This window comes from Nicotiana tabacum, chromosome 11, assembly GCF_000715075.1.
Source record: "Nicotiana tabacum cultivar K326 chromosome 11, ASM71507v2, whole genome shotgun sequence".
NCBI lineage: Eukaryota > Viridiplantae > Streptophyta > Magnoliopsida > Solanales > Solanaceae > Nicotiana > Nicotiana tabacum.
Genome location: NC_134090.1, coordinates 126,542,714 through 126,603,661, shown reverse-complemented (window position 1 = coordinate 126,603,661; position 60,948 = coordinate 126,542,714). Strand labels below are relative to the sequence as shown.

General features: G+C 37.0%; 4 protein-coding genes and 1 long non-coding RNA gene across 5 annotated transcripts; 4 read left to right on the top strand and 1 right to left on the bottom strand.

Annotated features, from left to right (window-relative positions):
* Window positions 1-5,736: 5,736 nt before the first annotated feature.
* Window positions 5,737-7,612, top strand: LOC107816867 (putative UDP-glucose flavonoid 3-O-glucosyltransferase 3). The gene has a single exon (XM_016642609.2). It carries the CDS (start codon window positions 5,867-5,869, stop codon window positions 7,274-7,276), a length of 1,410 nt encoding a protein of 469 aa, XP_016498095.1. The 5' UTR covers window positions 5,737-5,866; the 3' UTR covers window positions 7,277-7,612.
* A 129-nt stretch (window positions 7,613-7,741) lies between these two features.
* On the bottom strand, window positions 7,742-12,085 carry LOC107816866 (choline-phosphate cytidylyltransferase 2). The gene is made up of 8 exons (XM_016642608.2): window positions 11,810-12,085; window positions 10,989-11,102; window positions 10,225-10,320; window positions 9,637-9,679; window positions 9,375-9,530; window positions 9,172-9,252; window positions 8,352-8,462; window positions 7,742-8,267 (listed from the first exon to the last, which is right to left on the bottom strand). The coding sequence occupies exons 1-8, from the start codon at window positions 11,971-11,973 to the stop codon at window positions 8,067-8,069; spliced, it is 966 nt and encodes a 321-aa protein (XP_016498094.1). The 5' UTR covers window positions 11,974-12,085; the 3' UTR covers window positions 7,742-8,066.
* Window positions 12,086-12,715: 630 nt separating this feature from the next.
* LOC142166557 (uncharacterized) lies at window positions 12,716-14,781 on the top strand. The gene is made up of 3 exons (XR_012696967.1): window positions 12,716-13,022; window positions 13,569-13,625; window positions 14,476-14,781. It is a non-coding gene; the product is annotated as an uncharacterized LOC142166557 (long non-coding RNA).
* Window positions 14,782-16,192: 1,411 nt separating this feature from the next.
* Window positions 16,193-17,103, top strand: LOC142166003 (uncharacterized). Its single transcript, XM_075224403.1, has 2 exons — window positions 16,193-16,415; window positions 16,517-17,103. Exons 1-2 carry the CDS (start codon window positions 16,193-16,195, stop codon window positions 17,101-17,103), a joined length of 810 nt encoding a protein of 269 aa, XP_075080504.1.
* Window positions 17,104-18,495: 1,392 nt separating this feature from the next.
* Window positions 18,496-19,968, top strand: LOC142166002 (uncharacterized). Its single transcript, XM_075224402.1, has 3 exons — window positions 18,496-19,085; window positions 19,323-19,497; window positions 19,585-19,968. The coding sequence occupies exons 1-3, from the start codon at window positions 18,496-18,498 to the stop codon at window positions 19,966-19,968; spliced, it is 1,149 nt and encodes a 382-aa protein (XP_075080503.1).
* The last annotated feature ends 40,980 nt before the right edge of the window (window positions 19,969-60,948 follow it).

Genomic DNA, 60,948 nt, shown 5'->3' with positions numbered 1-60,948 from the left:
CTTCTATAAATAGAAGATATTTCAGTTCATTATGTACATTAGTTTGAATTCGAATAATATATCAGTTTCTCTCTATACTTGTCTTTACTTTATAGTCTTTATTTTATAACACGTTATCAGCACGAGACTCTGTCATCTCGAGCAAATATTTTGAAAGTATCTGAGGTAAGAACTTTCTTTTCCTAAATAATGTCAAATCTTTCTAAACTTGAATTTGTAGCCCTGGATATATCGGGCAAAAGCTACATGTCTTGGGTGCTTGATGCTGAAATTCATCTTGATGCGATGGGTCTGGCAGATACCATCAAAGACAAAAATCAGGCATCAAACCAAGACCGTGCCAAAGCAATGATATTCCTACGCCATCACCTTGGTGAGAGCCTGAAAATGGAATATCTTACTGTTAAAGATCCAGTCATACTGTGGAATAATTTGAAAGATAGATATGACCACCTGAAGATGGTCGTTCTTCCACAGGCACGATATGATTGGACTCATTTAAGGCTACAAGATTTTAAATCTATCAGTGAGTATAATTCTGTTATGTTCAGAATTATTTCCCAATTGAAGTTATGTGGTGATAATATTACTAATCATGATATGTTGGAGAAAACTTTCACCACTTTTCATGCCTCGAATATGCTCCTGCAACAACAATATCGAGAGATGGGATTTAAAAAGTATTCTGAACTTATCTCACATCTTTTTATAGCAGAGCAACATAATGGGCTATTAATGAAAAATCATGAAAGCCGACCTATTGGTTCTTGTCCATTTCCTGAAGTGAATGAGACGAACTTCCACCAAGCTAAACGTGGAAGAGGTCGTGGCCCCAGACGTGGTCATGACCGTGGTCGGGGAAGAAACCCCAATCATGGTAATAATAATGCACCAAAGAAGCCTCCTCACCACCAGCAGTGGAAAAGGAAGGAACAAAAGCATGAAGCGGTGCAAGCGCCAAATGTAGAAAATGCATGCTATAGATGTGGAGGAAAAGGGCACTGGTCACGTACTTGTCGTACGTCAAAACACCTGGTTGAGCTTTATTAAGCCTCCCTGAAGAAGACAGAGAAAAATGCTGAAGCAAATTTTATTTCTGAAGATAATTTAGACTTCATGCATTTGGATGTAGCTGATTACTTTGCACTCCCAAAAGGAGAAATGTAATCGGTGGTGAATCTGTAGAAATATAAATATTTTAATTTTTGTTATTTGTAATAGATAGTATGGTTATGTAATTGTTGTACATAAAGAAAAATTATGATTTGATAATGATGTTTACTATAATATATCTTATTTATGTCATTTTAAAGAATATGGATAATATTATTAGATCAACTTAAACTCTAGCAGAGTTTGCAAGAAATATACAACCACCAGAAGTAGTTATATTTCATATATCTCATTGTAATTATATTTTGTTAACCACCAGAAGTGGTATATGTCTATGATCACCAGAAGTGATAATTTAGGCTTTCTATAGTTACAATTGAAGATAAGCTACATAAATATTCTCTATATTAAATGCACGCCTCGATTTGCTCCTGAAGTAGTAAATATTTTAAAAGAGGTTGAGGCATCACAATTTGATGTGATTAATGCGCATTCAGATAATTATGTTCGATTTCCTGAAGGATGAGAACTTTTGATAATATTAATCCATTCCCTGAAGTGAATGTGACAATACTAATAAGTCGGGTAAATATGAATGCGCTCTTGATGTGAATACATTACAATTCACCTCCAGAAGAGTTAATATAATTGAGAGAATATATACTCAATATTTCGTGTTTTAAATTTGCTCCTGAAGAAGTAACACAGTTGAAATTGCCTCCTGAAGTGGAAAAATATTATAAAGAAGAGTTTTCGTGTGCTTAAACAATTGTTTTACATTGTTTATTTGATTGTGATTTTCTCTCATGACACCAGCAGTGTCTGAGCAATATTTGATAGTACAAAATGTATCAATAACTCCTGAAGAGCTAAATGTTTGCCTAAAGAATACATGACACCAGTAGTGCCAGATAAATATTAGATTGTGGATAATAAATTAAGGCTCTCGAAGAGCTTATATACAAATATGTCATTCATATTATATGATTATGGTCAAAACATATGTTGTAGTAAACCTGAAGTTTACTAATACAAATGGCTATCATATTGAGACTACAAATGATTGGAAGATTGATTATCTTCATGTTTCCACAACCATAGGGGGTAAAATAATATGTATGTGAGAAGTTACCTGCCTTATTCTTTAATTTGTACTATATCATGTATCACAGTAAACCAGAAGTTTACTAAAGCAAAAGTTTATGCCATTCTGGTTTACTAAGAGATAACACATGACATGATAAACTTGAAGTTTTTATTTGCCATTTTTAAATGAGCTATTTGAGAATTCAGATAAGCATATACTAAAGAACTAGAAGATTCTTCAGGAATTCTCATGTGTTGCTTGTTCTCATAATGAATTGATTATACCAGTTAAAGTTGGGACTAAGACCCCTGATTCTGAAATATATAAAAGGTGAATATGGGCCCGTTCACCTATCATGTGAACCACTTATAGGTACATATATGAGATGGTAACATGTGTAATTATTGTCAACATGCAGTTTGACATTTGGAATTGCTTTTCTCAATTAAGAGCATAATTTTCAGATTATGAAATCAAGACAGTTCATCTTGATAATGCTGGTTTATATCCAAGCTGGTTTAGCATTGAATACCTCCTATTAATGTCTAAACCATTGCTTATGAGAACAAAGCTTCATGTGTTGGTCCAAGATTTTTTAAATTGCATATAGCAGCACTTGTATGCATCATATCAACAATATATGATAAGTCCTCCCTTCACAATTGGTTTAGGATCAGAAACCAAATATTTTTACTATCTTTTGTTTCGTGGTATATGATTAATTTCTCTACCATAATACACAAAGATATGTTTCCCAAAGATGATTGGGGATATATGTTAGTTTTTCTAACATTTGGGGGATGGAATAAACAGTTGAAAAATATGCTATATGAAACGAATTATCATGATCCTCACTTAGAAGATAATTCAAGTCGAATGCCAGAAGCATTTGCTAATCCAAAATTAAATATCATATTTCAGCTGCAAATGCTCCTATTAAAATTAAAGTCCCTGAAGGATAGAGTTTACTGTACGCATGAAGCGTGGTAGACCAATCGGTTCCAAAGGTAACAATCCTTAAAAAATAGTAGGAGCTAATGATCATAATGAGGAGGAAATATGCTCTAGAAGAGCCCACGACATAACATTTCATGAAACTCCCGGAAAAGTTCAGGTACCTGAAAATAAAGAAAGTGATGAGATCTCCACAAGTTATGTCACTTCGGAACTGACACAAAATGATCGTCGACGATACATTTAATACAATATAGTGCACAATATTGTAAACGATTGTGAGGATCGGACTAGCAGTCCAGACACTTGAAGATGTCGTACCATTTAGATACAAGTCTTAACCTATATGACTTATTTGGCTAAATCTATATGAAGATCCTTGAAGGATTGAAAATGCCCGAAGCATATAATTCAAAGTCTTGAGAAATGTACTCGATCAAATTATAAAGATCTTTGTACGATTTAAAGCAATCTGGGCGCTTGTGGTATAATCGCCTTAGTGAATATTTGCTGAAAGAAGGTTACATAAATTATGTTATTTGTCCATGTATTTTTATAAAGAAAATGTCATCAGACTTTATTACACTTGCTGTTTATGTTGGTGACATAAATTGGAACTCCAGAAGAGCTCCAAGAGGGTCTTAAAAATGCTTTTACATGGACAAAGTGTACCCATTAAGTACACCATTGGATATTCAATCACTTGAAGTGAATAAGGATCTGTTCCAACCTCTAGAAGAGGATGAAGAGCTCCTTGGTCCTGAAATACTCTATCTCGGTGTAGATGTTGCACTTATTTATCTTGCTAATGCTAACAAAAGTGGTGCAGATCGTATTGATAATGCAGATGCAGGTTATTTATCCGATACCCATAAAGTTCGATCTCAAACCGGCAAGCAGGGAGTGAATATGATTGAGATCAGTGATTCATTCGAGAAACATGTGGGTTGGAATGTGAGAAAAGACCCACAATTTTATACAAAAACAATGTTGCATGCATAGCCCAATTGAAGGGAAGATTGATAAAAGGAGATAGAACGAAGCACATTTCACCAAAATTATTCTACACACACGATCTTCAGAAAAGTGGTGACATTGATGTGCAACAAATCCGTTCAAGTAATAATCCAGCAGATTTATTCACTAAATCTTTGCCAACTTCAACTTTTGAGAAGATGGTATACAAGATTGGAATGCGGAGACTCAAATATTTGAAACAAGGTTTTCATCAGGGGGAGTAAAATACGCGATGCACTCTTTTTCCCTTACTAAGGTTTTTTCCCTTGGGGTTTTCCTTATAAGGTTTTTAATGAGGCACCTAACAATGCGTCTTACTAAATATGTGTACTCTTTTTCCTTCACTGGGATTTTTTTCCCACGTGGTTTTTTCCAGTAAGGTTTTAATGAGGCACATTATCTTTTTAATGAACATCCAAGGGGGAGTGTTATAAATATATTATATTATGGATGTTCATTTAGTACTCCGTTGTAAATAAGCTTCCTGAAGAAGCTTATCCATATGGGACTCCACCGTAAATATGTTTATCTATTTAGTACTATATTGGAAATAAGCTTCCTGAAGAAGCTTATCACTTCGGTACCCAGTTATGGATAAACATTACCCCCGGTAGAAGATTATCCATACCGGGTATAATGAGCTTATCTTTTCAGTACCCGGTTATGGATAAACATTACCCCGGTAGAAGATTATCCATACCGGGTATAATAAGCTTATCCATTCAGTACTCCGTTATGGATAAATATTGCTCTCAGTAGAAGATTATCCATATCTGGTACAGCAGTAGCTTACACAGCAGCTTGTAGCAGCTTACACAACAACTTGTAGTAGCAGCTTACACAACAACTTATAGTAGCTTACACTGCAGCTTGTAGTAGCAGCTTACACAGCAACTTGTAGTAGCAGCTTACAGAGCAGCTTCCTTTCTTCTATAAATAGAAAATATTTCAGTTCATTATGTACATCAGTTTGAATTCAAATAATATATCAGTTTCTCTCTATACTTGTCTTTACTTTATAGTCTTTATTTTATAACACTTACGAATATTTCTTTCTTTCTTTCATTTTATATAAAGTTCTTTCCTTTTTTATATGATCAAGTAAGAATACATCTTTATACATTTGAAAACTTTTTAACTTTAAACTTCTTTCTCACTTTACCTTAATGATATATTTTCATAGTCGGACACATGACGTGTTTAAGACTAAGGGCTCGATTGGTATGAGGGTTAAGGAATAATTAATTTCGAGATTAAATTTGAGAAGAGTTTATCCCATGTTTGGTTGGTAAAAAAGTACAGTATAATTAATTTCTCGGGATTGTAATATTTTTTTATCCCTATAAAAAGATGAAATAACTAGTCTCATAAGTAGTTTTGGAATAGCTTCTTTCTAACCAAATGACCCCTAAAAGTTGAGCTTACTTTTGTTATGCGCCAAAAGCTTCCCTTTCTTTCTTTTCTAAAAGTTGTTGCACCGTCAAACACAACCATATAATATGAAATGTATTAAAGCTTCTCTATTTCCCATTGCATCCATTAACTCAGAAAAGACAAAAGAAAATGAATTATGACAATGGCAAAAATGACTGTTGAATTCCTATATATATACTTTAATAAGCTTTAACATATTCAACACACCACTAGTTTCCAGTATCCATCATCTTCATCTTGTTTAGGTTCCAACTTCCAAGTATGAAGAAAGCAGAGTTGGTTTTTGTTCCTGCTCCAGGCATAGGTCACCTTGTCCCCACATGCCAGTTTGCGGTGAACTTGCTCAATCTTGATGAACAGCTATGCATAACCATGATCATCATTAGGCCTCAGGCGCCATTTGATGTTGGCATAGATGCATACATTCAAAGATTCTCCTCAAATACTGCTGTTGATCATCGGATCAGATTCATCAAACTTCCTCAAGTTGAACTACCACCCTTAGAAGAGTTTACAAAGTCTATGGAGAATTTCTTCTCTCTTCTCATATCAAGCTATAAACCCCTCGTCAAAGATGCTATTATCAACAACAAACATTCCAACACGACAATAGTTGGGTTAGTAATCGATATGTTTTGCAGTTCAATGATTGATGTAGCAAATGAACTTGGGATTCCTCCCTATATTTTCTTCACTTCTGGTTCAGGTTTTCTTGGTTTTGTGCTTTACCTCTCTGTTTGGCATAGCCAACATGGGAGGGAATTTAGCCTCACAGATCCTGATTTAGATATGCCATCCTATGCCAACTTAGTACCCTCAAATGTCTTACCAACTTTTGCTTTCAATAAGGAAGGTTACGCAGCATTCATGAACCATGGTGCCAGGTTCAAAGAAACCAAAGGAATTCTCATCAATACATTTGCTGAACTTGAATCCCATGCTGTGAATTCATTAGCATCTGACCCTGAACTACCTCCAGTATATACAATAGGACCGCATCTTGACCTTGCAGGTCAAAAGAGTAGGGAGGACAATAAGGAAGAAGTTATGAAATGGCTAGAAGATCAGCCACCATCATCTGTGCTATTTCTGTGCTTTGGTAGCATGGGAACTTTAGAGGTCCCACAGCTACAAGAGTTGGCAAATGCCCTTGAACAAAGCGGGGTGAGGTTCTTGTGGTCAATAAAAATGCCCCTTGGTTCTGAATATGGTAAGTTTGATGAGCTACTGCCAGAAGGATTCTTGAGTAGGACTAAAGACAGAGGAATGGTATGTGGTTGGGCGCCCCAAGTGCATGTTTTGACTCACAAAGCCACTGCTGGTTTTGTATCTCATTGTGGATGGAACTCGACACTGGAGACTTTATGGCATGGAGTTCCTATGGTAACATGGCCTCTACATGGAGAGCAGCAGATTAACGCGTTTCAGATGGTGAAGGATCTTGAGCTGGCAGTGGAGCTGAGAATGGATTACAGGATGGGGAAGATCAGTGATGGAGGAATAGTGAGAGCAGAGGAGATTGAGAATGCTATAAGATGCATAATGGATAGTGAAAATCCAGTGAGGAAAAGAGTGAAAGAAATGAGGGACAAAAGCAGGGAGGTCTTGATGGAAGGTGGTTCTTCCTTTGTTTCTTTAAGACATTTCCTCAAGACCATTCTTGATGGCTAGCAATGAAAATTGATGTTGTTTGAACTAGTCTCTTACCTAGTCTATGTTTAGGGACAAAACAACCAAGTTGCAAACATCCTGACCAGCGCAGATGTACCATTATCCGAGATCTCTCGTACTACAATTCCCTGCTTTACATATGAATGTTTTTGTCAAAGATTACTTAGGAATCATGTATCTTAGGGAATTTTATGCATTTACTAAACCTTAATATGTTTAAGTTATCCTTTAGGGAGAAACACCGGTGGTTTGGTGCACCTGGTACGAGTATGTATCATAACAGGTCTTAACAGACCCCTCCCCTCTTGTCTCTGCACAATGTTGAGTTTTCATTTATTTGTCTCCCATCAAACTATACTTCCCACCCAAATTTCTGTTAATTCTACTCCTTTTGCAAGATAGTTTCTGTAAATTATTAATTATACTTGCGCTGCAGAGAAGAAAAGTAACTACTTCACTAAATCATATGGTACACTACTCATATTTTCCATTTAAATAAAAGTTTCACATTAACACCAGGTTTCTAAAAAAAACCATTTACTATTGAAGCAAGATTAATTCCAACAGAACAGTAAAATACATGTATGTAATCGATTGTGCACACCGAATTTGAACAACTATAAAAAAAAATGAACTAAAAAATGCATTATAATCTAGAATCAGCTCAGATACACAACCTCCGTGCAAGCACTGCAGCAACGACAATCTTCTGCAGCGGCTATCTACAAAATTCCATACCAACCTACAACAAGAATCAAAGAAACAGATGTTCTGCTGTTAGGCACAAGTGTTACTCTGTAGACGATGATGAATTCTTTTTATCCTCATTATGCTGTTCTTCATTGTCAAAATACTCTTCTTCCTCCTCTTCGACATAGTAGTACTCATCATCTTCTTCTTCATCAGTATCAATCGTATTTCCATTTTCCAGCAAATCCCTTGATTTCTGGCCTCTTGACCGTTCTTGAATTCGATCCCTGATGGCTGTTCCCTAGTAGCCATAATTTATAAAATAAGAATCATTGAAGAAAGGCATATTCATGAATAGATACAACAATTAGTTGATTTTGCTCACCATTTTATAGCAACTCTCTTCGAACATCTGAAGAAATCCAGCAACCCAACGATCAGCATTTTCAATCCACTCATTGTGATGCATACCAGCTGTTTTTGCAACAGTTTGAATCTAAAATACAAGGGCACATGCACAATCATATCCATCTGAGCATAATAGATCAACCAAAGAACAAGAGAAGAAGCAGCATATTCTTACTCAAGATGGATCCGATACTGAACATAATAGATCAATCAAAGTTATTGACAGAGAGAAAATTTTCAATTTATATCACATGGTTATTGACAGTTTATGATTCTGGTCCTCCTGGTGTTGAGTTATACACCTTTAACCTCAACTAACAGAAATGCACATTGTAGTCCCTCCACTTGCGAAGATGGCAATTTGCTAATCCACATAACTACCCATGTATTAAGTGCTGTACTTTTACTCCATATTTGGTGTAATATATGTAGTCTCAATTTAACATATTTCCTCTAAAGTACACATTTCAACTGATCGCGAGTTAAATATGCTTGGATGGGATATTACAAGGACTAAAAACCAAATTTAGCGAATATTGGGGGACCAAAGTGAAATCATCCCTTGCATAAAAGAAGACAAGTTGCAATCAAGTAAAGAAAAAGCTATAAGCAAAAGAACAATTAAGCTATTTGTGTAGTTGTATCATCCAATTGATAAGTTGTTTGATTTCAGTTGGATATGAATTGAATTCTATCTTAACTCTTGCCATCAATCATAAAAATGCCAGATATTACTCACATATAACCAAAGTATCATATAAACGCACACAAAAGATTGCCTTCACATCTGACTATACCTTTTCTCCCACTTTCTCTTGATGTTCTTTGACTTTCTCCTGTAACTTCATTAGTCTCATGTTGACCCTCAATCGCTTTTCCTAAATACATGACACAATATCTTATGAAAAGGCCATATCACGTACCATAGGAACACCTTGTGACACAACCAAAAGGATGAAAATAAGTAAAGCAGAACATTATATTTGAGTAAAGATCATGCCTTGACATAGCTAACACCAAGTTCCTTCCTTGAATATCCACGATCCAAGTTTCGCATCACATACTTGTTATAGTCTTTAATTATTCTCATTATAACGTCTGAAGTTGAAATTCCATCAGTTCGTTTCGTTTCTTTAAATCTTCCAACAGCTTTGACCTACAAAGGAGAGAGTTAAATATTGGATGTTTCAAAATCAATCAAGCAATAAATGAGCTATGAGCCTATGAGGCATGATTTCCAGAATCTATAAATAATTACTTACAAATTCATAGACATCTTTTCCCGCTCCACTAGCATCGGCATAACTATCAATTGTTTAAGCAAAAAAACAATAAGAAGAAGATGATGAAAAACCCCATACTAGATTCTTTTGAATTAACTTGTCAAAAGATTCCCGCAAGTACACAATAAGCTATAATCAAACACAGTTACATAATACACGTAATACAACTCATATAATCTCTACATGAATCCTTTTTACAGGTAAATCCACTGTTTTTTTTTTCATTTTAAAGCTCCTTAGTATACTCGAGATCGTATGTTTTCTAGGTGTGACTCGTGACAATATTCACTTTCTCAAGTAAGATGCTTATCATTCATAGTCCATTGCTTTCTCAAATCATATTTCCCCCAAACTTTTCGGGCATATACTTTAAACTTTCAAAATCTGAAAAACAGTAGAGTAGTAAACCAAAATGTTCAATATGAAATGAGAGTGTGGGGGGTATGAATCCAATTGATCATTTTCACAAAATCACATACACTAGTTCATGGAGATATTGATTACTCATTCTTCCACCGAAGGAAATCCCATTTATCCTAAAGCAAATCTGAAGCTAAGAAATCTTACGGAAGGGCATCATGAGCAACATAGTCAATATGATGATTGTCAAGGAACTCTTGACTTATAACCCATGGGGCATCAGGAATGACTTCGTCCACCCACCTAGCAAAAGTAAAAGGTTACTCAAATAGTTTGCTACCAAAAATAATAAATGAAAAGTAATGGCAACAGAACTAAAAGGATTATGAAGAAATGGAGAGCCTTCCCAAGTAATAACATTAACCAATATATGCACAATGAGAATCAAGCAGCCTTACTTGTGTACTAGCTTTGAGTATTATAATAAATTTCCCACCCAGATATCCGAGTTCGGTACCTGGGTGGTTCCCCAAAAAGAAAAACAAGCAGCATCGGCACATTTGAAACTGGAAAAAAGCACATATGTAATTACTCCAATTGGTCACAATTGATGCTGCTTAAATGAGGCTGAATCACATGAAAGACCCACATGCATCATTGGCTGTTCGAATGTTCCAGTATCAAAGAGACAATTTACACCATGTAGAGGTCAAAAGGAGAAAAGGCAAATCCAGATAATAAATGTTCCTTGGAAGAGTAATGACTTTGCAAAGATGACAACTTATCCCATTCAGAAAATAAACATTCTTTATAATATTTCATGAAGCTTATGTCAGAACTAGATATGATGTCAAAATTAACTATACTCGATCAATCAACAATGCTTTGAATCCAAATTAATTTGATCAGCTGTATGAATACTGTATAACCATACTCGCAGTGGAAATAATTGAAAAAAAGAAGAACATTACTTGCAATGGCGGAGGGACTCATAACGCTCTTCCTCTGTCATAACAGTTCTACCCTTGTATTTGTGCGTCATCTCATCCGAGCAACATCCAACAAGCAAGTATGTGTTGGGAAACCTGTGACCATCCCAAATAACTGTTAAGAGAAGAAAATTGTGAAGCCATTATACCCGAGTTATTCGGCAGTTCGCCAATGGAACACAGTCTACATACATATACGCGAAATCAACCACAAATTGAGAAAGCAGCAGCAGAATGAAGAAGGAGCATACAGATGCTAACTGAACAAAAAAAGATCACAGCATTATAACCAACAGCTAATGTAAGTGACTCCTCCCAAATTACACCATTTGTGCTAACTATGACTGGTCACAAAATCTGCCTACACACATATAGCGAAAAATATAAATCGATCAATAACTACACCTCAATTCCAAACAATTTGGGATCGGCTATATTAGTCCTCTATACCTATTCCATTCTCATCAGGCCCATATCATTGAGGAGTCATTATAATTTTGAACGTTTTTACATTGGGCATCCTCTATATCATTGAAGCTGTTTCATGACGTGGAAACAGACTCTCGTAGAAATGCAAAGTAAGGCTGCATATGTAAGATCCAATGCCTCCAGACATTCACTCTATTGGTGTCCATATCATTCCAATAATTTCCATGTTTAAAAAGATTCATTATCTTATATTGAGCAACAACGTAACCTACACAAATGTCAATTTTATTCCTTTAATAAATCAAAGTTGACGTAGGTAGAAATGCATAGATAACGTGAAAATACGACTGAAGCAGAAATAGGAGAGCACATACGATTTTTTGGCTTGTTCGAGGGAGCGGGCGTGGCCGAAATGGAAGAGATCGTAGATCCCATCGGCGTAGACACGGACGGGGCGGTCTGACGGTGGGAGATCATTGGCGCAATGGTGTTGGTTGTTATGTTCCGCCGTCGCAACGCCGGTCTCTCCCATTTTCATAGTATCTCAAATCGAATTTCGCTCCCGTCCGGTATGCCTTCTGTTATAGTTCCCACCTTTTATATGTCCATTTGCATGTAAATTATGCCAAGGCGCGATCTACGGAGCCAAAGCCACTTCCCAAGTTCGTACCTAGTACCTAATCTCCAATAATTATTTTCAAAAAAAAAAAAAATACTTTTGCTTTCATATGGTGTTTACATGGAATTAATCAATTTAATCTTAAAAGTCATAAATTAATATAAGAATATATATTATTTAATTATTAATGATATAAGAGTTTAAATAATTTTGTGTAAACACCATGTACGAATAAGTTTCTATCTTCGATTCCCAACTTATTTTTCAATTATTTTAATTACAAGTTGCAAGAATTTGAAAGAACAAGAGTAAAAGTGTTTTTGGGGTTAAATATGTTACACCTTGTGTATTCGGCGTTATCATGCTGTAAATGGGATAATTCAATAGGAAGATAATTTCTATGAGATATTTAAATGATGCGATAGTTATACGTTAAGATTGGAAGTCATTTGAGTTGTGATTAAAAATTCGACAAAGATCGCGCGCAAGTTACGGGTTTAAATTTCACTAGAATTTGGATAAAATGTTGATGACCTTTTCTCTCAATATACTGGGAGTTATGGTGTGTTCTACCTACCGAATCGAAGGTCTATGAGTCTAGTTTCCAACGCAACAAACCGTTCGTTAATACGACTTCAGAGTAGAGAGATATTAACATTTTCGTACAGGGGTGCACACTGTTACGGGAACAGTGTGCCTAGTCGGGTTTAGTCAAAATTTCTTTATTTAAGTCAATTTTTAAAACAGAACCCCTGCGTTTTATCCTCTCCAAAACAGAACCAAAAACCTAGGGATTTCCTCTCAAACTTCTCCCATCCATCTAGCCAAGCATAGCAACAATTTAGTCATCCTCAAGATGGAGAACACCATGGTAGCTTCGGAATCGTGAATTCTTCGGTGTTTCACTTTTCATAGCAAGACTCCGCCTTGAAGTAATTTCGAATTTTGAGTAATTCTGGTCACATAAGGTATGATTTAACTTCCTCTTTGATCTTTGTAAACTTCTACCATAAGAACAAAGTTTCTTGCAACATGGGACCTAATCTGCGTCAGATTATCAACTGAATCTATCCGTTTTCTAGTCCCAATAATAGGATTAGTCTTATTACAACTCATCCTTTGAAGACATGAAACGTTCATTAACTATGTTTGTTTACTTGTGCAGATTAATAAATTAGTAAACCACATGTTTCTTTTTGCTCATAAAATTATAAAACTTTCCCCATCTAAGAACTACTTATTAAAATGTTCATACTTGGAATGTACTACTTACTACTGTTTTGTTGGGGCTGTTCTATATGGATTTATTGTGTTGTTTGGATATGTGAAGACATGTATGGAATCATGTCAATGAGGAGATGTAGTAAAGTAAAATTTGGTGGTGTGTTGGGGGAAAATTAATCTACAAAAGAGTCTACAAATTCATGGCCACAAGTTGTTCGCGTAAATGTCTAAATGAAGAATTATTTAAGCTATGAGCTTGAATTTGATTTTGAATGGTTTGTATTATGTAGGAAATCATTCCTAAGGCTTTTGAGGTCTTGGAAACAGTATATAACTCCATCGACAAGGTATGTAGGGCTTTCGCTATACTTTTCGGCATGACTAGAATTCGAATAAACGTTTATCAAATTGTCTCGTCGGATTCGAGTTATTTCACCTTCAACTTATAAAGATGCTTAGACCTGATCTTTTCTCATAGATTGCTTACTCTAGAGGATATCTATGAATTCTCGGATTTCCTTGTTCCTTGCTTAAAAAGAACTAGAGCCTTTTTACTCGTTCTCCTTTCGACGTTCATATAAATCATGAATAAGTAATATTTACTTCAATGGTACTCATAATACATAACTCTCATGTTCTTAGTACTTGTTGGCTCGTAGTTGAAAATTAAATATTTTTAGCCACAACCATGATAGTCGGGGAATAATGATGATAGGCCACTTCGACTCTTCTTAGAATACGTCTTTTAAGGTTGGTTTCGCATTGCACCTATATAATTTATGATTTAGTATATGTATGTATTTACTTTCATTACCGAGCCGCATTATAGACGGTCGGGGTATGACACATATTGTGTAATCACTGATCAGTTGGGATTACCGAGCTTCACGTGGCCGGGTACGATTCTACCGAGCCTTTATTATGGCCGGGTATGTTATGGATATTATAGCCCCACAGAGGGATTTATTATTATATAATGTGATATATTATAAGTAGCGATAGTAAACGACGGTGTTATGAGCATACATTTATATCCATGTTGAATTTTAGTTTCCTACCGAGGATAGTTTCAGAATTCAAATTATCTCTTTGTCTCTTCTCTTGTTAATTATATTTTTCATGTTACACTTGTCGCCCTACATATTCAGTACATATTTCGTACTGACGCATTTTTATGCGCTGTGTTCATGCCCACAGGTTCGAATAGACAGAGTGGCGTGCCTCCTCAGTAGGACCCCCAGGATCAGCGTTGGGTTTCGCACTCCACTTCTTCGGAGTTGCTGACTTTGAGTCCATAGGTACTATTACAGATGTATATGTGTGGTTTTGGGCATGTCGGGGGCTTTGTCCCGCCCTGTTGAGATTGTCTTACACTCTTAGAGGCTTGCAGACTAGCGGTCATTGTATATATATATTTTTCGTATCGCCCTATCGGCCTTCTGGATAGCTGTTATACTGTTGTTACAGCCTTGTTGGCCTAGTTTATATATATATATATATATATATATATATGTCGTGTTGGGCTCTTCTGCCTGCAGGTTATTATATTTCAGATCATATCTCATGGTTGGTTCGCTCGGGCCTTCGGGCATCGGGTGCCAGCCACACCTCCCAAGGTTGGGGTGTGACAAACTTGGTATCAGAGCAGGTCAGTCCTAGGGAGTCTACAAGCCGTGTCTAGTAGAGTCTTGTTTATGGTGTGTTGTGCACCACACTTATAAACATGAGGCTATTGGGCATTTAGGATTATTACTTTCTTCTTGATCTAGATCGTGCAATAGAGCCTAATCATAAGTGTTCATTCCTAATTCTCTTTTTGTTTACCTTCTCAGTGATGCCTAACACTAGGAGACGACAAGTGGCTATGAAATTTATTCAGAGGTTGGATGAGGAGGTGGGAGAGGGCACAAGTCAGGTGCCACCTGTTAATGTAGATCAACATGAGCCACAGAATGAGGCTGATTCTCAGGCTTCCGGGGCAGTACCCCTACCACCCCCGGAAGGGCGTAGAGGAGCTAACATACCTCCAGTCCCTCTCCCAGTTGTTCCTGATCAGGACCTAGACATGCGGAGTGATGTACAATTACTGACTCGAATAGTGGCCTCCCAAGCCCAACACCAGACCTTCGGTATTGCTGATAGGTCCGTGAGTGCGAGAGTTCGAGACTTTATCAACTTGGATCCTCCAGTATTTACAGGGGTTGATCCTAATGCTGACCCACAGGATTTTCTGGATCTTATGCAACGGACCTTACAAATTATACATGCCACGGATGTTGAGTCAGTGGAGTTTACTTCTTATAGACTACGTGATGTTGCTGTGACATGGTATGAGACTTGGAAGAAAACTCGGGGGCCTAATGTGCCACCAGTGACATGGAAGGAGTTCTCTGAGGCATTTTTACAGCAATATTTGCCAATCGAGCTTCGAAGAGCCCGACGAGATAGGTTCTTACACTTAGAATAGGGTAATATGAGCGTTCGGGAATATAGCATGCAGTTCAACTCTTTGGCTAGGTATGCTCCTACGATTGTTGCTGATATGAGTGATCGGGTACACCAGTTTGTTAGTGGTTTGGGGGCACACTTGATAAATGAGTGCACTACAGCTTCTCTAAACCAAGGAATGGATATTACCCGTATTCAAGCATATGCACAGGGTCTAGAGGATCTCAAGAGGCAACAACGAGCCAATCGAGAGCATGATAGAGGGCAGCAGAAGAGGGCGCGGTTCACAGGTAACATAGGAGAGTTTCGAGGTGGATTTAGGCCACAGTTTCCCCGGTGTCAGTCTTATCCGGCATCCAGTGCACCGCCACAGTTTCAGGGATAGCGCCAGGATCGGACCACTTATTCTGGTCCAGGTCAGAGTTCACGGACCCCAGGTCCACAGTTTAGAGGCGAGTTCAGTCAGATGAGGCCTCAGTTTCCTAGATGTGATCGATGTGGCCGAAATCATTTTGGACCATGTCGCCAGGGTTCTGATGCATGTTATACATGTGGACAGCCAGGTCATATTATGAGACATTGTCCGATGATAGGTGGAGGGGGTATGGCTCAGCCGACGGCATCTGCAGGGGCTTCTTCTTCTTCGGTACGTCCTCCTAGACAGAGTATGCAGACATCAGCTGGCAGGGGTAGGGGAAGATTTGGAGCTTTGGTTCAGGAGGTCAGTAGAATCGCATATATGCTTTATCGAGTCGTCAGGATTTAGAGTCATCTCCGGATGTGGTTACAGGTATACTATCCGTCTTTTCTATCGATATTTATGCCTTGATAGATCCTGGTTCTACATTGTCGTATATCTCCCCCTTCGTTGCTAGTAAATGGGATAGAGAGCCTGAATTGTTGCAAAAGTCCTTTGAGGTATCTATGCCAATGGGTGAGTCTGTTGTAGTTAGACGGGTATATCGAAGTTGTGACGTGAAGATTCATGACCGCCATACGTTAGCTGATTTGCATGAGCTAGAAATGGCTGATTTTGATATCATTATGGGTATGGATTGGTTGGCTTCTTGTTATGCCAATGTAGATTGCTGGACAAAGATAGTTCGTTTTAATTTTCCAAGTGAGCCTATTATTGAATGGAAAGGTGATGCTGCAGCGCCTAAGGGAAAGTTTATTTCTTACCTTAAAACTCGAAGGATGATTTTGAAAGGGTACATCTATCATTTGGTACGAGTGCATGATATGGAGGTGAAATCTCCAACCCTTCAATCGGTTCCCGTTGTGAATGATTTTCCTGATGTATTTCCTGATGAACTTCCTGGTCTTCCTCCAGAAAGAGAAATCGACTTTGCTATTGATATGCTTCCAGATACTTAACCAATATCTATTCCTCCATACAGAATGGCTCCTGCTGAGTTAAAAGAATTGAAAGCCCAGTTGAAGGATCTTTTGAATAAGGGCTTTATCAGGCCCAACACATCTCCCTGGGGTGCACCAGTGTTGTTTGTTCGTAAGAAGGATGGTTCGTTAAGAATGTGTATTGACTATCGCCAGCTCAACAAAGTGACTATCAAGAACAAATACCCTTTACCCAGAATTGATGATTTGTTTGATCAGTTGCAAGGTGCCAAATATTTCTCAAAGATTGACCTTCGATCCGGCTATCACCAATTGCGAGTTAAGGAGAGAGATATTACGAAAACGGCTTTCCGTACTAGATATGGCCATTATGAATTTCTTGTGATGTCTTTAGGTCTTACTAATGCGCCAGCAACTTTTATGGATTTAATGAATCGGGTTTTCAAGCCATTTCTAGATATATTTGTAATTGTTTTCATTGATGATATTCTAGTATATTCTCAATCAGAATCAGAACATGAGGATCATTTGCGTGTGGTGTTGCAGACTTTGAAAAATCAGAAATTATATGCTAAATTCTCCAAATGTGAATTTTGGTTGAATTCAGTGGCTTTCCTTGGGCATATCGTTTCCGATAAAGGTATTAAGGTAGATGGCCAGAAAATTGAAGCAGTACAAAACTGGCCTAGACCTACAACTCCTACGGAAGTTCGTAGTTTCTTGGGCTTAGCTGGTTATTATCGAAGATTTGTTGAGAACTTCTCTTCTATTGCTGCTCCCATGACAAAATTGACACACAAAGCCGTTAAGTTCCAATGGTCTGATTCATGTGAAAGGAGCTTTCATGAGTTGAAGAAACGCTTAACATCAGCACCTGTTCTAGCACTTCCGAAAGGATCTGAAGGTTATGTGGTATATTGTGATGCATCCAAGGTTGGATTGGGATGTGTTCTAATGCAGCATGGAAAAGTTATTGCATATGCTTCGAGGCAGTTGCGAAAGCACGAATACAATTATCCGACTCACGATATTGAGTTAGCAGCCGTTATATTTGCCTTGAAAATATGGCATCATTATCTTTATGGTGTTCATGTGGATATCTATACAGATCACAAAAGTTTACAATATATATTTAAGCAGAAAGACTTGAACTTGAGACAAAGAAGATGGCTTGAATTGCTGAAGGACTATGATGTGGATATTTTGTACCATCCGGGCAAAGCGAATGTGGTAGCTGATGCATTGAGTCGCAAATCCATGGGCAGCTTGAAGCATGTAGAAGCTGGGAAATTAGAAATGACTAAATAGATATATCAATTGGCTAACCTGAGTGTACGACTACATGATACAGGTGACCAGGGTGTAGTAGTCCAAAATATTGCGGGGTCATCACTGGTAGCTGAGGTAGAAATGCGTCAATTTGAGGATCCGGAGTTAGTCAAAATTAAAGAGAGTATCCCTTTTCAGAAGAAGCAGTTGTTCGAGCAATCTGATGATGGAATTCTAAAATATAAAGGCCGATGGTGTGTACCTAATGTTGGGGAGCTTCATAAGCAAATTATGACAGAGATGCACCAGTCTCGGTACTCAGTTCATCCTGGTTCAACCAAAATGTATCATGATCTTCGTCAGCTATACTGGTGGAACGACATGAAGAAAGATATAGCCACATTTGTGGCTCAGTGTCCCAACTGCCAGCAGGTTAAAGCTGAACACCAGAAACCTGGAGGGCTACTTCAAAATATTGAGATTCCAGCTTGGAAATGGGAATCGATTAATATGGATTTCATTACAGGATTGCCCAATTCTCACCGTAAGTTCAATTCTATTTGGGTCATTGTGGATAGGCTGACGAAATCAGCTCACTTTCTCCCAGTTAGGACCACCTATTCAGCTGAAGACTATGCGAGCCTGTATATCAAGGAAATAGTTCGGCTACATGGAGTTCCATTTTCTATTATATCTGACAGAGGTGCCCAATTTACAGCTAATTTCTGGAGGTCTTTTCAAGAAGGTTTGGGTACTCTTGTTAACCTTAGTATAGCATTTCATCCGCAGACCGACAGATAAGCCGAACGCACTATTCAGACACTCGAAGATATGTTGCGAGCTTGTGTCTTAGACTTCAAGGGAAGTTGGGAAGATCATTTACCGCTTATTGAGTTTGCCTACAATAATAGTTATCACGCCGGTATTCAGATGGCACCTTATGAGGCACTATATGAGAGGAAATGCAGATCTCCTATTGGCTGGTTCGATGTTGGCGAGACAAAGTTGCTAGGAGCTGAATTGGTACAGCAAGCTGTAGAAAAGGTAAAGTTGATCCAGGAAAGGTTGCATACAGCTCAAAGTCGACAGAAATCATATTCAGATAACCGACGTCGAGACTTGGAATTTGCTGTAGGAGACTGGGTATTCTTGAAAGTGTCGCCTATGAAGGGTGTAATGAGATTTGGTAAGAAAGGAAAACTCAGCCCTAGATATGTTGGGCCATATCAGATTGTTCAGAGAATTGGGCGAGTAGCCTACAAACTTGACCTGCCACCAGAATTAGAAGCAATCCATCCGGTATTTCACATTTCCATGCTTCGGAAATTCTTAGGTGATCCTTCTTGCATCAGCCTTATCGAGGATATTGAAGTTTCCGAGAACTTGTCATATGAAGAAATACCTACTGCCATTCTTTACTGTCAAATCCGTAAGCTACGGACTAAAGAGGTAGCCTTAGTAAAAGTACTTTGGAGGAGCAATAATGTAGAGGAAATGACATGGGAGGCCGAGGAGGACATGAAGTCCAGATACCCTCATTTATTTGAGTCTTCAGGTGATATGCCTGAGACAAACATGGCAGGTGTTGCACATATATCAACCAGTGACAGTTAAGGTAATTAAGTTATGGCTAACCTTCTTATTATCATTATTGTATAAGTAAATGGTCGGGTGAGGCCAAGTTGATGTTATTATTATGATGTGTAGCCCTGTGTGGCCTTAGATATGTATGTTTGGGCTGATGACAGGTTTTGGATATTCATATTTATAGGGGAAACTCTGGCGATTTTTTTTTTTAAAAATAATTAGAAGTTAGGTTAACCGTTAACATTCGAGGACGAATGTTCTTAAGGAGGGGAGAATGTTACACCTTGTGTATTCGGCGTTATCATGCTGTAAATGGGATAATTCGATAGGAAGATAATTTCTATGAGATATTTAAATGATGCGATAGTTATACGTTAAGATTGGAAGTCATTTGAGTTGTGATTAAAAATTCGACAAAAATCGCGCGCAAGTTACGGGTTTAAATTTCATTGGAATTTGGATAAAATGTTGATGACATTTTCTCTCAATATACTGGGAGTTATAGTGTGTTCTACCTACCTAATCGAAGGTCTATGAGTCTAGTTTCCAACTCAATAAACCGTTCGTTAATACGACTTCGGAGTAGAGAGATATTAACATTTTCGTACAGGGATGCACACTGTTACGGGAACAGTGTGCCTAGTCGGGTTTAGTCAAAATTTCTTTATTTAAGTCAATTTTTAAAACAAAACCCCTGCGTTTTATCCTCTCCAAAATAGAACCAAAAACCTAGGGATTTCCTCTCAAACTTCTCCCATCCATCTATCCAAGCATAACAACAATTTAGTCATCCTCAAGATGGAGAACACCATGGTAGCTTCGGAATCGTGAATTCTTCGGTGTTTCACTTTTCATAACAAGACTCCGCCTTGAAGTAATTTCGAATTTTGAGTAATTCTGGTTACATTAGGTATGATTTAACTTCCTCTTTGATCTTTGTAAACTTCTACCATAAGAACAAAGTTTCTTGCAACATGGGACCTAATCTGCGTCAGATTATCAACTGAATCTATCCGTTTTCCAGTCCCAATAATAGGATTAGTCTTATTACAACTCATCCTTTGAAGACATGAAACATTCATTAACTATGTTTGTTTACTTGTGCAGATTAATAAATTAGTAAACCACATATTTCTTTTTGCTCATAAAATTATAAAACTTTCCCCATCTAAGAACTACTTATTAAAATGTTCATACTTGGAATGTACTACTTACTACTGTTTTGTTGGGGCTGTTCTATATGAATTTATTGTGTTGTTTGGATATGTGAAGACATGTATGGAATCATGTCAATGAGGAGATATAGTAAAGTAAAATTTGGTGGTGTGTTGGGGGAAAATTAATCTACAAAAGAGTCTACAAATTCATGGCCACAAGTTGTTCGCGTAAATGTCTAAATGAAGAATTATTTAAGCTATGAGCTTGAATTTGATTTTGAATGGTTTGTATTATGTAGGAAATCATTCCTAAGGCTTTTGAGGTCTTGGAAACAGTATATAACTCCATCGACAAGGTATGTAGGGCTTTCACTATACTTTTCGGCATGACTAGAATTCGAATAAACGTTTATCGAATTGTCTCGTCGGATTCGAGTTATTTCACCTTCAACTTATAAAGATGCTTAGACCTGATCTTTTCTCATAGTTTGCTTACTCTAGAGGATATCTATGAATTCTCGGATTTCCTTGTTCCTTGCTTAAAAAGAACTAGAGCCTTTTTACTCGTTCTCCTTTCGACGTTCATATAAATCATGAATAAGTAACATTTACTTCAAAGGTACTCATAATACACAACTCTCATGTTCTTAGTACTTGTTGGCTCGTAGTTGAAAATTAAATATTTTTAGCCACAACCATGATAGTCGGGGAATAATGATGATAGGCCACTTCGACTCTTCTTAGAATACGTCTTTTAAGGTTGGTTTCGCATTGCACCTATATAATTTATGATTTAGTATATGTATGTATTTACTTTCATTACCGAGCCGCATTATAGACGGCCGGGTATGATACATATTGTGTAACCACTGATCAGTTGGGATTACCGAGCTTCACGTGGCCGGGTACGATTCTACCGAGCCTTTATTATGGCCGGGTATGTTATGGATATTATAGCCCCATAGAGGGATTTATTATTATATAATGTGATATATTATAAGTAGCGATAGTGAACGACGATGCCATGAGCATACATTTATATCCATGTTGAATTTTAGTTTCCTACCGAGGATAGTTTCAGAATTCAAATTATCTCTATGTCTCTTCTCTTGTTAATTACATTTTTCATGTTACATTTGTCGCCCTACATATTCAGTACATATTTCGTACTGACGCATTTTTATGCGCTGTGTTCATGCCCACAGGTTCGAATAGACAGAGTGGCGTGCCTCCTCAGTAGGACCCCCAGGATCAGCGTTGGGTTTCGCACTCCACTTCTTCGGAGTTGTTGACTTTGAGTCCATAGGTACTATTACAGATGTATATGTGTGGTTTTGGGCATGTCGGGGGCTTTGTCCCGCCCTGTTGAGATTGTCTTACACTCTTAGAGGCTTGCAGACTAGCGGTCATTGTATATATATATTTTTCGTATCGCCCTATCGGCCTTCTGGATAGCTGTTATACTGTTGTTACAGCCTTGTTGGCCTAGTTTATATATATATATATATATATATATATATATATATATATATATATATATATATATATATATATATATATATATATATATATATATATATATATATATATATATATATATATATATATATATATATATATATATATATATATATATATATATATATATATATATATATATAGCCTTCGGGCAACGGGTGCAGCCACACCTCCCAAGGTTGGGGTGTGACAAAATACTACCCTGTAGGGTAGGCGTTGTATTAAGCAAAAGAGAACAGAGGGGGCTAGACCTTACCTCAAAATACAACACAAGAATGGGAAACCAATCCATTCTTCAAAAGAATAGAGTAGGTAGATTATATCAGATCCTATTCCATCTCTACCACTTCTTAACTTACAAAGAAATTGGCCTTATCATATCTAGTCCTAATGCTTGGAAGTTGACACTTATCCAGTTGAAAAGGAGCTTTAGCATATTTAGGAAGATCCTGAAAAGTGTAGTAGAAGGAGTCTTTCTCGGAAGTAGCTGCCAACTTTGCCAAGAAGTCCGCAACTTGATTAACTTCCCTGAAACAGTGAGTTATGGTTGTGTTGGCAAGGTTCATGTTATGTGCAATATCTTAAATCACTCCTTTAAGCTTGTCGTTGTTGGTGTGCTTCTCTTGAATCATTTTAGTAACTATCTTTGAGTCTAGTTCCAAAGCCAAATTGGTATTAGCTTTATGAATACACCATTGGACTCCAAAACTAGCTGCTAATGCCTCACTCAAGTTGGTACTACTGCATTTAGATGCTATAGAAAATGCTATGATAAGATCGCCATTGTCATTCCTGAATCCTGACAACTCTTCCCCGACCAACCTTACCGTTCTCTAGAAAATAACTTCCATCTGTGCTTAACTTGACCCAGCCAAGTTCAATTTTTTCCAGAATACTTGAGTGTAGATAGGGATAGGTCTTAGTTTGTGTACTACTTCGCAGATGTGTAGCCAAGAGTCATTCCAGCAGCATGTAGGGAAGCTAACAAGCTTTCCAAATTTTTACAACTTGAAATTCTTTTGATCTCTATACTTGCAAGCACAACAAGCTTTCCAAATTTTCCAACATATTATTATAGGAGCAATATGCAAAAGAGTTTTGTGCACAATATTACTAGTATTTTCACTCCACCAATTATGCAGAACCCCTCTAATATGCACATTGTTATGTCTTATTCCTAGGGGACCTCCGTAATACTTTCAAATATACTCTGTTGTTTGGATTTTCACAAAGACATGCTGAATGGATTCACATTGAGGTATATTACAAAAATTACATTTGAAAAGCAGATTTTAATAACAACATCATCAAAGGGGAGTTTTCCAAGAATAATTCCTCCAAGACAAAAAGGAGATTTTAAAAGAAAGATTAGAATGTCAAACCTTGCTATTGAAACTGTTTCTCTGAGCAGAGGCTCTTATAGAATTCCAAGATGTTTTGTTGGAAAATACACCATCATCATTGGGAGTCCAAATTGCATAATAATTGATTGTCAATCTCCATTGTGCTAATATGCTGCAGTCGGCACTTACACTTGGTTTAGTTTGGTGTAATCTCAGGTTCCATTTCACATGTACTCCCTAACCTTGGTCTTTCCAGATTTATTCCCTAGTTAAGAAAGATTGGGCAAAGCCCCTTTATCCCACCAGAAGCTGCAATCTCCATTATGGATTCTGCAAAGCATAACTAACTTCAGTCTTATTCCTGATATGAAGCTTGTATCTCCATATATGAGATATGTTAGATGCACTCTTTCTTCCCACACGGTGACATCTACTACAGTACTTGGCTTTAAGGAATCGTGACCATAGTAAGGGAATAGTCCTAAACCTCCATAACCTTTTCATTGCCAAGGCGTCACTGATTTCTATCATACTTCTAATCCCAATACCACCTTCTTTCTTGGGGTAACAAAGCTTTTTCCAAGACCTCTAGTGAAAGTTCCTTTTGTCACCAGAGGAGCCCCAGAAAAAAATTGCAAAATATTTTTCAATTGAAGTAAGGGTCCCTTTAGGAGGGTTCACAGCAGATATGATATAGATAGGCATGGACTGTAGGACATGTTTGATAAGAATCATTCTTCCTCCGACAGAAAGCATTTTACCTTGCCATCCATTTAATCTTTTAATAATCTTGTCAACCATACTATCAACATATTCAATCTTTTTTCTTCCTATATAGATATATAGGACATCCCAAGTAGATAAAAGGGAAATTCTTATCCATGAATCATTGACACATCTCATTCTATTGATCCTAGATGGTGACGCCTTTGGATCAGTAATGAAAAAACTTATCATTATTCACCTTTTGGCAAGAAGCTTTTTTATATCTATTAATTTGTTTCATGATTAATCTCACTGAATTGTTATTACTACCGGTAAATATCATGCATGATGTCATCAGCATAAGCCAAGTGGTTAACTAGGGAGCCTCTTGAATTCATCGTAAAAGGGGTGAAATCCTGACACTGATATAGAGAGTTAAGCATTCGGGATAGTACCTCTGCTCCCAATATGAAGAGAGAAGGAGAGAGGGGGTCTCCTTGTTTCAAACCCTGAGAGGAAGAGAAAACAGCCATTAACAATAACAGAGTACCATACTCCTGAAACCAGTCTCTTAATCAAATCAATCCACTCATGTGAGAGGCCAAATTTTTCTAAAACATCAGCGATAGACATCCTATCTTAAGCTTTTGCCATGTTTAATTTGATGATCATATTACTTCCCTCGTTCTCCTTTGTCACTCCTTGAACTATCTCCTGGGCTAACATGACATTTTTAGTTATCAGCCTGCCTGTAACAAAATCACTCTGGTTGTCTGAGATTAGTCTAGGAAATAAAGGATTTAATCTACTAGACAAGATCTTAGTGATCTTACTAGAAAAATTGGACAACCTGATCGGCCTCATCTCAGAGAAGGTGGAGGGGGATTCAACTTTGGGAATTAACACTAAGCAAGTACGAGAGTAATACTTGGTCAAGTTGGACCCTTTGAAGAATGTCATAACAAATTCAAACACATCTTTTTTATTGTGTTCCAGCAATTTTGGTAGAATTTGTCATTAAAACCATCTGGACCAGCAGTGCTATCTGGACTCATTGAAAATGGTATCTTTGACCTCTTCAATGCTTGGAAAAGCATTAAGATATCTGTTGTCATCTTCAGTAAAAGTTCAATCCAACATTATGTACTAGATTTCTAAATCCTACTGATATTCCGATAACACTAAACTATAAAACAGCGTTTTATAATGTAAGTTTGATTTGTCACATTACATATCTATGCACAAATAATCCATTGTTTTGACAGTATTAAATTTCATATTGTGTAGTATCTGCACACAACATGTAAAATGTGTTTTAGCAACATAATGTATAAGACTGTTTGAAGGCAAATCTCTTTTACAGTACGCAACTTGTGCATAATGATCTCTACATTATCACTAATTTTTAAATAATTCTTACGTTAAATCAAAATTATTATTCCTAAATATTTATTCTTTATTGCTTTTTCTTTGCTTCTTCTTTTGCTTCAAATATATTGGTTTGAATGATTTCATATTAAAATTTAAGAATTTAGGAGTAAATTCCTTTGATGGTCATCTAAGTTTTAAAAATGATTCACTAAAGTTTTTTACATTTCTCTTGTATTAGTAAAATTATTTAAAGCTTCACTTATTTTTTTGATAATTTGAATGATCGCCCAAGAATTAACTCAAAATCTAAAGGAGAATGAGATAATCTTGTAAATCCAAGGTTAGTGACTGCTTGTCAAGTTGTTATACTTAGACTAATTAATTATTTGAACTGTACGGACTTTCAGTAATCTCAATGACATCTCATAAGCATTTACCAAAAAGAAAAATGACATCTCATAAGCTCTTTCATTCTCAACAATCGCATGTGGCAAGTGCAACCCAATTTGCAATCTCGGACTGGGTGCCTAAAAAGCTAAATAGGATAACTTTTTTTGTTGGTATTTTTCTCTTCATTCATTGGACTTTCTTTGTTATAGTGAATTTAAAAAAGAACGATATTTTTTATATTTAATAATAATTTATTAAAATATTTTTGTCTTTCTATAAATGATTTATAGTCATATAAATATATATATAATTTATTTCAGATTATATATTTTAAAAAAGGCTTATTGTTATGAATATATTATATTATGGATGTTCATTTTAGTACCCCGTTGTAAATAAGCTTCCTGAAGAAGCTTATCCATATGGGACTCCGCTGTAAATATGTTTATCTATTTAGTACTCTATTGGAAATAAACCTCCTGAAGAAGCTTATCACTTCGGTACCCGGTTATGGATAAACATTATCTCTGGTAGAAGATTATCCATAACGGGTATAATAAGCTTATCCTTTCGATACTCTGTTATGAATAAATATTACTCCCAGTAGAAGATTATCCATACCTGATATAAAAAGTTTATCCTTTCGATACTCCGTTATAGATAAACATTACCCCCGATAGAAGATTACTCATACCGGGTACAATGAGCTTATCCTTTCAGTAGTCCGTTATGGATAAACATTACCCCAGTAGAAGATTATCTATACCGGGTACAATGAGCTTATCCTTTCAGTACTCCGTTATGGATAAACATTACCTCCAGTAGAAGATTATCTATACTTGGTACAATGAGCTTATCCTTTCAGTACTCCGTTATGGATAAACATTACTCTCAGTAGAAGATTATCCATATCTAGTATAGTAGCAGTTTACACAACAGCTTCCTTTCTTCTATAAATAGAAGAGATTTCAGTTCATTATGTACATCAGTTTGAATTCGAATAGTATATCAGTTTCTCTCTATACTTGTTTTTACTTTATGTGACGACCCGACCGGTCGTCTTAAGAATTAACGCCCTGATCCCCTATTAACTATTTTTCCCGAGTTTATTTCTGCTATTTTGATTTGCCGGGATGTTCGATTTTGAATTTCGGAGAGTTTTGGGACACCTAGTCCCTAAATGAGAGCTTAAGTGTTAGAAAGTTGACCGTAGTCGGAACAATATGAAGACGACATCGGAATGAAAATCTGATGGTTCCGTTAGCTCCGTTGGGTGATTTTGGGCTTAGGGGCATGTTCGGATTGTATTTTGGATGTCTGTAGCTAATTTAGGCTTGAAATGCCGAAAGTTGAATTTTTAAAGTTTCTGGTTCGATAGTGAGATTTTGATCTGAGGGTCGGAATGGAATTCCGGAAGTTGGAGTAGTTTCATAGTGTTTAATATGACGTGTGTGTAAAATTTCAGATCATTCGGACGAGGTTTGATAGACTTTTTGATCAAAAGCGAATTTTTAGAGTTTTTGAAATTTCTTAGGCTTGAATCCGATGAAAAATAGGTGTTTTGATGTTGTTTTGAGCGTTCTGAAGGTTGGAACACGTTTGAATGATGTTTTAGGATTGGTTGGCAGGTTTGGTTGAGGTCCCGGGGCCTCGGGTGTGTTTCGGATGCTCAACGGGTCATTTTTGGACTTAGAGGATTGTAGAAAATGCAGCAGGTCTCGAGTTCTGGTTTCCTTCTTCACATTCGCGAAGAGGAGCTTGGGCTGGTGGAAGCTTAACGCTTCGCGTTCGCGATGAGGGTCCCGCATTCACGAAGATGAGAGGTCGTATGCCTACGCGTTCGTGAAGAGGGTCCCGCGTTCGCGTAGGAGGAAGAAGTTTGCTATCGCGTTCGCGACAAGGGCATCGCGTTCGCGATGAAGGAAATCTGGGCCAAGCGAAGTTGTGCTTCGCGAACGCGAGGGTCCTTCCGCGTTCGCGAAGAAGGATTTACCTGGGCAGATATAAAATTTCAAAGTCAAGGGTTTGGCCATTTTTATCAAAACTAGAGTTTGGGAGCTCGGATTTGAGTGAGATTTTGAGGGATTTTCAGAGATATCAATTGGGTAACGATTCCTTACTCTTTTTTGCTTGTAACTCATTAATCTAAACATGAATTCATCATTTAATTTCGAAATTTATATGAAAATTGGGGGAAAGTTCTTAGATCAAGAATTTGAGTTTTGATTGGAGATTTGACATTGGATTGGGATAATTTTGGTATGGTTAGACTCGTGAGAGTGTGAGGATTCTAGAAATGTAAATTTTACCCGATTTCGAGACGTGAGCCCAAGCGGCATTTTGGTCATTTTACCTAATTTCACGTATTAGCTTAGAATTTAATAGTAGAATCAGTTATTAGAAGTATGATTTACATTATGCAATTGAATTGAATAGATTTGGGCCATTTGGAGTCGAGTACTCGTGGCAAGAACGTGGTCTCGGGTTGATTTTGAGCCGGTTCGAGGTAAGTGGCTTGCCTAACCTTGTGTGAGGGACCTTCCCCTTAGGATTTGGTATATTTGGTAATTGAAATGCCTTGTACGTGAGGTGACGAGTGCGTACTTGTGCTAATTGTTGAAAATCCGATTTTTATTAAGTAATTACTAGTATGTTTCTTTTTCTGTTTATATTACCTGCATTTAAAGCCTGTTGTTAGCTTAGGAAAGCATGTCTAAGTATTCTAATTGCCTTATTTCCTCAAACCACTTTACCTGAATTCCGTGCAGTATGCTAGGCTAGAATTACTTGTTTGCCTTGATATGAAATCGACATTTCTGAATCTTTTCTTGATGCTGCTGTGTAATTACATTTGGGACTACGGATGTGGGATTCTGGTAGCTCCCCTTGTCTGTTTATTTGGGACTACGGATATGGGATTCAGGTAGCTCCTTTTTGTCTGTTTATTTGGGACTACGGATGTGGGATTCCGGTAGCTCCCCCTTATCTGTTTATTTGGGACTACGGATGTGGGATTCCGGTAGATCCCTCCTGCATAGTCATATGGAACTACGTGACTGCACCCAGTAGATTCTCCCAGTACTAGGTATTTATATTTGGGACTACGGATCAGGATTCCGGTAGATCCCCGCGCACTGATAGTTGGACTATGGGACGGTATCCCGGGAGATCCACTGGATGGATGTAATTGGGACTACAGGACGGTATTGTCACGACCCAAACTGAAGGGCCGTGACGGGTACCCGATGCCTTACTCAACCGAGTACCAACATAACATATCTTTCTTATTATACTATCTTGAGTAAATGAGCCAGAAACCCGTCATGAGATAACAAGAATAAAATGTAAGGGAATACTCAACATATGACGGCCCAACATGATATACAAACTTATACATGTGACATACGGGCCTATAAGGCCGACATGACCATTTGTAAACTCAACACATAGGCCAACAAGGACACACAAGTATCCATAAACCTGACATCTGTCTACAAGCCTCTAAGAGTACATAAAATCATAAAGGGTCGGAACAGGGCCCCGCCATACCAATCAATACATATCCAAAGCATACTGACCAAATAGGCAACTCCGGAGCAAGTGGAGTGCACCAACACCTCCATTGAGCTGATAGCCTAATCGGAGGAATGTCAACCTATCAATTGGGACCTGCGGGCATGAAATGCAGCGTCCCCAGGCAAAAGGGACGTCAGTACAAATAAAGTACCGAGTATGTAAGGCAGGAAAACATAAACAAGAACAGTAATATAAAGAGAGATAGAGGAGATACAACCTGTAACATCTGCGTGCCTCTGGGGGCTACTGAAATGAAATGCATAATACATATATATACATAAACTTTTAAAAACATACGCCTCTGTAGGCATCATCATCATCATCACATCGTACCCGGCCTCAAAGAGGACTCGGTAAAAACATACCAGGCCATCATAAGGCTCAGTAGAATCATACCTGGCCATATGGAGCTCGATAAATCCAACTGATCAGTGGTTGCACAATAGGTGTCGTACCAGGCCTACTATAGCGCGGCTTGGTAGAGTAAAATAGATGCTATATATAATGCATGCTAGACTCATGAAATCACGTTCTAAACCTTTTGGAGTGACTTAAGGTTGTTGCACCTTCGATTAACATTATGGACATCATACCATCAATATGAGCTTCTATAGGATTCAAGGATCATACATACTTGCTTAGAATAACTTTATAAGGAAAGAACAATATGGGAAACCTTAGTTTCTAGGAGTAGATCCGTTATGAAATAGAGTATTCATTTCACTTTAGATCATCCCAAAAGAAAGAGGGAAGTGCCTTAACATACCTTAACCATGGTGAGTCCTTAATACCTCCCAAGCTACTCTTCAAACAACTCAACTCAATCTACCATTACATAAGGAGATTCAAAATCAGTGTTGAATAAAGGCTAAGTCTGCAACTTAAACTTGTAGTTCGTTTATATAAATTCGGGCAGCATCTCCCCTAAAACAAGAGCCTCCTCCAATACCATATACCAACAACAATTACCAAAGAAATCCAGCAACACATAATTATCAATAACAAGACACCATAAAACAACAACAAGTCATAACTATTTTACGACGAGCGATAAGCTCCAATTGAAATTCGTATACCCCATATCATCCCTTATAGACTTTTTATTTTAACTTAATAGTATCATTAACATGATAATGAAGTCATTCATCAATAATTTCAGTCTTATACCATATATCCATAACAAAGAAAATGATCCACAACTCCAATTATTCTTAATTAGCAATTTTATACACTAGTTCATGTCTAGTTCATCCATTTAACTTAACCAATGCCAAGATAACCGTAAGCGCCTATTGGAACACAATATAATTATCTGCTACAATAGATACAAGTCGAAATCCATGTTATATTTAGATTACAACAACCCAACATACCCCAATCAATTCATACCAAAAATTAAGACTATAGTAGTGTCCAACGCCCCGAAAATATTACAAAGAATGACTAATCCATCATTTCGCCGTTAGGTGGTGTTTCTCCGCACAATTTATCTTCCAAAAACTCCATTAAATAACAGAAAAATATACAGCCCAAAAGCTACATGAAACAGCCCACAAAACAGTCCATTACAAATCAAATAACTCGAACTCACGGCTTCCGATCACCGCCTCGTGAGTTCTAACTATTATGAAATAAATTAATCAATCTTCCTTGATGTTTAAGATCTTGAAACCAGAAATTAGGCATTTTTATTAACTTCAAAATACCTTCCAAAACTCAAACTACAAAGAAAAAGTGAGGCAATATAGCAATACTTACGCTGTGGGGATCGTTCTAGTGTTATTGCGTCTTGATTTCGTGCCCGCGATGGTATTGTTTGAACCCTTGTAGAGAGCTTAAGGGTGATATTAGGAGTCTTATTTGGTCGTGCTCTCTGGAAATATGCAGAAAGAGACGAGATAAATGAGATAATCTCCATTTTGTTGAAAAGTCAAAAGGTGCTACTTGACACCCTATAATTGGCTCATCTTCCAACGCTTATAACTTTTTATCTGTTTCATATGAGCAAATGGTTAAGAGTGTTGGAAACTACATTCCAAGACCTTCAATTTGGTATATAATATTTCCCAAAAAGACCTCATATAACACACAAAATTTATTACTCAAAAAGCTTCATTACAAGGCAAATCCTTAGTCAGTTTTTCCGCAACTTAAATCCGTTTTTTTCTCAAACTTTATACTTCATATATAAACATCATATATAGTCATATAATGGTTTTAAACTCATTTAAATCATGATTAACAAGTCTCATATTCATTTTTACTTGCTTAACACTTCGGCAAACCTTTTTTGTCCTTGTAGAAGGATTTCATCCTTTTTGAGCTTACATCAATTGACTCACGACGTACTTTCAGGTACAAAAACATGGGTTGTAACATTATTCCCCCCTTTGGAACATTCATCCTCGAATGTTGACTGATGCGCTTCTCATTCTCATACCATATGGCTCTTATGAATAGTTTAATATTGTCCTTTGTCATCTATGTAATTGTTCTGTGAATAAATTTAAAAACCAGGGCATTCCCCCCTTTAGGCCTATTCTCACCTCGCGAATTATGACCGGAGTTATTCTAATCTCGTAACTTCGATTACCTTCTATGATGTACCCTATATGACTATGTCCTTTTATGCACGACTCTTCTCTCCTTTTTTTCTTCCAGCTTTTTGCCAATCTCTTAGCTTCACTTTGTGAATACATTTATAGAACTATGACATGATGTCCCTCTGGGCATATATAGGTATACTTAATCTCTTCGCTTGGTACTTTGCTGAATGTATGACTATTGCTATATTTCATTTTATAGCCTTGGTATTGTTACCGAGGTGTGCTACACAACTCTAGGTTACTTTCTCATTGCTTGTCCCATAACCTGCCGACGCAACCCTGCCACATTAGGAACATATAATCGACCTTAATATTTGAGGACTCCATCTCACCCTGCCACATTAGGAACATATAATCGACCTCGATATCTGAGGAATCCATCTCCTGTAATCTCAAATAGTGTCTTCTCCTTTTGATGGGTTGTATCTCTATAATGATCTAGCACATGATCTTCATACTGGAATTCCTTCACTTCAGTTACTAAAGAGGAGGCTTCCATGTCCTAAGTAGTAACTCTGGTACCACCTGCATCTAGTAATCGAATTCCAAGATTAGATAGCAGATGAATCTCACAAGCTATCTCACTCTTCTATGCCTGTAAATATGATAGGCTATATATAGATCTACGATTGAGGTTGTTGACTACTACATTCGCCTTCCCTGGATGATATAAAATATAAACAGCATAGTCTTTCACTAACTCCAACCATCGCCTTGGATGTAATACATTGTCACTAAGGCTCACGTCTCATCGGGGAACATCTGAAGTGATTTTCTTGATGCACCTATGGACGATACTATACTTTAATAACTACATTTTCATAACATCCCAACGTATTCATCTTACGGGGGCATTCTAATACCGTGCCATCTATGAAATCCCTTTTCTTTAAATCATTACTCAATCGAAGGCCCAAACGTCATTCTCTTAACTATCACAATTACACTCTTATTCTACTACCAGGGCAGTATTCCATCTCTTCTAATTGCTCCTGTTCTTAGACTCCTCTGAGTTCATTCAGAGTGTACCGAGCTTTCTATAGCTCATGGAAAGCATCAACTCTCTTGTTTTGACGGGTTTAATCATTAGACCTTGACTATTATTGTCACCTTCTCACTCACATTTACCATACTTACCTTTAAATCTCGCACCGTATCTTCTATCGATTTCATAACCTCCCTTCTACATTGATGGAATTCACATCCATACCTTAAAGCTCTACTATAATACTTGCAACCCTAGTGCATACACAATCTGGTGGGAGCTTTGTATTAACGTCTTATGAGGCTGGTACTCTATTAATTGCTTTATCGTAGAGATTTTATAGAATATGATTATTGTACTATATCTCTCATACCTCTGCTATTAAAAGTGCTCCTGATATGGTTTGAGTCATGATTTCTATAATCATCTGGGTCTAACAATTGGACTCATGATGTAACTTTCGAGCTTCCTCTTGCTTCTCAACCTTTAATTAAGCTTAGGCTATCTTCCAATCTCCAGCTTAGGGTATTAGCTATTACATTAGCCTTTCATGGACTCTATGTAGTATCCATGATATAATCTTATAACAATTCAAGCTTTTATAGGTGGCGTGGACTTAATTTTTTCTTTTAACTTATACCAAAGTCTCCTATAGCTGTATGAATGTCAACATATATGTTGCATGGATATAACTCTGAAGTCTTAAGTGCATTCACAACGTAATTAACTCTGGATCATTGATTGAATAATGCCTTTCGTGCCTTCTCAGCGTTCTTTAAATGTAAGCAATCACTTTTCCTGGTCGTTATGCTACTTGTTGCATAAATACTTGGCTTATCTTATTGCCCACCAATACTTGAATTTCCTATAACTCATATGATCTCAAATATCACTTTTGACTTCCCGTTCATTAGTCACGATAGGTGCCACTTTCTTATGGAGTGTATACCATATTGTAGTGAGACTGTTGTTACAAGACCTTTTCTTCTTTATATCGTTATGCTTAAGTTGAAGCCTTCTTCCTTATTTCCTCAGCTAGTCTTTCTTTGTAGTACTTAAGGAGACCTTCTGGATCTTGTAAAGTTATGATCTTGTTATACTGTATACCCGAAGGATTTTTCGATGTTCTTACTCGCCTACAAACATTATTAGTTACATACCTTCGTGCCCTTATGCTCGTAGGGTTACTTCTAAACTCAGATTTTTGATTGTCTCCTTAGTGGAACTCTCCATTATTTCCGTAACACTTATATGGTACCTTTAGTAACCCAACTCCTATCTGAATATTTCTCAAGGTTATGACATCATATCTGTGAGACTGAATTTACTAGATTAGGATTCACTACGTTTATCTTGCATGATCTGCTGATTTGCTTATAACCTCTTATATAGCCATAACTTGGCTCTTCTTGAATCAACTACAAACTACTCGTTGGTCCATTCCCATATCTATATTCTGTGTAATCTCTCTTTAGTTATTTACTTTGTCTTAAGTTACCTCTCGTATTGGCTCCTTATGTATCAAGTGTTTATTTGCACTTATTTATCAATATCATCGGGTGCGCAACCCTTACTGCTTCTCTTCGGTGTCATGCTTGCATAATGTTCTGGAGTCATATCATATCTATAGGATCTGACTAGATGCTATCTCATTCCTTTTACCCTTTTACGACATTCCTCCTTTACTATTCCATAGTTACCTCTTCATCTTGCCATTTTTTTCACATCTTCACTAACATCTTACTCGCCTTGCGGTAACCTCTCTATACCGGGGATAATTGAATTTATTAAGCACAAGGGTGACACTTAGTGTAACTGGAACACTTACTCCCTTAAGCTTAACTCTGCTCCACGTGCTTGCTTTAGGGAAGCATCTTCCTGAATGAACCTTAAAGGTTATTATTTTTTTTGTCCATTCTATTATTGTCGGAATGTTATCTCTGAAATTCTCATGATATCAACCATTATAAAATCCTTCAGTCCCTAATTCATGTTCAGTTTATCTTGTTCACCAACCCATACTGATTTTTATTACTCTGAGGTCTAACCTTTCCTCCTGGTAATCACGTTGAAGACACCAACTTATTTCTCGAAATAAGGATATGACTTTATGGCTTATACTTTTTTATTGCCTCAAGGCCGTCACCTCTTGTATTTTTCCTTCACTTGACTATAGACTCTGTCATCGTGTCATATTTTGATTTAATGTTATCACCCATATATTACATCTTACTCAGGATGCTTCATTTACTCTCTTCTTATTCTCCGGATAATATCTTTATCTATCACTTTATTCTGAAAACTCTGATAAAATATTCTTTCCCTTTTAGCTCCCCTTGCTTCATCTCACTGGATCTTCGGAATGCCTAACGTTCTCCCTTTTTTTACTCGGGGCTAGAGACATACTAAGGTAAATATTTGTCCCTTCTAGGATCCCACTGCCTATCTTCTGAAATTTCTGAATATTCCAGTATTCATATCTGATTGTACTATTCTAAAGTTCACCATCTAGGTGTCTCACAAGGACATCTATTACCACATTTGCACTATCATTCAGATACATTAGTTAATGATAACAATCCATCCATAATTTTTGGTTACTCTAACCCGAATTGAATCTTGATATCACTTTCTTCTTTTAAACTATATTTGTTAGCTCCCATAGGGCACAACTGAGATGGGTGTGGTCAATTGTATATATCACCGTTAACATTGAAGGTAACACCAATACTTACATTTCTCTACCTGAATTGTAAATACTGATAATCTTCATTAACTAGGTACCTCATACCCTTCGTCATCTTGCTTGTTTTACTTGCTGAAACTTGTGTCTACTTTCTGATTCACTTATTCCTTTTTACCATACGAGTGGATAGATATTCTTTCCTTAGGGCTCCTTATCAAGAAGCTTACACATCTTAGAACACACATGATCTGCTGAAGACCCCACATTTCCTTAGGGCTCCTTATCAAGAAGCTTACACATCTTAGAACACACATGATTTGCTGAAGACCCCACATTTCCTTAGGGCTCCTTATCAAGAAACTTACACATCTTAGAACACACATGATCTGCTGAAGACCCCACATTTGCTTATCATAAGCATGATGCAAAATCGGGTTCCTCTGACTCAATTCTTCCACAACCACATTCAATCTCATACCAACTGTTTATTTGGATGAGGTATCGTTGTATTACGAATATAATAGAATTTAGAAATTTGAATTCTTATAATTGAGATCTACAATACGATCTAGAGCAAGACGAAAGAGTGACAGTCCTAAATGCCCTGTAGCCTCATGCTTATAAGTGTGGTGCACAATACACCCATAAACAAGACTCTACTAGACACGACTTGTAGACTCCCTAGGACAGAACCTGGCTCTGATACCACTTCTATCACGACCCAAACTGAAGGGCCGTGATGGGCACCCGGTGCCTTACTCAACCAAGTACCAACATAACATATCTTTCTTATTAACTAACTTGAGTAAATGAGCCAGAAACCCGTCATGAGATAACAAGAATAAAACATAAGGGAATACTCAACATATGACGACCCAACATGATATACAAACTTATACATGTGACATACGGGCCTATAAGGCTGACATGACCATTTGTAAACTCAACACATAGGCCAACAAGGACATACAAGTATCCATAAACCTGACATCTGTCTACAAGCCTCTAAGAGTACATAAAATTATAAAGGATCGGAACAGGGCCCCGCCATACCAATCAATACATATCCAAAGCATACTGACCAAATAGGCAACTCCGGAGCAAATGGAGTGCACCAACACCTCCACTGAGCTGATAGCCTACTCAGAGGAATGTCAACCTATTAATTGGGACTTGCGGGCATGAAACGCAGCGTCCCCAGGCAAAAAGGACGTCAGTACAAATAAAGTACCGAGTATGTAAGGCAGGAAAGCTTAAACAAGAAAAGTAATATAAAGAGAGATAGAGGAGATACAATTTGTAACATCTGCATGCCTCTGGGGGCTACTGAAATGAAATGCATAATACATATATATACATAAACTTTTAAAAACATACGCCTATGTAGGCATCATCATCATCATCACATCGTACCCGGCCTCAAAGAGGACTCTGTAAAAACATACTCGGCCATCATAAGGCTCGGTAGAATCGTACCCGGCCATATGGAGCTCGCTAAATCCAACTGATCAGTGGTTGTACAATAGGTGTCGTACCCGACCTACTATAGCGTGGCTCGGTAGAGTAAAATAGATGCTATATATAATGCATGCTAGACTCATGGAATCACGTTCTAAACCTTTTGGAGTGACTTAAGGTTGTTGCACCTTCGATTAACATTATGGACATCATACCATCAATATGAGCTTCTATAGAATTCAAGGATCATACATACTTGCTTAGAATAACTTTATAAGGAAAGAACAACATGGGCAACCTTAGTTTCTAGGAGTAGATCTGTTATGAAATAGAGTATTCTTTTAACTTTAGATCATGCCAAAAGAAATAGGGAAGTACCTTAACATACCTTAACCATGGTGAGTCCTTAATACCTCCCAAGTTACTCTTCAAACAACTCAACTCAATCTACCATTGCATAAGGAGATTCAAAATCAGTGTTGAATAAAGGCTAAGTCTGCAACTTAAACTTGTAGTTCGTTTATATATATTCGGGCAGAATCTCCCCTAAAACAAGAGCCTCCTCCAATACCATATACCAACAAAAATTACCAAAGAAATCCAGCAATACATAATTATCAATAACAAGACACCATAAAACAACAACAAGTCATAACTATTTTACGACGAGCGATAGGCTCCAATTGTAATTCGTATACCCCATATCATCCCTTATAGACTTTTTATTTTAACTTAATAGTATCATTAACATGATAATGAAGTCATTCATCAATAATTTCAGCCTTATACCTTATATCCATAACAAAGAAAATGATCCACAACTCCAATTATTCTTAATTAGCAACTTTATACACTAGTTCATGTCTAGTTCATCCATTTAACTTAACCAATGCCAAGATAACCGTAAGCGCCTATAGGAACACAATATAATTACCTGATACAGTAGATGCAAGTCGAAATCCATGTTATATTTAGATTACAACAGCCCAACACACCCCAATCAATTCATACAAAAAACGACGACTATAGTAGTGTCCAACGCCCCGAAAATATTACAAAGAATGACTAATCCATCATTTAGCCGTTAGGTGGTGTTTCTCCACACAATTTATCTTCCAATAACTCCATTAAATAGCAGAAAATATACAGCCCAAAAGCTACACGAAACAGCCCACAAAACAGTCCATTACAAATCAAATAACTCGAACTCACGGCTTCCGATCACCGTCCCGTGAGTTCTAACTATTATGAAATAAATTAATCAATCTTCCTTGATGTTTAAGATCTTGAAACCTGAAATTAGACATTTTTATCAACTTCAAAATACCTTCCAAAAGTCAAACTACAAAGAAAAAGAGAGGCAATATAGCAATACTTACACTGTGGGGATCGTTCTAGTGTTATTGCTTCTTGATTTCGTGCCCGCGATGATGGTATTGTTTGAAACCCTTGTAGAGAGCTTAAGGGTGATGTTAGGGGCCTTATTTGGTCGTGCTCTCTGTAAATATGCAGAAAGACATGAGATAAAGGAGATAATCTCCATTTTGTTGAAAAGTCAAAATGTGCTACTTGGCACCTTATAATTAGCTCGTCTTCCAATGCTTATAACTTTTTATCCAGGTGTCATATGAGTAAATGGTTAAGAGATTTGGAAACTACATTCCAAGACCTTCAATTTGGTATATAATATGTACCAAAAAGACCTCATATAGCACACGAAATGTATTACTCAAAGAGCTTCATTACAAGGTAAACCCTTAGTCGGTTTTTCCGCTGCTTAAATCCGATTTGTTTTCTCAAACTTTATACTTCATATACAAACATCATATATAGTCATATCATGGCTTTAAACTCATTTAAATTATGATTAACAAGTCTCATATTCATCTTAACTTGCTTAACACTTCGGCAAACTTTTCTTGTCCTTGTAAAAGGATTTCATTCTTTTTGAGCTTACATAAATTGACTCACGACGTACTTTCAGGTACAAAAACATGGGTTGTAACAGGTATCCTGGAAGGTACCCCGGTTGTTATCTCTGTGTTGAGTTGAATTTCCTTTCCGTGATTATTTTGTCTCTGTTCTAGTTGTTGTTGTTCTTTCTATTCTATGTTATTTCTTACTGTTGCACTTAACTATACTGTCTTATTCTACATTGTTAGACCTTATATTATATTTAACCTCAGTAGGGCCCTGACCTTCCTCGTCACTACCCGACCGAGGTTAGGCTTGACACTTACTGAGTACCGCTGTGGTGTACTCATGCCCCTTCTGCGCATGTTATTCATGTGCAGATCCAGGTACTTTCACTTTGTCTTATCATCCTTGAGGCGAGGCGCTTCTGTAGAGACTTCGAGGTATCTGCCGCATCCGCAGACCGAGGAGTCCCTTTCTATCTTTCTGTAATAGTATAGCCCTTCAGTATTTCCCTTTTGGTTAGACATTTCTGGATTTAGAGCTTCTTATGTATCTCTTAGCTTGTGATTCATGGGTTTCCGGGTTTTGGGAAAATGTATTGGTTTTAAGAGTTAATATTGTGCATACCGAACGACACTTTTAAATGTTGTTTTATTACTCTATTTCTGTTTTAAATTATTTTTCTTCCGCAAATTTGGTTTATATTCCGCATTTTAGGCTTACCTAGTCGTAAAGACTAGGTGCCGTCATGATGGTTCACGGAGGGCGAACCGGGGTCGTGACACTTTACAGTATTTATTTTATAACACGTTATCAGCACAAGACTCTGCCATCTCGAGCAAATACTTTGAAAGTATCTTAGGTGCGAACTTTATTTTTCTATATAATGTCAAATCTTTCTAAACTTGAATTTGTAGTCCTGGATATATCGGTCAAAAGCTACATGTCTTGGGTGCTTGATGCTGAAATTCATCTTTATGCGATGGGTCTGGCAGACACCATCAAGGATAAAAATCAGGCATCAAACCAAGACCGTGCCAAAGGAATGATATTCCTATGCCATCACCTTGATAAGGGCCTGAAAATGGAATATCTCACTATTAAAGATCCAGTCATACTGTGGAATAATTTGAAAGATAGATATGACCACCTGAAGATGGTCGTTCTTCCATAGGCACGATATGATTGGACTCATCTAAGGCTACAAGATTTTAAATCTATCAGTGAGTATAATTCTTATATGTTCAGAATTATTTCCCAATTGAAATTATGTGGTGATAATATTACTGATCATGATATGTTGGAGAAAAGTTTCACCACTTTTCATGCCTCTACTATGCTCTTGCAGCAGCAATATCGAGAGATGAGATTTAAAAAGTATTCTGAACTTATCTCACATCTTCTTATAGCCGAGCAATATAATGGGTTATTAATAAAAAACCATGAAAGCCGGCCTACTAGTTCTTGTCCATTCCCCAAAGTGAATGAGACGAACTTCCACCAAGCTAGATGTGGAAGGGTTCGTGGCCCCAGTCGTGGTCATGGCCGTGGTTGGGGAAGAAACTCTAATCATGGTAATAATAATGCACCAAAGAACCTTCCTCGCCACCAGCAGTGGAAAAGGAAGGAACAAAAGCATGAAGCGGTGCAAGCACCAAATGCAGAAAATGCATGCTATAGATGTGGAGGAAAAGGGCACTAGTCATGTATCTGTCGTACGCCAAAAGTACCTGGTTGAGCTTTATCAAGCCTCCCTGAAGAAGACAGAAAAAAATGTTGAAGCAAATTTTATTTATGAAGATAATTTAGATTTCATGCATTTGGATGTAGCTGATTACTTTGCACTCCCAGAAGGAGAAACAAGTCATGTAATCGGTGGTGAATCTGTAGAAATGTAAATATTTTAATTTTTGTTGTTTGTAATAGATAGTATGGTTATGTAATTATTGTACATAAATAAAAATTATGCTTTGATAATAATGTTTACTATAATATATCTTATTTATGTCATTTTGAAGAATATGGATAACATTATTAGATCAACTTAAACTCTAGCAGAGTTTGCAAGAAATATACAACTGCCATAAGTGGTTATATTTCGTATATCTTATTCTAATTATATTTTGTTAACCACCAAAAGTGGTATATGCCTATGATCACCAGAAGTGATAATTTAGGATTTCTATGGTTACAATTGCCCTGAAGTAGTAAATATTTTAAAAGAGGTTGAATCATCACAATTTGATGTCATTAATGTGCATTCAAATAATTTGTTCGATTTCCTAAAGGATGAGAACTTTTGATATATTAATCCATTCCCTGAAGTGAATGTGACAATATTAAAAAATCTGGTAAATATGAACTCGCTCCTGATGTTAATATATTACAATTCACCTCCAGAAGAGGTAATATAATTGAGCGAATATATATTTCGTATTTTAAATTTGCTCCCAAAGAAGTAACACAATTGAAATTGCCTCCTGAAGTAGAAAAATATTATGAAGAGGAGTTTTCTTGTGCTTAAACAATTGTTTTATATTGTTTATTTGATTGTGATTTTCTCTCATGATACCAAAAGTGTCTGAACAATATTTGTTAGTACAAAATATATCAACAACTCCTGAAGAGCTAACTGTTTTCCTAAAAGACACATGACACCAGTAGTGTCCGATAAATATTAAATTGTGGATAATAAATGAAGGCTCTTGAAGAGTTTATATAAAAATATGTCATTCATATTATATGATTATGCTCAAAACATATGTGGTAGTAAACCTGAAGTTTACTAATACATGTGGCTATCATATTGATACTACAAATGATTGGAAGATTAAAAATCTTTATGTTTCCACAATCATAGGGGATAAAATAATATGTATGTGAGAAGTTACCCATCTTATTCTTCAATTTATACTACATCATGTATCATAGTAAATCAGAAGTTTACTAATGCAAAAGTTATGCTATAGTAAATTAGAAGTTTACTAAGAGATAGCACATGCCATGATAGACTTGAAGTTTTCATTTGCCATTTTTAAATGAGATATTTGAGAATTCTAATAAACATATACTGAAGAACTAGAAATTCTTCAAGAATTCTCTTGTGCTGCTTGTTCTCATAATATTATACCGGCTAAAGTTGGGACTAAGGCCCCTGAATTCTGAAATATATAAAAGGTGAATATGGGCTCATTCACCTATCATGTGAACCACTTATAGATGCATATATAAGATGGTTACATGTATGTTTATTGTCAACCTGTAGTTTGGCATTTGAGATTGCTTTTCTCAATTAAAAGAATAACTTTTAGATTATGAAATCAAGACAGTTCATCTTGATAATGCTGGTTTATATCCAAGCTGGTTTAGCATTGAATACCTCCTATTAATGGCTAAACCATTGCTTATGAGAACAAAGCTTCATGTGTTGGTCTAAGATTTTCTAAATTGCATATAGCAGCATGTGTATGCATCAGACCAACAATATATGATAAGTCCTCCCTTCACAATTGGTTTAGGATCAGAAACCAAATATTTTTACTATCTTTTGTTGCATGGTATATGATTAATTTCTCTACCACAATGAACAAAGATATTTTTTCCAAAGATGATTGGGGATATATGTTAGTTTTTCTAATATTTGGGGGATGAAATAAACAGCTGAAAAATATGCTATATGAATCGAATTATTATTAATATGATCCTCACTTAGAAGATAATTCAAGTAAACTGCCAGAAGCATTTGTTAATCCAAAATTAAATATCATATTTCAGTTGCAAATGCTCCTATTAAAATTAAAGTCCCTAAAGGATAAAGTTTACTACACGCATGAAGCGTAGTAAATCGATCGATTCCAAAGGTAACAATTCTTGAAAATGATAGGATCTAATGATCAAAATGATCATAATGAGGAGGAAATGAGCTCTAGAAGAGCCCACGACATAACATTTCATGAAACTCCAGAAGAAGTTCAGGTACCTAAAAATAAAGAAAGTTATGAGATCTCAACAAGTTATGCTGCTTAGGAACCGATACAAAATGATCGTCGACTGTCGCGCCCCCTTTTTCTAAAAGCGAAATCGGGTTCATGACATTTGGGAGGACAACTCGTTCTCTCTTGGGAATTGGGTTTTTTGGGTTGAAGAGTCACCACCTAATGATTAAAGTGCATTAGGACACTAAAGAAGAGTTCAAGTTGGAAAACCAGAGTTCGGGGAAGGGCTAAAAATTATCTCGAGGGGAAGGTGTTAGGCACCCTCCAAGATCCACTAGTGTGGTTCCCGACCATGTTACAATTGTGACTTTAACTAACAAGTAAGCAAATAAAGGTCTCAAATAGAAGGGGATTTACACATAATGTTGCAAGTGAATTGAAATTTTGAAGAAAGATAAATAAAACAAAAATCTTAAGCAAATAGTCTGGACAGTTAAAAAAGGGATAACAAGTAAAGGGGAAGGGGTCCTAGGTTTACAAATAATATGGATCACATCAATGCAATACCGGGCAATCACTCCTCAGAATAGGGGTCGCACATGGTATTAGTGCTCCGGTCATCATGTCCATATCTACCCTTTCCCAGCCGTTAAGGTATTAAACGCAGAATAGTGTCGTTACTTATTGCATGCTATTACCCGTACCGATCCTATCAGTCCCGGAGGCATTTGGAACTACTAGTCCTAAAGGGAGGGAGGTTGGGGCTTTTCAGAGTTTTAAAAGGACAAAATTCTAATGCGACAAACAAAACACATAAGCAAGTAGGGGGAAACAAATAGCAGTTTAAGGGCTCAAACAGGCCTCCTCACTTAAAGGAGCAAATTATTTAGCATGACTTCAAATACTGGTTATAGTATGAATTAAATTTAAAGTGTTAGGACATGCTGATTCATCACATATTTCTCAGATGAGGAGTCTGAATTAGGCCTTGTCTGGTTGCAATTTATTAAAACTGACACAGTTAAATAATTACCTACTGCTTACCTAGGTGGAAGTATACTGATTTTAAAGAAGGGTTACTGATTTTAGAACCAATTAAATTCTGCAGATATTAAACAAACATTGCTACTAATTTTAGACTTATAGATAAAATAGACGAATCAGATTCAGACGGCTGCTCCTATAGGCATGATTTCTAAACGTTATTGATTTTAAAATGATTATGTAAGTGCAGGAGCCCTATAGGCATGGTATCTAGAATGAAGTTTATTATTATTAAACCTATGATTGTTTGCCTAACGACAGATGAATATGCAGAAATGCAAAAACAAAACTATAGTCATGATTTCTATATGCAGAAACTTATAGGCTGGTTTCTAATGCAGTAATGGAACAACTTATAGGCAAGATTTTTACGTGTAATGCGTAACTTATAGGCATGATTTCTAAATGCCTAAGTGCAAAAACTTATACATGATTTCTATATGCAGAAACTTATAGACATAGTTTCTAATGTAATAATGAGACGACTTATAGGCAGAAGTACTATATGATATGCATAAATGCAGAATTTGTAAATAGTAATCCCTATGAGCATGTTGTCTACCCATATGCATACATAAATGACCCTCCCTTTTTTCACTAGAACCCCATAGTTATTACAAATTATTATAGACCCGAATGAATAAAAAAAAGTATATCAGAACTTCCAACTGCAACCAAACAGCCTAATTCGGACTCATGGTCTAACAATATGAGATAAACCAACTTCCAGGATCCATTTTTCAAGAAGTCTTTCTCTTATTTGGGATGTGTCAAAGTTCTCGAGAGACTCAAAGGGACTCAGGGCAGTGCTTACACCCCAAACACATTGCAGAATTAGATTATAGTGTAGTGTGGAAGAGTTAGCCCTCAAATGTCCAAATTCAGAGGGAGCTCAGGGTCCCAAAGCATGGCTCATAAGAGGGGGACAAAACTTAGAATCTAAGAGTAAGTGTATGTGCATAGAGGGGGATTAGGGAAGGCCATGGCAGGCTGGTGGTCATGCCCCAGCAATTTAAGAGTGCTGGAACACCCCCGACCAGCCTGTCAGCCAAAATTGGGAGTTAGGATCCATTGAGGATTAGGTTTGGACCTGGGCAGTAATTTGGATACTTCCAGGCCATGAACCTTAACTCAAACACATAGAAGGGAATAGGGGTAGGGATTCATAACAGAAAATAGATGCAAGGAAAGAACACACATAGTTAACATTAATCATGAACAACAAAGTAAACAGAATTGCAGAAAACTGTAAATAAACACATAGGGGTGAGGCAGGAAAGCTAAATTAGAACATACCAGTTTCAGAGAAAACAAACAAGTAAAAGTAGTCTTGAAAACGCCAGGTTGCAAGCAAAAGTTCCAAGAGATCCCAGAAAAGAGCAGAATGTTGTAAGAGTATTGAACTCAAAGCAATAAAGTGTGTAAGTAAGTTGAAAGTATTAATCTAAAAGTTCGAGGTATTGAACTCGAAGTGCTCTTAAAAGTGCAGAAGGGTAGTCCCTTTTATAGTGCAGAGAAACAAGTAAGAAAGGAAAAAAATATCATTGAAATTGATCTCCCTTTGGTTAAGGGATTCTGATTCCAACGGGTAAAAGCCAGTTAAGGAAATAAATTTTAATTAAAACCTTTCAAAGTAGCACAAAGGGGGTAAATACATAGAAGTTATTTAAGGAAAACCACCAACGATACACGGTTTGTGCCAATGGCAAGGGAATCAATCAAACAGCCATGAAACCAAAATTACAGGTTCAATTCGAATGAACCAAGTCAAGAAAGGTAAAGGAGGTTCAATCAAAGAAAAATCAGTGATAATTCGTCAGCCTTATTAAAAGGATTTCAGAATCAATCAATCAGTTGGTAAAAACCTTTTGAAAGAGAAATTTCACATATATAAAGCATACCAATCAAACGAAAGGAATCGTCAGGTTACTCAGAAGAAGAGTCTAACCTCGGACAGCTTAGGGTTTTAGAGCAAAACCTAGAAATGAGAAAGGTCTTGAGGAAAGTCAGATCTTGAGTCGAAAAGGCTAATAGTGCTTGAATATGGCGGAGTAATGGCTGGAAAAGCCATAGATCTACAGATCTGAGAAGGATCTGAAGGTGAACCATCGAGGTCAGGTCTCGAAGCTTCGAACAACCATGGTTTACTGATGGAGGGGAGTGAGTACCAACCATCCATGGCCTGAGAAGCCATGGATTCCGGTGGAGTGGTGGTTGAAGAGGGGCAGAAGGATGCTAGGGTTTCAGAGAGTTTGAGAGACGAGAGGTTTCAAAGGCAGCTAATAGATGGGAAATGAGGGTTTAGGGTATTCGTTTGGGGTTAAAAAATGTAAGGGTGGTTTATGGCCGTTGATCAAAATGATCAACGACCTAGATCAATAGTAGGAACCGGGCGGGTCATTTGGAATTGGGTCGTGGGTTGGGTCCAAATGGAATTGGGCTGGTTTAATTGAGTCAAATTAAGGGCTACAATTGAAATGTAATGGGGTTGTTATTGAAATAAAAATGGGGCTAAATATTAAATAGCCAATTTCCCTTTTTATTTTATAAAAAAAAAGTGAAGATGATTTTAAAAAGCAAATTAAAAGTACTGAAACAATTAATAGTATATAAATATTGATTTAAAAATACTGGACCCAATTTTACAATTATAAAATGCTATTAATCTTAAAGTAGGCTATAATTGCAATTATATGCAATTTAGTCTTTTAAATACCAAATAAATTTGTAAAAAATATACAACAATCACCTTAGCTATATTTTAGTATAAATATGGGAATAAAATAAATTATTCACCAAAATTGATGATTTTGGAAGTAATTATTGGTCTTTATACTGCTAAAATAGACAATAAATTGATTTTAAAATCTTATGAATTAGAAAAAAAATACCAAAACTCTTGGGCATGCTTATATATGTATGTACATGCTATTTTGAAAGTATTTTGTATATAAAAATACATAGGGAAAAATTGGGTATCAACATCGACAATATATTTGATACAATATAGTGTACAATATTGTAAAAGATTGTGAGGATCAGACCTGTAGTCCAGGCACTTGGAGATGTCATGCCATTTAAATGCAAGGAATAACCTATATGACTCATTTGATTAAGTCTATATGAAGATCTCTGAAGGATTTAAAATGCTTGAAGCATATAATTCAAAGTCTCGAAAAATATACTCGATCAAATTACAAAGATCTTTGTACGGTTTAAAGCAATCTTGACGCATGTGGTATAATCGCCTCAGTGAAAATTTGCTGAAAGAAGGTTAGATAAATGATATTATTTGTACATATATTTTTATAAAGAAAATGTCATCAAAATTTATTATACTTATTATTTATGTTGATGACATAAATCTTATTGGAACTCTAGTAGAGCTCCAAAAGGGCCTTAAAAATGCTTTTACATGGACAAAGTGTACCCATTAAGTACACCAATGGATATTCAATCACTTGAAGTGAATAAGGATCTGTTCCAACCTCTAGAAGAGGATGAGGAACTCCTTGGTCCTGAAATACTCTATCTCGGTGTGGATGGTGCACTTATTTATCTTGCTAATGCTAACAAAAGTGGCGCAGATCGTATTGGTTATGCAGATGCAAGTTATTTATCCGATCCCCATAAAGCTCGATCTCAAACCGGCAAGCAGAGAGTGCATATGATTGAGATCAGTGATTCATTCGAGAAACATGTGGGTTGGAATGTGATAAAAGACCCACCATATTATACGAAGACAATGTTGCATGCATAGCCCAATTAAAGGGAGGATTTAAAAAAGGAGATTGAACGAAGAACATTTCACCAGAATTATTCTACACATATAATCTTCAGGAAAATTGTGACATTGATGTGCATCAAATTAGTTGAAGTGACAATCCAGCAGATTATCTTTACCCACTTCAACTATTGAGAATATGGTATACAAGATTGGAATGCGGAGACTCAAATATTTGAAATAAGGTTTTCTTCAGGGGGAGTAAAATGCGCGTGTACTCTTTTTCCCTTACTAAGGTTTTTCCCACAGGGTTTTTCGTATAAGGTTTTTAATGAGGCAGCCAGCAATGCGTATTACTAAATATGTGTACTCTTTTTCCTTCATTGGATTTTTTCCCACAGGATTTTTTCTAGTAAGGTTTTAATGAGGCACATTGTTGCTCCCAAACGCACACGCAAGTATACGTGGTCGACAAGTAATATAGGATTATAAGTCTAGATATCGTACCCACAGGGACTTGTGATTAACTATCAACTAAATTTAACCCAAACAATTAATCTATTCAAGCGAATTCTAAAGTATGAATATTTAACTAAAATTAATCTAGAGTAACAAATTAAGAGATTTAAGAAAACAAGTTGACCAATTATAAAGACGAATTCAATGTGAGTGAATATTTTAGAGCCATGGGTTAGCTAACAATCCCGTTGAGTTTTTCACTTAAATCGTCTAATTAATTTATCTAGTTTATTGGTTGACAGGGTTAATATTGCTCGTAGCCTTCTCCCGAAGTACAACTCGCCTATTCAAACTAACCTAACACCTATATTCCTAGGGAATTAGAATTAACAAAAATGCATTTATAATTCCCGTATAATAACCAAGCAAGGCGATTAGGTATATTCCTATCCTAACCACAAATCCGCCCCCACTCAGAGTTAAGATCTTGCTCTACTCAATCTTATATGCAATCTAGAATTCCCTCTCCCGAGTTCAATCCTAGATTCATAGATAGTATTCAATTGGTGATCAAGCACTCAAATAATTAAGCACAAGATTGAATAAATAAACCAATATGATAAAATAATAAGAAATATTCAAGCTTCAAACTACAACGTTCATGTAGTACCCAAAACTCTAGAACTAAGACACTATAAAATTAAAGGAAGAAAAGAGAAGAAAAACTAGTTAGAAGCCTTCTCCAAGCGTGGTGTGTGTTCTTCCACGTGAATTCTCTTTCAAAGTATGTTATATATCACCAAAGTGGCGTCCTCCCCTCCAAAAATAGGTTTAGTCTTGCTTTTATATGTGTTGGGTAGGTTTAGAGCCGAAATAACCTTGTCCCGGGCGAAATTAAACAAAATCACGTCATCGGCACCCTGGGTAGTGCCAGGCACCCACTAGGGCGCTGCCTCAAACTTCCATTCTACCTCCAGCACCACAGGTGGTGCCAGGCGCTGCCTGTGGCACCCAAATGCTCAATTCGTCCGGTTTTGTTCGTTTTTGGCTTAAATCTTGTGTGTTTCGTCCCCAATTTCTTCCGAATCAATCCTACACATAAAAACACTTCAAATTAACATAAATTACAGCATTTAACATCCCAAATTCACGAAGCAAAAGTAAAATATGAGGCGATATACATAGAAATATATATGCTTTAAGCTAAACATCAACACCCCACACTTAGACTCTTGCTCGTCCTCGAGCAATTGGACAGTCTAATAAACCCCCAACTACATACAAGTATCAATTACAGAGGAGCACCTTAAATTTTAACCACACACTATACCCTTGACTATTTTCAATACCGGCACAAAAGCATGAACACACAAAATTTCACATTCTTCCCGTTTAAGCATGTCCAAGTATAACATTTCAATTCAATCAATTCCAACAACCTATTTGTCACCACCCAACCTCAAAAGCCGACTTGTAACCACTAAGCATCCTCAATTCATGTACTCACCCAACAAGAAAGTTTACAACATTACCAATTATTCATGAGATCATGTGCCCTCACCAACAAACAAAGAGTGAAGATAGATTAGCCCACACATTCAAATATACTTTTGAATATAGATTAAGGACATCACACAATTGAACAAAATTCACTCACTCTCACAAAGAATTCATATGCATCTCGTGGTTGTACCATAAGCTTGCCCGTAGTGTATATCTTTACTAATTTAAGCTAGCCAAATCTATGATCAATTAGGACTTTAAGGTTGTAATATAGGCTAAGGGACGGGTATGATACATTTAGAAATAGTGGCTAACCCTCCTAAGCACTTTAATGCACACATTCATGATTCAAGCACATATTTTTCTCAACCAATTCACTTGCCATATACATCATAGCCCTCTTTTCAATTAAGCACTTCTATAATTTCACTAGCACAAATTATTAAGAATTGGAGGTGTGTATTTTTTCTACAATATTTGAACTATCATATTTTTTCTCTTTTCTTGCAATTTTTCTTTTCCTTTCTCTTTTTTTTCTTTTCTTCACACACTCCATACATTAAAGTTCATCGGCTCATGACTTTTAATTTCAACCTTAGTGCACCAACGTGCCCTTCCATGGTTCCACTCAAAAGCTACTCCCCAATCTCTAACCTTACTTCTTTTAGCGACTAAGTGCCTTAGGAGGTAAATGTGCTATCTCAAATTAAGAACTAAATAGGAGTATGGCTTGTAATGTGGGTGCCAAAGAAAAGGTCTATAGGCTCAAAGGGGCTAGCAACAGAATTTTTTTTCTTATGTGATAAGCACATCTATGATCAAGCAAGAAAATGTCTACGTCATCTCCTAGATTAGCACAACTTACAATTTCGCTTCAATTAACACACGGGGCAAGTTCTAGACTACACAGGATAGCACAGAAAATCAAAAATCCTCACACACACGTTGCACATGACTCAATCACAACGGTTTTGTTCAACTCTCAAGTCAAGCAAGCAAACATAATTGAGAAATTTAAGCAATATTGCACTATGTGGCATACAAGTCAAACAACTGAGAAAAGGCGCCACAAAATAGGTTATTTACTTCACTTAGGCTTCACAATTCAAACCAAATATACAGAAAGATAACATGTATGTCATATCCTAATGTGCCAACATCAACCATGTCAATGAATATCTCAGAGTGACTCAGTTTCTTCCTGAACTACTCCTAAAAAAAATAAAAATAAAGTACCCGGTTCGAGCTACACCCTTGGAAAAGAACCGCCGCCCAAAGAAAAACCAAGGGATACTACCTAACTATCTTTAAAAAAAAATCTTTTTGATGTTTTTAATCGGACTTTATCCCTCAAGAAAATTGTCCAAAAGATCCATCGTTAGGAAAAGTCTGAACTTTTTCTAAATGTTTTTTCAATTTTTTTTTTACCTAGACTATGTCTACTACGAGTTCTAAAAGAAAAACTAAATAAAAAAGAAAAAAATAGTTTTATACAAATATACTTCAGAAAGTAGTTTCCCCACCCCACACTTATTTTATGCATAGTCCTCGATGCATGATCATAGAAAAAATATTAAAACAGGGGTGAGAAATACTCCCTGAGGCCTTCTCAGGCCTAGCTCGGACATGATCCTCAATATTAAGGGTCGAGACAACCCCACACTTAAGCTCAAACATGCTCCTCAGCTTCAACTTCGGGTACTCAGACTTCCTCTACTCTGCAAAACAAAAACAACACGAAACTTGACACTATATAAAGAATAAAAAATAAAAACAATTAAAATACCGGCTGGGTTGCCTCCCAACAAGCGCTTGATTTAACGTCGCGACACGACACCATCACTTTCACCACTTTTCCTTCCACTTTGAAGATATGAATTGCACCCCCAATTTTGCATCAATTTTTTTGTCACGTTCCTGGGGCGGTTGTATAAAATAAATGAACCAAGCAATAGGTCGCGCATCTTGCACTTCTTGGACTTTAAGTGGGGGATGTCATTTTGTCTCCTTGACATCACAAATTTCAGAATATAATCACTTTTTCCTCATCCATTGACTCCTTTATATGCTCGACTGGATCAATTCCCATGTCACCAACCAAATACAATGTTGAAATTCTTTTAGAATGAGGTCCAATACGCTCCAACTCCAAAATTGCATTATTTTTGACATCCTCAATTTTGCACACTTCGTAAACCTTGGCATCATTAATAATATTTTGGTCGAATAATTGGAGTTCCTCTTTCCGCTCCTCAAGCTGGCCAGTATCCACAAAAATTGGTTGTAGGGCATCAGACACCTCAACCTTTTTATTCAATTGATCATGAATGTCATGGATATCTAAGCCAAATTGGTCTATTTCTTGCCTGAGCTCAGTTCTTCCTTCTATCAGTTATTCTGTCATATTTGAAAGACCATCACGGAGAAACTCATGAGATTTTATCAGTTGATCTTGCTCCTCAAACCAAGATTGGCTCACTATATCTGCTTCTTCAAAATAATCTTCTTGTGGGAACTCACTCTCTTCATCGAATTGAGGTTCTTCTTGGAAATTGGCCATTAATTCATCCATTCTGACCTGGAGTCTTTTGATCGTTAAGGCATCAAGACTTTGTTGCTCGACTATTTACCTCATCATGTCTATAATACGAGCCATGCTTTCCATATCCTCCATTTCATTGCTCCTACCAAACTCATAAACATTATTAGAAACATTAAAATAAGAACTCTGAGAAGGATAATAAGAATTAGGACAACCATCACAATGACCACCTTGACAACTACACACATTACAAAAATTCCACACATCAGATTGAGATGCACAATTTTGCCCTAAGTATGGTCCTCCACAATATGGACAAGGATCACCATAATAAGAATAACCAATATTCGACCAATTATCATTCCAAGATGCCATATCAACAAAGATAGTAAATATTAAACTAAGATAAAAATAATAAGAAGAAAAACTTGAGTAGACAAAAAGTAAAAATCTAATCTAGTAGACTAGTTAATTTCTAAGTCCCCGGCATTGGCGCCAAAAACTAGTTGCTCCCAAACGCACACGCAAGTATACATGGTCGACAAGTAATATAGGATTATAAGTCCAGATATAGTACCAACAGAGACTTGTGATTAACTATCAACTAAATTAAACCCAAACAATTAATCTATTCAAGCGAATTTTAAAGTATGAATATTTAACTAAAATTAATCTAGAGTAACAAATTAAGAGATTAAAGAAAACAAGTTGGCCAATTATAAAGACGAATTCAATGTGAGTGAATATTCTAGAGCTATGGGTTAGCTAACAATCCCGTTGAGTTTTCCACTTAAATTGTCTAATTAATTTATCTGGTTTATTGGTTGACAGGGTTAATATTGCTCGTAGCCTTCTCCCGAAGTACAACTCGCTTATTCAAGCTAACCTAACGCCTATATTCCCATGGAATTAGGATTAACAAAAACGCATTTATAATTCCCGTATAATAATCAAGCAAAGCGATTAGGTATATTCCTATCCTAACCGCAAATCTGCTCCCCCTCAGAGTTAAGATCTTGCTCTATTCAATCTTATATGCAATCTAGAATTCCCTCACCCGAGTTCAATTCTAGATTCGTAGATAGTATTCAATTGGTGATCAAGCAATCAAATAATTAAGCGCGAGATTGAATAAATAAACCAATATGATAAAATAATAAGAAATATTCAAGCTTCAAACTACAACGTTCATGTAGCACTCAAAACTCTAGAACTAAGAAACTATAAAATTAAAGGAAAAAAAGAGAAGAAAAACTAGTTAGAAGCCTTCTCCAAGCGTGATGAGGAGCTCCTTTGATCGAGTACATTTATCAAGACTTTGAATTATATGCTTCGGGCATTTTCAATCCTTCAAGGATCTTCATATAGATTTAGCCAAATAAGTCATATAGGTTAAGACTTGTATCTAAATGGTATGACATCTTCAAGTGTCTGGGCTGCTAGTCCGATCCTCACAATCTTTTACAATATTGTGCACTATATTGTATTAAATATATCGTCGACGATCATTTTGTGTCAGTTTCGAAGCGACATAACTTGTGGAGATCTCATCACTTTCTTTATTTTCAGGTACCTGAACTTTTTCGGGAGTTTCATGAAATGTTATGTCGTGGGCTCTTCTAGAGCTTATTTCCTCCTCGTTTTGATCATTAGCTCATACTATTTTTCAAGGATTGTTACCTTTGGAACCGATTGGTCTACCACGCTTCATGCATACAGTAAACTTTATCCTTCAGAGACTTTAATTTTAATAGGAGCATTTGCAGCTGAAATATGATATTTAATTTTGGATCAGCAAATGCTTCTGGCATTCGACTTGAATTATCTTCTAAGTGAGGATCATGATAATTCGATTCATATAGCATTTTTTCAACTGTTTATTCCATCCCCCAAATGTTAGAAAAACTAATATATATCCCCAATCATCTTTGGAAAACATATCTTTGTGTATTATGGTAGAGAAATTAATCATATACCACACAACAAAAGATAGTAAAAATATTTGGTTTCTGATCCTAAACCAATTGTGAAGGGAGGACTTATCATATATTGTTGATCTGATCCATACAAGTGCTGCTCTATGCAATTTAGAAAATCTTAGACCAACACATGAAGCTTTGTTCTGATAAGCAATGGTTTAGCCATTAATAGGAGGTATTCAATGCTAAACCAGCTTGGATATAAACCAGCATTATCAAGATGAACTGTCTTGATTTCATAATCTGAAAATTATGCTCTTAATCGAGAAAAGCAATTCCAAATGCCAAACTGCAGGTTGACAATAATTACACATGTAACCATATCATATATGCACCTATAAGTGGTTCACATGATAGGTAAACGGGCCCATATTCACCTTTTATATATTTCAGAATCAGGGGTCTTAGTCCCAACTTTAGCTGGTATAATCAATTCATTATGAGAACAAGCAATACATGAGAATTCCTGAAGAATCTTCTAGTTCTTTAGTATATGCTTATCTAAATTCTCAAATAGCTCATTTAAAAATGGCAAATGAAAACTTCAAATTTATCATGTCATGTGCTATCTCTTAGTAAACTTCTGGTTTACTATGGCATAAACTTTTGCTTTAATAAACTTCTAGTTTACTGTGATACATGATATAGTACAAATTAAAGAATAAGGCGGGTAACTTCTCACATACATATTATTTTACCCCTATGATTGTGGAAACATGAAGATTATCAATCTTCCAATCATTTGTATACAAATATGTCATTCAGGAAATCCTTCAGGAAATCGAACATAATTATCTGAATGCGCATTAATCACGTCAAATTGTGATGCTTCAACCTCTTTTAAAATATTTACTACTTCTGGAGCAAATCGAGGCGTGCATTTAATATAGAGAATATTTATGTAGCTTATCTTCAATTGTAACCATAGAAAGCCTAAATTATCACTTCTGGTGATCATAGGCATATACCACTTCTGGTAGTCAACAAAATATAATTACAATGAGATATACGAAATATAACCACTTCTTGTGGTTGTATATTTCTTGCAAACTCTGCTAGAGTTTAAGTTGATCTAATAATGTTATCCATATTCTTCAAAATGACATAAACAAGATATATTATAGTAAACATCATTATCAAATCATAATTTTTCTTTATGTACAACAATTACATAACCATACTATCTATTATAAATAACAAAAATTAAAATATTTACATTTCTACAGATTCACCACCGATTACATGACTTGTTTCTCCTTCTGGGAGTGCAAGGTAATCAGTTACATCCAAATGCATGAAGTCTAAATTATCTTCAGAAATAAAATTTGCTTCAGCATTTTTCTCTGTCTTCTTTAGGGAGGCTTGATAAATCTCAACCAGGTGCTTTGGCGTACGACAGGTACGTGACCAGTGCCCTTTTTCTTCACATCTATAACATGCATTTTTTGCATTTGGTGCTTGCACCGCTTCATGCTTTTGTTCCTTCCTTTTCCACTGCTGGTGGTGAGGAGGCTTCTTTGGTGCATTATTATTACCATGATTGGGGTTTCTTCCCCGACCACGGCCATGACCACGACTGGGGCCACGACCTCTTCCACGTTTAGCTTGGTGGAAGTTCGTCTCATTCACTTCAGGGAATGGACAAGAACCAATAGGTCGACTTTCATGATTTTTCATTAATAGCACATTATGTTGCTCTCTATAAGAAGATGTGAGATAAGTTCAGAATACTTTTTAAATCCCATCTCTCGATATTGCTGCTGCAGGAGCATATTCGAGGCATGAAAAGTGGTGAAAGTTTTCTCCAACATATCATGATAAGTAATATTATCACCACATAATTTCAATTGGAAAATAATTCTGAACATAGCAGAATTATACTCACTGATAGATTTAAAATCTTGTAGCCTTAGATGAGTCCAATCATAACGTGCCTGTGGAAGAACGACCATCTTCAGGTGGTCATATCTATCTTTCAAATTATTCCACAGTATGACTGGATCTTTAATAGTGAGATATTCCATTTTCAGGCCCTCATCAAGGTGATGGCGTAGGAATATCATTGCTTTGACACGGTCTTGGTTTGATGCCTGATTTTTATCTTTGATGGTGTCTGCCAGACCCATCGCATCAAGATGAATTTCAGCATCAAACACCCAAGACATGTAGCTTTTGCCCGATATATCCAGGGCTACAAATTCAAGTTTAGAAAGATTTGACATTATTTAGGAAAAGAAAGTTCTTACCTCTAATACTTTCAAAATATTTGCTCGAGATGTCAGAGTCTCGTGCTGATAACGTGTTATAAAATAAAGACTATAAAGTAAAGACAAGTATAGAGAGAAACTGATATATTATTCGAATTCAAACTGATGTATATAATAAACTTAAATCTCTTCTATTTATAGAAGAAAGGAAGCTGCTGTGTAAGCTGCTACTACAAGCTGCTGTGTAAGCTGTTATTACAAGCTGCTGTGTAAGCTGCTACGCAAGCTGCTGTGTAAGCTACTACAGTACCAGATATGGATAATCTTCTACTGAGAGCAATGTTTATCCATAACGGAGTACTGGATGGATAAGCTTATTATACCCGGTATGAATAATCTTCTACCGAGGGTAATGTTTATCCATAACCGGGTACCGAAGTGATAAGCTTCTTCAGGAAGCTTATTTCCAATAGAGTACTAAATAGATAAACATATTTACAGTTGAGTCCCATATGGATAAGCTTCTTCAGGAAAATTATTTACAACGGAGTACTAAATGAACATCCATAATATAATATATTTATAATAGGATGGTTTTTTTTTTGCTGATTTTATTGAAAGGAAGAAAGAGAGTTAAGAAGTCAAGTTTCCGATAAAAAAGCTCCAAGTTTCTGTCAATTCGTGACCATGTCTTTCCAAGTGCTGCAAGTTAACCTAACTACTTCTCATCTAGTTTTTGAACACCATAACACATGCATTTGAAGAATACTTTTGAGAAATTGTTGTGAGCTGTAAATTACCTATTTGGAGAATATTTATGCTATATCTGTTTACCCTGAAATTCGAGTAACAATTAAATTTGTATTGTGATTTTAAGGATATGTGATATTATTCAATACCAATTGATAAATCAGGAATTAAATAGATAAATTAAAGAATAAAGTAGATCAAACTTGTGTGTAAGCTAAATCTCGACCTCGGCCTGTGACGGTCTCGAAGTATGATGATGAGGATAAATGATAAAACAACTCTGAAGAACAGTAAATAAAATAGTAAGAGAGTAATGCACGTATATTTTCTTATCAGTGAATCACAAATTACAAATGAATGAGATCCCCCTTTATATAATAGGAGCGTCCTAAATAAGGTACACTTCTAATTACAGTAAGAAATCATATTTTACAACTATCTAACCACCGAAGACCAATCCATTCCAAAATTCACGCCATGATCTCTGGCCCATTGTGGGTATCACACTTTTTCCATTACTGAATCGTAACGGTATCATCTCGAAGCATGCCTTCTTCTGACCTCGATAAACGATGTCGACCTTGACATTGGAAAGGAGCTTCGACCCCGAGCTCGGCGTCTTGGCCTTCCGACGTGGTATCACTTTTTCCATCCGAGCACAAAATCGGATGGCTCCAATTTCTACCATATACATATAGTTTGCTCGTTTCTTAGAATAAAATGATAAGAAACGACTTGAGCCTCAATTTTCTAGGGGTCCCGATAATGACATCATCCCCGTGATGAAGTGCTCGAGGTGACCGAAACGTTCCGTTGGTTAGGTTTCACAAAACATTAAATGCTTCGCAGTGACGGTCGACCACTAACGCCACCGAAACGTCGCCGTGAACCTATAAATACAGGTTTCCCATTTGAATCAAAACTTTACTTTCATCTTCACCAATTTCTCTAAATCTTTTCCTTTCTTCATCTCTTCTCTTCCAGCGGCCGTAGATTCGATCTTTTAGGACCAAAAATAGCAAACTCCACTTCTTTCAGTTTCATCTCCTCTGAATCAATGGCGAAAACCTCCAAAACCATCCCTCAAAAGGAGAAAGCCTCTTTTTCTTCTTCTCGGCCGACCGGCGACAAAACGCCTGTGGAACCGGCCCTTCACGAGATTGTTTCCAGCCCTTGTGTCCTAAAAAATGACTTCAAAGTAGAGAACCCTCCGTCGGTCCCTGGCCGGTGTGAACACGTATCGAGGTATATTTGTTCGATAATGGCGAAACAGGTCGAAGCCGTGAAAGAAGACTGCAACTGGGGCCCCGAGGTCGTGGTACAAATCCCCACCCCCGATGAAAGTATCATAACTCACGTGGAGGGGTTTCTAAGTGTTTATACTTACCCCTTCACAATGGGTCCCCTCGACTCAGTTATCGTCGATTTTTGCAAGATGTACCAGGTTACCCCCAGCCAGGTGCATCCCTCGTTCTGGCGCATAGTGATTATGCTCCGCTTCTTCTCTGGTAAGGCCAAGGGGTTGGAATTCACCCCCAGCCAACTTATACAGCTGTATCGACCAAAACTTTATCGAGGATTAATCAAGCTTCAACGTTGATCAATGAAGTCCTTTTTTGCAAGTATCGACGAGGACAAGGCCAAGGTTGGATGAGACGGTTTATGCGGGTAAGGACCTGCGACCTTTTCCCCGAGGAGAAGCTGCAGCTCCCCGAGAAGTGGAATCCCAAACATAAGTGTTATCCATTAATCTTTGTGCTTTATTTTTTTCTTTGTGTAACATTTTCATCTGTTATGCAGTGGTTGCCTGGATACCTCACGCGGTCCCCGACCTCGAAGACTGGGTTCGAAAGCTGGCTGCAACTTCTTCCCATGCCAAGCGCTGCTGGCGTGACTTAGCAAAGGGTAGATGGGAGGCTAAAAACCATGGTAAGTTTACCCTGTATTCTTACGATGACTTTTTCTGAAACATTTACTTTTATGTATACCTGACTCCCTTTTATGCAAGCCTCAGAGATGTCGCTGAATTGAGGCCAGCCCCACCTGGGGAAGAGGTGGTTCCCAAACTGGCCAATGACAAGAAGAGGAGAAAGACCTCACCTTCCGACACCCCGGAGCCTAAGAAAAGTAGGGCTCGTAAGCCGAATGACGACTCTACTGATCTGTCTACCGGCGTAGCCCAAAAGTTATGAGATAAGGAAGAGGAGGGGAATGATACCGGGTGTGAGCTGGTGCCTTGAAAGAGGGGAATCGTCGAGGCTTCTAAGGCAGCTGGGCCGGTGATGGTTGAGGAGACTCATCCTCAGACCGAGGAGATCTCGTAAGGTACTCAAAGCAAAGTCCCTGAGTCATCGGGGGCCGAAGAGATTTCCTGCCGTGACGAACAAACGACAAGTGTGCCTGAAGGGTCCGGTGGTAGGGCTCTTCAGAAGGGAGTGAGTGCTCCAAGTGACTTGCATATGGCTATCACTATCGATGATTCGTCGCTTGGCCCTCAATTTTCTAAAGGGAAATTTCAGGAGGCTCGAGCAATGGAGACCCCCGATGTGGGAACGACCCATGATGGGGAAGACATATTCCACAACTGCCTTGCGGGGGTCGATAATATTTCCGACCTAGATGCGTCGACGGTTTTTGACGAGGCCCATCGCATCCTGAACCAGGTAAACTTCATTCCCTCTTATCACATTTGATTTTATTTTCTTCTTGCCAACTTCTTTCCTTCCTTCATAGGCTGTGGTGCTTCATCGGGAAGCGTTAAACAAGTCCCAAGCCGAGCTGAGCTGATGTGAAGCCGTTCTCAAGAAACTTACCAAGGAGAGGGATGCCCTCAAATGCCTCTATGTGAAGAAAGAAGAGGAGATCAGGGACCTCCGAGCAGACTTGGCCCAGGCTCGTAAGGGAGAAGCCGAGATAGATGCGCAGGTAACTATAATTTTGAAAGAGTACGGTCTAATCAACTTAACTGTGGAGGATAATACTTCAGTATCTCAGTTGCAATAAAAATTGGAGAGGTTCGAGTTGGTCTGAAGGGAGGTCGATCAAATCAAAGCTGACTGCGATCGGTAAAAGGAGAATATGGACCGCCTTGCTTTAGAGAAAGAGGTTGTTTTGGCCAAATTATCATCGGCCGAATCCAACTTCGGGGCGTC

Bases quoted from the DNA above. Each gene is read 5' to 3' on its own strand.
- LOC107816867 (XM_016642609.2), top strand. From the start codon at position 5,867: ATGAAGAAAGCAGAGTTGGTTTTTGTTCCTGCTCCAGGCATAGGTCAC.
- LOC107816866 (XM_016642608.2), bottom strand. From the start codon at position 11,973: ATGAAAATGGGAGAGACCGGCGTTGCGACGGCGGAACATAACAACCAA. The intron at 11,103-11,809 runs GTATGTGCTCTC...GGATGGTCACAG, and splicing joins CTCGAACAAGCCAAAAAATC to GTTTCCCAACACATACTTGC. The intron at 9,531-9,636 runs GTAAGTAATTAT...TCTCCTTTGTAG, and splicing joins GAAAAGATGTCTATGAATTT to GTCAAAGCTGTTGGAAGATT.
- LOC142166003 (XM_075224403.1), top strand. From the start codon at position 16,193: ATGAGGCCTCAGTTTCCTAGATGTGATCGATGTGGCCGAAATCATTTT. The intron at 16,416-16,516 runs GTAGGGGAAGAT...ATGTGGTTACAG, and splicing joins GCAGACATCAGCTGGCAGGG to GTATACTATCCGTCTTTTCT.
- LOC142166002 (XM_075224402.1), top strand. From the start codon at position 18,496: ATGCGTCAATTTGAGGATCCGGAGTTAGTCAAAATTAAAGAGAGTATC. The intron at 19,086-19,322 runs GTCTTTTCAAGA...GAGGAAATGCAG, and splicing joins TTTACAGCTAATTTCTGGAG to ATCTCCTATTGGCTGGTTCG. The intron at 19,498-19,584 runs GTATTCTTGAAA...GGGCCATATCAG, and splicing joins AATTTGCTGTAGGAGACTGG to ATTGTTCAGAGAATTGGGCG.